General features: G+C 35.6%; 1 protein-coding gene and 1 non-coding gene across 9 annotated transcripts; one reads left to right on the top strand and one right to left on the bottom strand.

The window, feature by feature from the left end:
* Positions 1 to 10242: 10242 nt before the first annotated feature.
* On the bottom strand, positions 10243 to 23807 carry LOC132645080 (uncharacterized). 8 transcript variants are annotated; one of them, XM_060361850.1, is made up of 14 exons: positions 23580 to 23807; positions 18948 to 19035; positions 17431 to 17630; positions 17089 to 17158; positions 15409 to 15605; positions 13703 to 13778; positions 13515 to 13598; positions 13355 to 13434; positions 12813 to 12939; positions 12616 to 12675; positions 12452 to 12502; positions 12197 to 12355; positions 11267 to 11399; positions 10243 to 10880 (listed from the first exon to the last, which is right to left on the bottom strand). In XM_060361850.1, the coding sequence occupies exons 3-14, from the start codon at positions 17586 to 17588 to the stop codon at positions 10708 to 10710; spliced, it is 1368 nt and encodes a 455-aa protein (XP_060217833.1). In that variant the 5' UTR covers positions 17589 to 17630; positions 18948 to 19035; positions 23580 to 23807; the 3' UTR covers positions 10243 to 10707. The 8 variants fall into 8 exon arrangements, with proteins under 8 accessions (XP_060217833.1, XP_060217834.1, XP_060217835.1 ...); XM_060361851.1 differs by having other exon boundaries at positions 23596 to 23807; XM_060361852.1 differs by lacking the exon at positions 23580 to 23807 and adding an exon at positions 18519 to 18601 and having other exon boundaries at positions 18948 to 20467.
* A 35188-nt stretch (positions 23808 to 58995) lies between these two features.
* On the top strand, positions 58996 to 59079 carry LOC132601018 (small nucleolar RNA R44/J54/Z268 family). The gene has a single exon (XR_009567470.1). It is a non-coding gene; the product is annotated as a small nucleolar RNA R44/J54/Z268 family (small nucleolar RNA).
* The last annotated feature ends 4076 nt before the right edge of the window (positions 59080 to 63155 follow it).

Below are 63155 nucleotides of genomic sequence, written 5' to 3'. Positions count from 1 at the left end.
TCTCTCGAGTAGAGGGGATAAGCAAGCTAATCGTAGGTCAAACAGTCGAGGGTTGCTATTTAGAGGTGATGCCGGTAGTTCAGCCAGTAATGGAGACATTCTGAGGTTATCATAATACAACTTCAACATTAACACATCAGATCTTATCTCGGCTATCGGCCGTATCAGTGGCCAAGACCATTGAGATCCGATCCGGCTCAAAGAGATCAAAGCGTGATGTGTGAGTATCATGTGAATCATGGCCATAGAACCGAAGACTGCCGCCAATTGAGGGAAGAGGTGGTTCGGTTGTTAAAAAATGGCCACCTTCGTGAATTCTTGAGTGAGTGAGCCAAAGGCCACTATAAAAGTAGGGAAAATCACAAACAGGTCGAGTCCGTGAAACCACAACACGTGATCAATATGATAATCGGAGGGACGAATATGCCATGAGGTCCGATGATGAAAAGAACAAAATGATTCAATTGTACGAGAGAAGCGGACCAGAGATTATGTACCGGAGGGATCTATTTCCTTCAACGACGAGGATGCAGAAGGTATCATTCAACCTCACAATGATGCGTTGGTAATTTCTATCCTTATTTTCAAATCTCAAGTTAAACGTATTTTGATTGACCTAGGTAGTTTGGCTAACATTATCCGACGGAGAGTAGTAAAACAACTGAAGTTTGGTCAGAACCAAATTGTTCCGGTAGCTCGGGTACTCAGCGGATTTAATATGGCAAGCGAAACTACTAAGGGGGAAATCTCTTTGCCGGTCAACATTGACGAAACTATTCAGCAAACTGTGTTCTATGTCATCGAGGGAAAAATGAGATATAATGCATTGCTTGGCAGACCGTGGATTCATAGCATGAGGGCAGTACCATCGACATTACATCAGATGTTAAAGTTCCCGACCCCGGAAGGGATAAAGACGGTCTGTGGTGAACAGCCCGTAGCAAGGAAGATGTTCGCGATTGAGGATGCAGCCCTCGTCCCGAAGGGACCGGTCCGAAAGGTTGTTGAATTGACCAAGGGCAAAGACGCCAAATAGCAATTAAAGAATACAGGCTCGGATGAAGAAAAGGGAGAGATGAGCCAAAGTTTCGAAGAAGATGATTTCGGTGTGCCTAAATCATTCGTATTACCGGATGATTCAAACGCAACCAAGTCTACCGTAGAGGAGTTGGAACAGATTATCTTGTTCGTGCACTTGCCGGATAGAAAGGTATACCTGGGCACGGGGTTAACCTCGGAGCTCAGGCGCAAGTTAATTAAATTTTTTCAAGCTAATGCCTATTATTTTACATGGTCCCATTTAGACATGACAGGTGTACCATCGGAGGTGACGACGCATAAGCTCAGCTTCGATAAAAAAGTCACCCCGGTCAAACAGAAAAGAAGACCGATGGCCGAATTAAAGCATGCCTTCGTCAAAGATGGGGTAACAAAGCTTTTAAAATAGGTTCTATCCGTGAGGTTAAATACCCAGACTAGTTAGCTAATGTCGTCGTTATGCCGAAGAAAGGTAACAAATTTAAAATGTGTGTTGACTATAAAGATCTAAACAAAGCATGCCCGAAAGATTCATTCCCTATGCCTCACATTGATCGAATGATCGATGCAACGACCGGGCATGAGATGTTAAGTTTTCTCGATGCCTACTCCGGGTACAACCAGATTCGGATGGACCCGGGGGATCAAGAGAAAACTTCTTTTATAACCCGATATAGGACTTACTACTATAATGTAATGTCGTTCGGATTAAAAAATGCTGGAGCAACTTATCAACGCCTAGTTAACCAAATATTCGAAGAATAGATAGGTAAAACAATGGAGGTTTACATTGATGACATGTTAGTCAAGTCTCTGGAAATAGAGGACCGTTTAGAACATTTGCAGGATACCTTCGGTATACTTCGCAAGTACAACATGAAGCTGAACCCGGAGAAGTGTGCCTCCAGGGTCAGATATGGCAAGTTTTTGGGCTTCATGGTATCAAACTGGGGGATTGAAATTAACCCGAACAAAATCAAAGCCATTGAGGACATCGAAGTAGTGAATAACGTGAAGGCAGTGCAAAGGTTGACCTGAAGGATAGCAGCACTGACCCGGTTCATCTCGAGGTCATCAGATAAAAGTCACCGTTTCTTTTCTCTGCTAAGGAAGAAGAATGACTTCGTATGGACACCAAAATGTCAAAAGGCCTTGGAGTACTTGTCGAGCCCGCCCTTGTTGCACGCACCGAAGGCAGACGAATAACTGTTCCTGTATCTAGCGGTATCTGAGGTTGCAGTAAGAGGTGTTTTGGTCAGAGAAGAAGGAGGTATGCAATTCCTATCTATTATGTAAGAAGGACATTAGGAGATGAGGAGACCCGTTATCCGCACCTCGAGAAGTTAGCGTTGGCCTTGGTAAGTACTTCAAGAAAGCTAAAGCCTTATTTTCAATGCCACCCCATATGTGTAGTAACTACTTACCCGTTAAAAAATGTCATGCAGCCGGAACTGTCAGGTAGGCTGACCAAATGGGTCGTAGAAATTAGCGGTTATGATATCGAGTATAAGCCTAGAACGGCTATTAAATCTCAAATCTCAACTGATTTCGTAGCAGACTTTACTCCCGCTATGGTTCTCGATGTAGAGAAAGAACTCTTGTTAACTTCGGGAAAAGTCTCGGGCATCTGGAACCTATATACGGACGGGGCAACGAGCCTAAAGGGGTCCGAATTGGGTATTATTCTTAAGGCCCCGCAGGTGATGTTATTAAACAATCAATCAGAACTTTGAAATTAACTAACAATGAAGCTGAGTATGAGGCTATGATTGCAGGTTTGGAATTAGCTCGGATTTTAGGGGCTGAAGTCATCGAAGCTAAGTGCGACTCCCTTCTGGTCGTAAACCAAGTCAATGGTGTTTTCGAGGTCAAATGTGAACGAATAAAAAAAATACTTGAAAAAAACTCAAGTAATATTGCATCGGTTTAAAGAATTGACTATGCAGCATGTACCGAGGGAGCAGAACAACGAAGCAGATGCATTGGCCAACTTAGCCTCATCGGTTAAAGCGGAGGAGTTCAATTCTGGCACGGTCGTCCAATTGATGAACTCAGGAGTGGAAAATGGTCACACCGAGATAAATGCAATTGGTCTGACATGGGATTGGCGCAACAAATATATTGATTACTTGCGTGATGGAAAGCTCCCAAACGACCTAAAAGAATCGAGGTCTCTTCGAACGCCGGTGATACACGCCCGGTCTTTCTACGGACCTTTGGCTAAGTGCTTAAAGCCTAGAGAAATAAATTATGTGATGAGAGAAGTCCACGAAGGAAGCTGTGGTAACCATTCGGGTACCAAAGCCTTGGTCCGAAAGATAATCAGAGCGGGGTATTACTGGAACCGGATGGAAGAAGATGCGAAAAGCTTTGTCCGTAAATGTGATGGGTGCCAAAAGCATGCGCCGATGATACACCGGCCAGAGGAGTTGCTACACCCGGTCTTATCCCCTTGGTCGTTTATGAAGTAGGGAATGGATATCGTCGGCCCTTTACTGTGGGCCCTAGATAAGACTCGTTTTATTTTATTTATGACTGATTACTTTTCAAAATCGGTTGAAGCACAGGCCTTTGAGAGAATTAGAGAGAAGGAAGTTATTAACTTCATTTGGGACCATATTGTTTGTCAATTCGGCATCCCAGCCGAGATAACCTGCGATAACGGTCGTCAGTTTATTGGCAACAAGGTTAATGACTTACTCGAAGGACTGAAGATCAAAAAGATTGTATCAACTCCGTATCACCCAAGTGCAAACGAACAGGCGGAATCCATGAATAAAACTATAATCCAAAATCTGAGGAAGCGGTTAGTGTCGTCAAAGCACAAATGGAAGGAAGTTTTGCCGGAAATATTATGGGCCTATAGAACAACATCAAAGTCAAGTACGGGAGAAACACTATTTCCCTGGTTTAGGGAGCCGAGGCTTTAATTCATGTAGAGGTTGGTGAACCGAGCCTGAGGTTCCGGTATGTAACAAACGAGTCAAACGAAAAGGCTATGGTCGTAAAGCTCGACTTAACGAACGAACTACACGAGAATGCGTTGGTCCGTTTAGCAACTCAAAAACAGCGGATGGAAAGATACTATAATCGAAGGACAAACCTTCAACATTTTCAAGTTGGGTACTTAGTGCTTCAGAAGATTACCTTGCACACTAAGAATTCCGATGATAGGAAATTGGGGCCGAACTGGGAAGGACCGTATAAGGTAACCGGAATAACCGGCAAAGGATCATATCAATTGGAAACCGGAGACGGCCAATAGCTGCACAACAACTGGAACGTAGCACACCTGAAGAAATATTATTGCTAAGGTATGATCCGTGAACCCTTTGTGAATCCTAATAATTCTCACCTTTCTTCTTCACAAGGTCAAATTGGAGTAAATTCGAAGGTCTTAGAATTAGGTCTGAAAACACGTGTTGCACTCTTTTCCTTTGCTCGGTTTTATCTCGAAGTGGGTTTTAAGGCATGGTTTTTAACGAGGCAACAAGTACAACGTGTGTTACCTTAGAAGACGAGGCTAAGTGTCGTAAACTCAAAGACCAGCTAAGTACTAGGGACTGGATATTCAACAGCTTCGTTTTCATGTAGTGTTTCCCCATTCATACTTCACGAACAAATACTAGGGGACTACAATAACCTCACTAAGACCGGAGAAAAGCTCAAATAATCAAAATAAGAAATAAAGTCAGCGTTAAAACAATTTTTGTTTTTATTTTGCAGTTACCCGAACCTTTTGTATTAGGTTTCGATGTAAGGGCCAACCGATTGAATGAATCATGCCCAGATAGTGTTGCTACGGCAAAAGTAGAAGGGATTGGATGAAATCCTTAGTTTTTGTATGAAACAAATATTTGAGATATGAAGAGAAATACTTTTGAAAAGTACGTTTCAAATACGCTCTTTTATTAATGATACCCTCAACTGGGGACTGTCGTCACAAAATCGACAAAGGCACAAAGGTTATAGTTAATCGAGCCCAATTTGCAAAAAATTGAACATTCGAAAGAGGGTCGAATAATTAAAGATCTCGACTTAAATGCCCAAGGTGATTCGGAGACGTCTGAATTCACAAAGCATAAAAAGGCCTCGCGGGCAAGCCATCAATAAGTCTTCGGTCAAAAAGAAATCGAACAAAATAAAGACCACAACTCATAAGTTAAGGTTGGCTCGATTTTCTAAGAGCAAACGATTAAAAGGCTTAAGGTCGAACCTCAGCATTCTTTATGAAGCAAACATCAATACGAAGCAATATCATAAAAGGCTTAAGGTCGAACCTCAGCCATTCTTTATGAAGCAAACATCAATACGAAGCAATATCATAAAGTGTGCCCGACTTAAAGTTCGGAGAAAATACTGGCAAAAGGAAATGCGAATTTCATATATAGCATAACAGGACGAAGCTTTACACTTGTGATTTTTAAAGATCAAAAACAAAAACAAAGAAGCTCCTACAAGTCCTATTTACTCCATCTCATAAGAACCCGAGTCGTCGGAGCCGGACTTTTCAGGGTCTTCCTCGGAGCTATCCTCGAGTGCTTTCTTAGCCCGTTCCTCGATCATTTTTGCATCGACTATACGAGCAGGAATATCTTCAAGACCCCGTTGAACCGCCTCATGTGTAATCCTCCGAGACCTCCACTTCTCGTGTTCTACTAAAATGGTAGAACGAGTCTCGACGGCCTTAACCTCTTTGTAGGCTTCCTCCAGGTCGGTCTGAGCTTTCTTTAATTTTTTCTCTAATTCGGACTTCATGTCACTCAGAGTGACTCGAATCTCGTTGTAAGATGCCAGATCGGCCTGAAGAGCATTATTGGCTTGAACAGCGGCCTCAAGCTGTCCCTTGAGCTCATCACTGATCCGGGCTCGTGTCTCGACTTTTTCTTCGGTTATCTTTAACTTGTCCTTCTCTACGGCCCTCTCAGCTTCGAGCTGCCTGAACCTCTCCTTCGTTTTCGCAGCTTCGCCTTTGACAGAATCAAGCCCTTCTCTTAATTGGGTGATGGTAGCTTCAAACTCACCAAGTTTGGTGGAAAATTCGGCATTCTCTCGGCTGAGATTTTTGTTGTTCCCGTCTAGGACTTTGTTCTTGTCGACTACGTCGTCGAGCTCAGTTTTCAACTGGAGATTCTCCTTTTTGGTGCTTCAAGCTCGGATTGGAGAGTTGGAGGAGCAATGACCCGGCTCAGTTGATCTTCTTTTTGTTGCAATTTGAACTTCTCCATCTCTCGGCCTTGAACATATAACTGGGCCCGTAAGTCGTCTATCTCGTGCTGGGCTCGGAGGAAACCTTCATTCACAAGCACGACACTCTGCAAGGATAAAATAAACGAGGATAAGAAATCGGCAAACGGTGAAAGTTACATCAGATGCTTTAAACTTTATTAGAAGGTACGTAAGAATGCTTACCCAGTTGCCGGCATGCATACCCTCGTTCATAAGACACTGCCACGAGAGTCCCTCCATCTTCTCCTTGTCCAAATCTAAAACGAGAGATCTTAGATAACTTGCAACACCCACGGGGAGAGATAAAAAACTGCAGTCCTCAAGGACAGTGATCATGGTCGACCTGGTCCTCTTCGGCTCTACACTTGGGACCGGGAAAATAACTACAAGTCTGGATCTCGAACCTGACTCAGTGGACCGGCTGGCAATCCTTGTTGCTCCAGGAATAGGGAGGTGGCCGAACCCCGAGGCTTCCACCATTGCAGGAGGGGTATTGGCAAATATGTCATTGAGGTTCTCCTGTTCTGAAGATGGAGCAGGAGGAGAAGTTGGAATCGTATAGGCCCTGGATGGTATCTCGGCCGTAGTAGCTGGTCTCTACAGTGTTACCCTCGGCAATTATAGTTGTCTCGACCCTTTGAGCCGTCTCTGCCCCTGAAGCTGTGTCTGTCCTTCTAGGCCTTTTCACCAAAGGCACCACCTCGGGTGAAGTGTCATCTATAATGTCAATAAAATTAACGGATCTTAGTGGAATCGGAGATTGGATATATTCGGCTATTGGGGGGAAAAGAACCTCAGCCTCCCCACCTGTGATTGGGGTCGGAAGATCAGCCGCGGTATTACCCTCGGGGACCTCTATCGAAGCTGTCTCGGCCCAGTAGCAGTAGCAACGGAAGGCCCCGATACTACATTTGCGATCCAGATGTTGTCCCCGGCTTCATCCCTCAGGCCTCGGACATCGGATGAACCTGCAGCGTCCCTCGACCTTTTCTTCCTCTTCTGACCTTTAGTCGTGGTCTTTTTCCTTTTCTTTTCAGCCGCTTCAATAAGCCGTGCTGATCCTGACATATCAAAATTTGAGCCCGGTGTTGCGGGCTCATCCGCTAGTGCGGGCCGTGGGGTCACAGAACCTTTGCCCAAACCTGGATATCGGAAGGTTAAATCGAGGTAAATTGGAACGAAAAGGAATGACAAGAATTAGAGGAGAGAAGAGGATACCGTGGTTCTGCGCTATCCATAGATCACGAGACAAAACTCCCCATGTCTGCTCATCGTGCAAATACTGGTCGATGATTTTCTCAATCCACTCAGCGAATCCCGGAATTACATCCGGAATCCGTGCTTCAGCTACAACATTGGAAAAGGTTAAAAGAAGTGCCCGAAGATACGTAAAGGAGGTAAACCTACAAAAACTTACGTTTGTCATTCCACCTTTCGGGGAAAGGCATATATACGGCCGATATGATGTCTTTAGTCCTAACACAGACAAAACGCTCGTGCCAACCCCGATCCCTGTTCTCGTCGACACTGGAAAGGATGGGATTTTTGCCTCGTTTGGAGACTTTTATAACGCCTCCGCAGAAGATCCTCAGACAATATAAATGAATAAAATTGGCAAAAGTAAAATTGATTTTGGCATTATTGCCTAAAAGATGAATGCAGGCCACGATCCTCTAAATATTCGGGCCTATCTGAGCAAGGCATACTCTATACGTCCGACACATTTCAAGAATCACCGGGTCTATTGGAGGGCTGAGCTTAAGGGTGAAAGGATACGTATAAAAACCCTTCTTTGAAGTTGGTGACCGATTCATCATCACTGGGAGAAAAAAATGTCCATGGGACGGTTATCCCAGCTACATTCGGCTCGGACTCGGGGAAGGTGCTCCTCTTTGATCGACGAGGGGTAATGTCTCACATCGAAACCCCGGTCAAAAGTCTGTACGATTTTTTCAACGGGCGAATTCATGGTTAAAGTTATACTTCGAGGGTATGATGTCTTTGGCCGTCGGCTCAAAGGGAGCGGCTTGTGTTTTGTCCTCGGGATTGGCAACAGGCTCGGTAGTCGGAGAACAAATTGATAGAACGTTCTGGGAAGTAGAGTCGGTGTCCGTTGCCATTTTGATTTTAAATGATCAAGATATGAAGATATGAGGGTCTGGGATGAAGATATGAATATCTACGTTGAAGGTATGAAGATTTGAAGGCTAAAAATATGAAGATATGAAGATTTGGAGATAAACAAATGGAGTTAGGAAAGATTTAAGAAGATTTTCCGTAAAATGAAGAAGGTTTTGGGACCCCAGATGAATTTTCCTTAACAACTTTTTGAAGATATGGGATTTCGAAGCAAAAGAAACCAAGAACAGAGCAGAATGAGTGATGATCAAGAGACGAAGGATGAAAGAAGGAAGTAAAAAGTGAAAAGTAAAGAAATGGGATCACTGTAACTCCCTTATATAGACAAAGTTCCTCCGCAGTTACCGAAGCCATCCAACCAAGAGAGAGTATGTGTCAGGAATTAAAGAGACGTGACATGAAGAGACGTCACCCTGAAGCGATTACTGAAGCTGACCAACTGAAAGGTGACACGTGTTCGAAGTCAGAGGGACGTGACAAGAAAGGACGTTTCGTTTCCCGCTTGTTTTCAAAGTAAAAGTAAAAGCTTACTAGAGAAGTCACCGAGGCAGTTATTCCACTTCTCGTCACTCCGGTAAAACATCGATACGGTAAGTGTGGGGACTATCTGTATACGGTAAAAACTGATGCAACTTGTATCCGATAAGAACCGAGGTAAAGTTTAAAGTCGTCCAATACGAGATCGAGGGTGAGCAGGGTCGTAACAATAGATTTGAATGAAAACCGAGGGGTCGTGAGTACATTCAACCCTGCGTCAAAACCGAGAGTATTCTAATGAGCCTGGAGAAGCCGAGCCTAAAAGAGAGCACGCTCAACATAGGTTCAGAAAATCAGTTATGGATTAGGCCACGCGTCATCTAACCGTTCCGCCATTTGCGCTGACAACAGTACATGTGTCAGACCATAAGAACGCAGCCTTATCCATTTTGGGGTTTTTCTAGAAAGACTTTTTCTTGCATAGTACTAGGGCCCATTTGTTGTTAGCTGTAAATAGAGGACTGCCCCTTTCTTTTTCAGGTTAGCTTTTCACTATTCTATACATTGTAATCAGTAAAGTGGCAGAGGAATTTTCTTAAGTATTTTGGCTCGGTTAAAAGGAGCATCTTCCAGATCGGACCAGTTTGCAGATCTTGTTAACTTGTCTTCTTTAGTTTCCTTTACTTTTATTTACCAATATATCGCTATTTATTCGCTACTATCTTATACTATAGACTAATCTAACCACATATCCTATCAACCACTTACAAATTTAATTGTTATCCACTTTTTGGGGGTAAACAGTTTTAATTATTAAAATCACCATTGTTGTAGGCTTGAAAAAGTGAATCTTGAATTTCGATTATGAAAATTAAACTTAAATCAAGTGGTTGTTGTTGGAAAAACTAAAATATATTGATAGGGATGGAGATTGATAGTTCAAACTTCAAAAAAAAATAAAAAAATTATCAGTTCCGAACATATATGTCTAAAAGGAAATGGATTTAAATGGAACGAAAATGATAGTGAAGATCCATATATATAACTAATCCCAACTAATTTGGGATTAAAGTGTAATGTTTTTGTTGTGATAGCGGTAAGTATTCTACTGCTAGTTATAATAGACACTTTTTTCCAATGTAGAAAACCTAACATATGATCTTCACACATTTTATAAACAAATATTGCATAAATTACATTTTCACTTCTCTCTCTGTCGACTAAAAGTCGGATAAGAAATCTTGAGGCATGTAGGGAGTATTCCTATTTTCAGGAACTTTTTGAAGTAAATCTTAAAAATTTCTTGAAAGCTACAGTTAAGACCAAAAGTTTAGTGACACTTGTTAGCAAACAACAGGGTTCAGTCGCTTTCTTTCCATGTAAAATAAAGCTGCTAGATATTACAGTATTACAAGTTGTTTCTGGTTACATGTCACTTCAATAGTTTTCATGAGTGCATTTTCTTGGTCTAAAAGAAAGAGCACACGTAGTAAGAAAACTAATTCCGCCATGTTACAGATTTTCAAGAGTCCTACAGCAAGAATATCTTTCTAACTATGTACAATTTTTCACAAATTTAAGTTCAAGACTACAATTATTACATATCATTGTACTGATACGAATCTGAATATGTATAAATAGGGATCCTAAATGGGTTGAAATTGCACGGAAAGAAGCTAAGGAGGAGAATCAATGGAATTAATGTTCTGTATAACCTACTGGTGTCTGCTGAAAAAGTTCATCCGTGTAAAACACATCCAATAGCAACAATTGAATCCCTTTCTTAAACATACGACTGTTTATAAGATCATCAGCTGTGACGTGTTAGCCCAGTAGAGGTTCCTCCAGAGGTACCAATGTGGGTGTCTGGAGGTTCATCGTGCAGGTGACGATCACCCCAAGGAGCGCGCAGACCGCTGGAACGAGACCTAGTGCATACCGATTGAGGGAGAAGAATGGGTATCTTGGACTGCAGTCCTGAAGTCCCGGAGAGGTTCCTGCACAAAAGGGTAACAATTGTCAAATTAAATAGAGTGTTATCTGGTGAAAGGAAACTACAGAGAATCTAATTAAGAAAAGGGAAATGAATTCTGTACCCTATTACAGATCTTAGCAGAAACTTTCTGGTAACAAGTCTATAGGGTGAAAATAAGAGGGTGAAGCAAAAAGTTCTTGGCTGATAAAGAAAACAACATACCCAGTGATCTCGGCTGATAAAAAGGAGAAACTATTAACTACTCAACTCTGTTAATGAATATAGGTGGAGCCAATTCACTAGTTTTCCACAGACACGCTCAGTTATGGATGTTGAAAAATTAGAATGAATTTACATTGAAGCTGCAAATTTACCAAGGTAACAGAGAGATGTGGAACCGATGCTTACTCTGATATGACTCAAGAACGAACAAAGCCACCCCACATATCATTTTCTCCAGAAAGCTCAATGATCCGTACACAAAAGCACAGCCATGGAGATCTTGCCCAACCAAGGTACTTTGCATGCCCACTCCAGTTACCTGTTAAGTCACATAGGAAAGAGGTGCACATGAAGATTTTAATAGTAGGTTTTGTGATCACATAGCATGTTTTACAATGAAACAAACATCTTAAATCACACTCCTTCACTATTTCCTCCAGTCCATGACACAATCAAGAGCCTGGCTTCCTCATATAATAGAAAGTATATGCATGTATGTAAAGGTATGTAGCTGAACCAAATTCCCCAGCTCAGAATATTATTGCCTACTCTCCAGTTAAACAAGGAACTTGTTAGTTACTAACTTGATAGGTACTCAATGAGTGCCAAATTAAGCAAAAGCCACAATAATAGAGCTCCTTTGTGAAAAGAATATTATTAAGAAATAAATGGAAAACTTTCTAAGGAGATAAGCATTTCCACATACATAAGGTAACAATTCGGTTAACCACAACAGAGAGTCGATCAATGCTTAAAGGAGTATTTGGTCCATATAAATTTATCATAAATGAATTTTTGCACCAGAGCCTGAGCTGTTTCAAAATGGTTTTGTATCATGCTTTGATTAGAAAATATTGACCATCTAGTAGTTGACGAAGGCATTGCATGGAGCACCTCTAGTCTATGTCAGCAGAAATAAACATGACATATATGGACTAATAAACCGAAGTTTAAACTTTTCACTCGTTAACATTGCTGCCTTATGGTTGACCAACCACACATCTGTGTTCTTTACAAGTTTAATGCTAAATATAGATATGCTGTAACAGGATAAAGTGCTTAAGTAAAGTTTCAAGACTTGATGCTCAAACTAAGCTCAGAGAACAATAACCCTACCATTATCAAGGCATTTGCTATGCCAATGAATACCGACAAGACATACATAAAAGCATTCATGTTTCTTGGAAGCAGGAGTATTCCTGTGCCACAAAGTACCCAAAGGAGACCACCTGCAGTATAACAGCCCTTCAATCGCTGGCTTGTCCACTTAATCTCCTGCATATAATACAGCTATAAGGGAAAAAGAACAGGCAAAAAAATAACACTTTGGAAATTGAGATAGAATATGAAAAATTTCTGTTCTGTATGGACCTGCAGCAGGATGGATACAACGAAGCTGCAGACAAAGATGATCGCAGGGACCTATCCACATCAATTAATCACAGGAATAAGAGTTAGTACTGTATTTCTTCCCTTGCCCTTCTCTTCAAATAAAAGGTCTTTATTTTAAATGGAAACAATGCCCAGAAAGATACCAAAGCTTTTGAAGATAGACTCATCTGCAGGTCATTGATCACATAGAAAGCAAGAAATGCCTGCAGCGCAAACAATTAGATAAACTGTATCGGTTATAAAACCAAGTGAATGCTTAAGAAATATGATATAAATGAAATCCATGTCATTATTGTAATATCTATTGAAAAGGGCTAAATTCTAAATAAATAATACTCACCTGGGAGACATTAGTCACAAGTCTGGTAAGCAGGTAAACAAGAGCAACTTGGTGATATAAAATCTTCTTAAACCAATACATCCAAGAAATTCTAACATAACCTTTGACATGAGCTTCTAGTTTCAACCTGGCCAAGAAAGGCAATATTAGAGATTAACATCTAAGAAGATAATTATCAAGAACTTGCCCTTATACTGACAGCTCATGGAACTTGAAAGCAATCTCCCATATCGAAATTAGCATAATTCTCATTCTTTGTAGTGACCTAACTTATTCTTCAGGATGGAATTGTGTTTTTAATTGGGTTTTACACAAATGAAGCTACATTTTTTATGGAGGAAGATAAGCTGAGCAGTTTTGATGAATGCCTAAGCTGGTCAGTGGTTAGCTCCATCAGAACTCTCAAACAAAGTGATTCTATCTCCAGCTCAGCCAAGCAATGAAATAATAGCAAACAATTTCATTTTCATTAAAAATCAGTCCGAGCAAACAAGCAGCCAATGCATTCACTTAAAAAACATATAACTAAGACATGTGCAGACCTTGGCTCTCTGGTTCCGAAAGCAAACACGACGACGAAGCAGCTTCCAATGAAAATTGATATATATGCAATCCAACGGTACTGCTCATTCAAAAAGTATTGAGAACACAGCCAAAAGAAAAAATTAAGAGTAAATAGTGTAACAACCAAATATCACACACCTGATTCTCAACAGCATCAGGTGTCCCTGCTCCGATGACATTGAACACGACAAAAGCAACTGCGTATAAGCTAAGGTTCGCAACCTTCAAATTCATCAGGTTCAAGCAAATGGAGAGCAAACCAAAAGTTAATGACTGCTCACATGTATAAGGAAATTTTGCATGAAGTCATGAAGGAGATTACCAACCATTGTAAAAGCATTGCGGCAACTAGCTAAAACTACTCTGCTTGTTGAGTTCAGTGTAATGCAGTTCACCATTGACCTACAGCAGGCAAAATATATCTTGATATCAAATTCCAAATAACTAACAGCTATTGTTTGGGTTGCGCTTGGTAAAATTTCATAGGGAAGTCATGTGCTTGGAAGATTAAAGTGGTCCTTCTCAAGTGACTACAATTTTAGTTATTTACCTGCAATCTATAAATTTGAGAAAAGTTTAGCATGTTAACAGAGCAATTACTTGTCAAACGGTAATAACTTCATGGTAATTATCAGGATCCTATGTAGCTTCAGTGCGCCAAAGTGATGACAATTATAGCTGGTGTGCAGAAGAGTGATAACTTCTGCAATTAAAAATGGTGGCCTTGGGGTTAGTGACAATATAGTTCTGTCGGAAGAATATGTATGGTTTTGCAGACATTTGGGTGGATGAAGGGAATGGTGGTGAAGGATCAAAGGAGATAGATATGGAATACAAGTTTGGTATTAAAGAATGAACAAATGTTGTCCTTATGGCACTGCTATTTGAGAGGAAACTATAAAGAGACCGACAGACATTTTCCAAAAATATTGACTCCACAATAGGGAGTGGAAAGGCTTTAATTAGGGAATAGCACTGGTGTTGCAAGGAGTCCAGAGCAACCTATATTCACCATCTCTATACAGTTGACTATCTGTAGCAATCAGGAAGCTATTGCAAGGGAGGAGGGAAGAGCGTGTCACAGTCCAAGACCATGATACACATTATCTGCTTCGCTCCAACAGACCTCATAAGCTTTGTCCCTTGGACAACTCATATCGAGTGCAAAAGTGTGTACCATGTGAACATATCCTCTGTATTATATAGCACTTCACTTTTCTCCCCCTTTCCGATGTGAAATTTACCTAAGATATTTTTTTTATTGGGTTGGATTTGCCTAACATGTGAATACACTCCTTCGGAAACTTGCTAACATAGAAGCCTGCCAGTCTGTGCAGTCATGGCCGTCACATACACCCCCTTAGGAACTTAGCTTCCTCGGCTTAGGTTTGCGCAGCATTGTATCACAGGAGTCCGCCTTTGATACTATATTTAACAGCCCAACCCACTAGTTTTATTGTTCGCTTTGGGCCTAGGACCGCACAACTTTAAAAACACGTCATTAGGTCTCAGGGTTGCTTCCTCATATACACTACCATTTTTCCCGTGTTCTGCCCATGTGAAATTTTCCTAGGTTATTACAGAGCGGGACTAGCGCAGTTGGATTTACAATTTAGAGGTGTCATCTTGGATTGGCAGATGGAGAAACTGGAGGAATTTCTGACTTCATTGTATTCACCAAGCTCAAGGCAGAACCCTTTCAGGGAGAGATTACCGTCCAGTCGTATAACTTACTACAACAACCGGAGAGGAGTGTTTTCTTCTTCAGCAGCATGGAGAAAGATAACTCTTTGGGGGTGGAAAGCTACATGGATTGCCATTCTTATTGCTGATAACTTGAGGAGGATGATTGATGGAGGATGCAGATCATTGATCATTCACTTAGTCACAGAAGACAGTCTTCAAAATAATGGACTAATATGTTAATCCAACCATCGGAAGGTTTTCAGGAGTAAATGGCAAGTCTTTAGAATGCCTAACACAGTAGTGTTGTAATATTTAGCACAAGAAGAAAGATAAGAGCAGACATTACATGTGTGATACTTGAGTAGCAGCCCATCCCACATTGAAGATCGCAGCGAACACACTGTAACCAATAGTTTGCAGCATCGCCGAATCAGAACCAATAAGTTTGCAAGGCAAGCAACCACCAAACACTGAAGAAAATGACACCCCAACCAAGACAGATCCTCCAAGATGCCATACTTTAAAATGCCCGAACCTGTCTATCTATCATGTAAAACAACAAATATTAGTTAGAAGGTTAAAACGTCAAAAAAAAAAAAAAAGTATATGTGCTACTAGCTGGGATTGAGGCGCATGGAGTGCAAGTTCAGTAACGTAACGCATGAGGCTGGCGTGGAAGTGAGGCTTGGTACTCAGGTCATTCAAAAGAAAGGAAGTTTCAAGTATCTTGGGTCTATTATCCGAAGAATTTGAGAGGTTGACGATAATATCAAACATCGTATTGGGGCAGGCTGGATGAAATGGAGGCTCGCATCTGGGGTCTTGTGTGATAAGAAGGTGCCACCAAAGCTTAAAGGAAAGTGCTACCGAGTGGTGGTTAGGCCGACTATGTTGTATGGGTGGAGTTTTGGCCAGTCATGAACTCTCACGTTCAGAAAATGAAAGTTGCGGAAATGAGGATGTTGTGATGGATGTGTGGGCATACTATTTTTTGAATAAGTGGATGTGTGGGCATACTAGGAGAGATAGGACTAGAAATGAAGAGATTCAGGACAAGGTGGGAGTGCCTTCGGTGGAGGATAAGATGCGGAAGCGAGGTTGAGATGGTTCGGGCATGTGCAGCAGAGATGCACGGATGCCCCAATGCGGGGTGTGAGAGGTAGGTTATGGACTATTTTCGGAGAGGCAGAGGTAGGTCGAAGAAGTATTTGGGTGAGGCGATTAGACAAGACATGGCGCAGGCCCAGCTTATTGAGGACATCACTTAGATAGGAGGTTATGGAGGACACGGATTAGGGTAGAATGTTAATAAGTAGTCGAGTGCTATCCTTTCATACTAGTAGTCGTAGTATTATTCTTGTAGTCCCTTGTCCTTTGATTTCTGTTACTTGTGCTATCTGTTGTTTCTTATACTTCTTTGTACTTCGATTATCGTATTATTTTGTGGTAGTTACGACTCCTTTTTCAGTCAGCTTTATCATGCTTTTCATGGTATTTTGCAATGGATGTATATATATATATATATATATATATATATATATATATATATATATATATATATACACACACTACTTTGAATTACTTGTTCTTGTGCCGAGGGTCTACCAGAAACGACCTTTCTACCTCCTAAGGTAGGGGTAATGTCTGCGTAGACCCTACCCTCCAAGACCCCACTTTGTGGGATTTCACTGGGTATGTTGTTGTTGGAAAAGCATATGCTTAGATGAGAAAGGGTGAAAATGGTGGAGCATGTTTTCATCTAGCAATGAATTCAGGATCTCTCTTAGGAAGTAGCGTTAAAAATATGTTAACATGCTTTTCTTACGTCCTCTCCTCCATTTTCCAGAAGAATACAATTTGATGCTTCAAACTTGCTAGGTAATCAATGTTAGAAAAATTCGTGATATTTGAATTTAAGTTTACACTCAAAGACTGAGAGCAATACATGTGTCATAGCTATTGTCTAAGTTTGAAAAAGGAAGTGATATAAGCAGTAAGTTGTAGTAGTTATGTTCTTGAGAGATACCAGTTCACCAGCAAATACAGTGGTCAATCCATCGGCAACTTGACCTGAGAGCATTACAACTGCAGCATCACTGAGAAACAGACATGGTATACATGAATACACAGCCACCAGCTTCACAAACTACAGTATCCTATAGTATTTACCCTTTTCTTTTGAGTAAGCATTAACTCGAACTTGCGAAAAGGGTGGGCATAGGTTAGATATCTATCAGCAGACAAGCTACATCACAATACAGTAATACATGCGAAGGGGCTTCTTTTCCTTTTGTCTTAATCCTAAATAGATTATTGAAAGACAGGTGCTCATCGGAGTACCGCAACAGCAAGAAAATGAGTGACAAACCTTGGGGATAATCCAATATCTGTTAGAAAGACTAAGAGATAAGTGAACCAACAGGCTGAAGTTATGTCATTGAGCATGTGCCCAACACCGTAATAAAACACTGATAACCTTCCAAGGGGTTTTGTCAAAGATTCATCATCCTCAATATGATTAACCATAGTGCTCTACAAGTTTTGGCGGTGCTTTGATGAATGGAAAACCTGCAATCCAACAAATGAGGCTTCAGATGCAAAATTACAATTACTTAACCGCATAAAATATTCAGTGAGAAAATTGAACCACACAACAAAAACCAACAAAAGAAGTAATGAACGGATACCCAATATACTCAATCACCTCGTGTGCTAACAGGAAATTTACATGCAATTTTACAAAAGTAGTGATGCTAAACAGATCTTGTTCAAGGTTGATGGTTGTGCAATACACAGTATATACACCAAACATAGCATAACCAAGAAATTAAAATCGCACAACAAGTGAAGTGTTCAAATAACTGAACAACCCCAGATGCATGATGGAGACACAAGTATGTTACATCCAAGTCTCAGCAAAAGAAACTTTCTTATTCTTATTAACAGTTAGAGGAAATACTTTACTCTATAAATGGCTAATTAATAAACAATGACAAGTATTTAAATAGACTCCTATCAGCTCTTGAATAATAAGGGATATCCCAACTGTTTATTAAGTGATGTTGACACTTTGAAAACTGCATCCAGACATCTTTCATAGCTTTTCTCCTTTCTTTCCATCATGACAAGATCAATTATGAACTAAATTAATACTAAAAGGGCAGCCCGGTGCACTAAGCTCCCGCTATGTGCCCGGTCCGGGGAAGGGCCGGATATGACTAAATTAACACTAATGCACAAATCATCACAAGTCACCAATTATTTACTCTTGAAAGTCCTTGCTTATAAGTATAAATCACAATGCTTATACATTGCTTTGACTTTTCACCAATTGCTTATAATAATATCCCTCTTATACTAGTCATGATTTGATGCAGAAAAAAAAAATCTAGACTACCCCAAAGCCTTATCTCTTTCGAAAATACTTGGGAGATGGGATCAACAAATCAGCCTTACTTGGGAGATGGGATCAACAAATCAGCCTTTCTACTAAATCCATCTCTCTCACAAAAAAAAAAGAACCACATAACCACGATACTCTGCACCCAAAAACCATAAAGTCAAACTCTTTACATGTTCATCTTAATCACTCCCAAGCACAAATGGAAACAAGGAAATAGATTAACTCACAAGCAAAGCAGCTATGGAAACAAACAGAGGACTAGTTTTTCATAAAATTGAAGAAGAAAAATGTAAATTTAAACCTGGGTTTTTGGGGCTGAAGCTATGTAGAAGAAACCCCATGATATATACTAACAAGAAGAAAAAAACTTATACTTTGATCCACAAAAGTCAAGATTCAAAACAGAATTATAGTTTCTTGTAATACAAACCAAACAAAAAGTAGAAAACAGTTTATGGGTATGTAACGTGAAATATACGCACCAAAAAATAAACCCCCTTCTGTTCTTCCTTCACTGCCACCGCTTATTATTTCAATCTTGAAAGCCGCCTTATGGGGAGTTCAGAAAAACTGAAAAGGCAATAAAAAAGAATATCTTTTTACTACTTCTAATCTCATTTCCCACCACAGACTGACACTCTGAGAGAATCTTGTTTGTGCTTTTCTTTGTTTCTTTCTTTATTCAAGATTTTAAGAAGATACGAGTTTTAAGCTCTGAAATCAATGGGGGGTTATTGTGTATTTTTCTTGCGCCATCAGTGAGGGTCCCCTCTTTAACCGCCGAATCTTGGAATTAACAAAAATAGAAAAGTAATTAGAAGAGATTCTTAATTATCTCCAGTCAATGACGAATCTTCCCCACAAGTTTACAAAACTACAATAACGCCACCATTCGGGTCGATGAATTCAGAGTTTTAGGCCCGGTTTGGATTGATTTATTTTAGGTGCTTTTAATCACTTCTATAATATTTGTGTAGAAGTCAAATTTATAAAAATAAGTCAAGAATTATAACTTATGACTTATACTTATAAAGGCGGAATAGTGCGGGAGGTCTTTCTACTTATCCGAATTTATCATCCCGATTTGTACTCTACGAAGTTTCATCTAGACTCTTTGAATCTGTTCAAAACATATATTTTAAACCCTCTCTCACCGACCGAGCTTATGTGGCACTTATTTTGCAGAATCAGAGGAAGTGCGTGGTTACACAGATTTGAAAGCAAGTGAAGACAATGATTTTAATTAAAAAATGTATTAAAAATAAAAACGAAAAAAATAACCATGAAAAGAAAATAAAAAACGACCCAACCCCATTCCCCATCTACAGATCTGCTTCGTCTTAATAATCATCGCCGCCTCAACCCCCCTCCATCCACACACACACACACACACTTATTCTTCTTTCTCTCTCCACACCCTTCCCATGGTTCTGCACCCAATCACCGTAGCCTACGACTCCCCAACTACCACCATTCCATTTCATGAATTCAGATGAAGATGAGTCAAGAATTCCATCTGTTTTCGCCTACATAGATGATCTTCCCGATGAATGCTTAGCTTTAATTTTCCACTGTCTGAGCTCTGGCGACCGGAAAAATGTTGTCTGCCGGTGATGGCTTTTGGTGGAGGGTCACCGCCTTCCCCTCAACGCAACACCATATTCTCCTCTTTGGATTCTATTACAAAACTTTCTCTTCGATGTGACCGGAAATCCATTAGCATAAACTTTCAAGCTTTGACCCTTTATCTCCCTACCCGTTGTTCTAGTCTTATTCGCCTAAAGCTTTGCCTTTTTGGTGTTCTCCGGTGGTAAAGACGAATTTTATGGCGGAGGTGGCGGCAGTAAGGACAAGTCACAGTGGAGAAGGATGTGGATTCAGCGTGATTGAGAGACACACATGTTAGAGGGATTTAAAATATAACATTTTTAATGGTTTAGATGAAACTTCGTAGAGTACATACACCGGACAAGTAGAAGGCCTTCCAAACTATTCCGCTTACTTATAAATCATACTACTTAAGTTATAAGTCCGTACAAACAAGCTCTTATACAAACGATAATCGAAGAGAGATAAATGATACTAGTAATTCTTCCAATTGGTTCTTGTATTTCAAAATAGAGTAATTAAAGATAATAAAATAATGAAGATATAATAATATTTTTCTTATACATGTTAAACTAAAAGAATAAATATTTTCCCACAGATCCTGGACTTGAAAAGAAAGTAAATGTTCTAAAATATTTTTAAATTAAAAAAGGGTAAATATTTTGTCATTAATAGTTTGAATAACAAACCCGCCGCAATTAATTATGTCGACCCATCGTAGTTCTCTTTCAATTTTGTTATTTATTTCGTATATGTATTCATAGTCTACAGACATAGCATAACATTGTTGCAACACGTTATATAAACATTCTTGAATCTATACCATTATATAAGGGGTCCTTTACCATCAAAGAATATGGTGCAGCGGATGGAGCTGTTAGATTTAAGGTTTCACCTATTAATTTTAATGATAACAAACCAACATAATTATTAATAAAAGAACATTTACTTGCGATAAATTTATTTTTGGAACAGATTTATTTGATAAAGAAGAATTTGGTGAAAATCTAATCAAATATGGAAAAGAAGATATTCCTAGATGGAATTACGGATGAAAATGTGGAAGATGAAGACTTACTCAAATCAAGATGCAAGAATTATGGGAAGAATATTTAATACGATCCTATGGAAGAAAAATATTCTACAAAAGGAAAGATCAAGATTGATTTGGTACTTAAGGAAGGTCCAAAATCTATGTAGTGTCAAGATATGCCAAAAGTCTCAAGTTTACAAAAGAGACCATATTAGGAGTGATTAAGTCCAAATTAATGAAGACCAATGTGATTACATTCTAATCACGATCCACAGTGAACGAAGAGGATCTTTAAATTCTCTTGAGTTGCCTAAATAAGAGTTCATATATGTACAAGCCAGAAGAAGAGTTTAGAAAAATTATTTGGGAGAATATTAATTATTCTGAAATGAAGATATCCTTTAGAAGGAACGCGTTGCATTTACCACAATATCAAGAAAAGAATACTCTTACCGCAAATAGTTATGGGCGAGATATTTTCCAAGGTCAAAGGTATCTACGCATATTTGGAAAATATTTGCATTCAAGGAAAGTAACGAAAGATATGGAAATTAGAGTACCACATCTCAGAATGAGAAGAATCTCTCATTATTGCATATGATTGAGGATCCTTTAATATTCCATGATTTATGGAAGTAAGGAAGAAGCATATTTGGAAGGCTTTGATGAAAGGAAGAATCTGCTCAAGGCCTTGAAAGGAAACTACTATTGAATCATGGTGTAATGACTTAACCGAATACAATATTCATGAGAAAATTGAACCAACCAACGAACGAAGTAATGAACGGATACCCAATACACTCAATCATCTCGTGTGCTAACAGGAAATTTATATCTTGCAATTTTACAAAAGTAGTGATGCTAAACACATCTTGTTCAAGGTTGATGGTTGTGCAATACACAGTATATACACCAAATATAGCATAACCAATAAATTAAAATCGCACAAGTGAAAAGTTCAAATAACTGAACCACCACAGATGCATGATGGAGACACAAGTATGTTAGATCCAAGTCTCAGCAAAAGAAACTTTCTTATTCTTATTAACAAGACATTTAGAGGAAATACTTTAAAAATGGCTAATTAATAAACAATGACAGAGTATTTAAATAGACTCCTATCAGCTCTTGAATAATACGAGATATCCCAACTGTTTATTAAGTGATGTTGACGCTTTGAAAACTGCATCCAGACATCTTACATGGCTTTTCTCCTTTCTTTCAATCATGACCAGATCAATTATGACTGAACTAATACTAAAAAGACAGTCCGATGCACTAAGCTTCTGTTATGTATCGGGTCCGGGAAAGGAACGGATATGACTAAATTAACAATAATGCTTACAAAAATCTCACCAATTATTTACTCTTGGAAGTCCTTGCCCTTGCTTGTAAGTATAAATCACTACTTGTACTCCCTTAAGGATATGCTTATGCATTGCTTTGACTTTTCACCAACTGCTTATAATATCCCTCTTACACTAGTCATGATTTGATGCAAAAAAAAAAAAAAAAAAAATTTACCCAAAGCTTATTCTATCGAAAATACTTGGGAGCTGGGATCAACTAATCAGCCTTTCTATCAAATTCATCTCTCACAAAGAAAAAAGAAGGCTTAATGCATATGCAATTCTCTGAATTTATTGCTTTTTTTATTTTTTATTTTGGCATCTTAATTAAGTGTTATTTTTATTAAACTTCTGAACTCATTTTTTAGTGTGTCTATACAACACAATCTGACTTACATAATATTCTCTTTAATGTAGCAACAATGCTAATATATATTCTAATTTAATTATGTTATTTTTTAGCTAAGATTAGCAGCAATTGAGAGGAAAAAAAGGAATAAGCTCTTAATTAAGCTGGCAGTGAAAGAGCAGAACCATCAGAAACCGACACATTCATACCTAAAGAATAACTTAACACACATTTAAAACATTACTTTACCTTCATTATCACAATTTATTTTTTACTTCTAATAAAAATTAGATTTAGAGGATTTAATAGACACACTTGAGAATGAGTTCAAGAATTCAATAGAAACAACACTTAATTGAGGTGCCAAAATAAAAAATAAAAAAAAGGACAAGTTTAAGGAGTTGTATAGGCATTAAGCCAAAAAAGAATTACCACAAAACCACCATACTCTGCAACCAAAAACCATAAAGACAAACTCTTTACGTGTTCATTTTAATCACTCCCAAGAACAAATGGAAACAGGGAAATAGATTAACTCACAAGCAAAACAGCTATGGAAAAAAACAGAGGACTAGTTTTTCATAAAATTGAAGAAAAAAATGTAAAATTTATACCTGGGTTTTGGGCTGAAGCTATGTAGAAGAAAAACCCTTGATTTATAACAAGAAGAAAAAAAACTTATACTTTGATCCACAACAATCAAAATTCAAAACAGAATTATTTTCTTGCAATACAAACCAAACAAAAAGTAGAAAACAGTTTATGGGTAAGTTACCGTGATATATACGCACCAAAATAGAAACCCCCTTCTGTTCTTCCTTTACTGCCACAGCTTATTATTTCAATCTTGAAAGCCGCCTTATTTAAACTAAAATATATGGAGAGTTCAGAAAAACTGAAAAGGCAATAAACATATGGATATCTTTTTACTGTTTCTAATCTCATTTCCTACCAGTGACTGTCACTCTGAGAGAATTTTGTTTGTCCTTTTTCTTTATTTCTTTCTTTCTCTGTTACGTGCATTTTTCTTGCACCATCAGTGGGGGACTGGTCCCCTCTTTAACTGCCGACTCTGGAATTAACGAAAAGAAATTAGAATCTATAACAAAAGTAGTAATAAAATATAGCTAGAAGACATTCTTAATTATCTCCGGTCAATGACGAATCTTCCCTCAAGTTTACAAAACTACAATAACGCCACCATTCGGGTCGATGAATTCAGAGTTTTAGGCCCGGTTTGGATTTGACTTATTTTAGGTGCTTTTAAGCTCTTTTATAATATTTATGTAAAGGTCAAATTTACAATAATAAGTTAAAAATTATAAGTTAAAATTCTTAACTTCTGACTTATACTTATAAATCATACTAGATAATCTGAAGCCCGGGCTCGCACGGGCTCGATGTGACTTTTTTGAAATTTCATACCCCATTACATATAGAGCAAATTTAAAATTTATGTCTATTTTGCCTATTTAATTAAAATTGAAAGAAAAAATGTATATATAATTTCACAAATTTGTGTGGATATTTTAACTAACATTTTGTTGGTCCTAAGCAAAATTTTAGAATAATTAAAGTAATAAAGTAACTTAATCCTACAATTTTGTCAAGTATTGTTAGTATTGGGGCTTAATACATTGTTATTTTCTTAAATTTGCCAATAAATTTTATTTAGACACTTAAAACATATGTCTTTTCCAATTAAGCACTTGAACACATGATAAAGTGTTCCTATTAGATACTTCAAACTTAAATTTTGACAAACTTTCTGTACGTATTCTCAAATGCCTATTATGTAAATAAGTTAACCATTTAAAAAAAAGTCCCCTCATTTACTCATCAACCTCAATTGGAACATGCTTGATGTATTAAGCATAGTATTAATTATGATAAAGAAAAAAAAATATAAAGTACTAAGAATCTAGCATTTAAATTTCTTTTTACCATTGTATAATATAATAATATAAATTCATGAGGTTGATTTTTTATGCATTATTGTCCTAAAGGTCATTCCTTCCAATTTCTTGCTCATAAGTTGAATTTATAATTTCATGAGGATGAATTAGTATACGTTATTGTCTTGAAGAACTTACTTTCCAATATCTTGCTCATTAGTTGGATTTATAAATAAATAGTGTAAATCATTATTGAACAAATGTGTAATTTATCTTAACTAATACTAAAAAAGAATGTTAGATGCTACAATATTTAGTTCAATACTTACGTTCTTAATAAAATGATGCATAATAAAGAATTTGTATCATTTATGTCACTGTAATGAAAAATATTACATATAATTTTAAATCAGAAGCGTATTTTAGACTATCCTATGAAGATTTAGTTTAAAACTCTTTTACTGAAATTTCTTTGTTTACGATTTATAGATATATATCAAATCAATTAAAATAAATAATTTCATGTCCCAAATAGTAAAATGGAAAATTGTTTTGGCTCTGAACATAAAGCTTGTGACAACTCAAAGCTTGCCAATATAATATTACATAGAGTTCATTAATATTTTAAAAGGGATAGTTTGCATAAAAAGAAATTCTTTTCCCTTTCTTATTTGAGACAAAATAAATGCAAGCAGTCTATTATAGTAAGAGATTAAATTTCGATTTGAACAATTTTAACATGTAATTTTTTTTTTTTGTCATTGTTATAAATTGGACCCAACGCACACTTATTAGTTTATCAAATTTTAATTTGGTAAGGTTGGAAAATAAATCAAATTTTATTAGTTCATAATATATAAATTAAATTCAAATGTTTAAATGACACAACGTTCAAAAATATTTTCTATTTAAATTTATAATCAATCCATTGGTTTACTTTACTTGAAAGTAGCAAAATAGAAGTATAGAACAATTTAATTAATTAGAAAAGATATCACGCTAATTTTTTAGAAATAAAGAAAAACGAATTTGAATGGTTTGAATGCTACTAAATAGGGCCCACTGTCGGGACCCACATTTTCAGACATGTACATGGATATCATTTGCTCCCAATGTGATGATACACACACTGACAGACATGTCAATCCGAAAACTCAATTGCCTGAACCTTGTTAGAGACTTGGATTAAGTAAAGTGACAGAACTGTCGACGACCAAATCCATCTTTCTATATATTTACTAGACGGCTATGTCCGTGCTGTGGACGGGCCCAACACTTTAGATTATAATGTATTTATGTATATATAGTTATCTTTAAATAGTGAATTTATATATATATATATATATATATATATATATATATGTGTGTGTGTGTGTGTGTGTGTGTTATGTTCAATTTCTTTTCACATTTATTAGAGTAAGAATAAAAATAAAAAAGTAATTAAATTCTATCTTATATTAAAATATAAATATTTTAAGTATATTTATTTTAGTAAACATAAGAAATAAATGACATGGCGGAATAGCAAATACAACAGTTTAATATCTAGATTAGATCTGAGGCTAATATATATAAAAAAAATTGTATGGTTTGACTACTTAACCTTTTGAAGAAAAAGAATTTCATTAAACTTTATTATATTAGTGTTTACTACGAATACAAAGTCTGCACTTTTTTTTGACATTTTTTTTTTAATATGGGGTTCACATTTTTTTTTTGATATTGCTTGATTTTATTAATATGGGATCCACTTTTTTTTTACCGTGAGTTTGGAGATGGTGCGTTCCACTCCTTTTTTTTTATATTGCTTGATGTTGTTTAGTATGGGGTCCATCCTTTATGGGGTGCACTTTTTTTTTTTGGACATTATTAGTTTGCACTATTTTTATGCATATAATATATATACATATACTATGTTCAAAACACGATTAATATAACATTGTAATTTGTGCTCCGTATCTAAAACTTTATTATATTAGTGTTTGCTACGAATACAAAGTCTGCACTTTTTTTTTTTAACATTATATATTTTTTTAATATGGGGTTCACTTTTTTTTTTTTTGATATTTGATCTCCATTTAATAGTATTTTTTCTTTTATGACATTAATCTCTTTTCACATTTATTAGAGTAAGGAAAAAATGAAAAAGTAATTAAATTCTATCTTATTTTAATATATAAGTATTTTAAGTATGTTGATGTACAATAATTTCATTTGCTCCCACTAATGGGTTGATACGCATGTGGCAATGAATCCATCATTATTGATTTAATTGTTTGATTTTCTAAGCACTTTTTTTTAACATTGTTTGTTTTTTAATATGGGATTCACTTTTTTTTTTTAATATTGCTTGATTTTGTTAATATGGGGTCCATTTTTTTTTCCCCGTGAGTTTGGATGTGGTGGGTTCCACTTTTTTTCTTCTCTTTTTTTTTCTTAATACTGGTTGGTGTTTAATATGGAGGCCACATTTTTTTTTAAAAATATTAGTTGTTGTTTATGGGGCCCATAATTTTTTTTTTTAACTTGGAAGACGACCAAAAAGGAGCCGGTTGGACGACGAAAAAGGTGCCCAATCGGCTCTTCTAAATAGTTAGAAACTAGACGGCCTATGCCCGTACTGCGCACGGGGCCAACACTTTAGATTATAGTGCATCTATGTGTATGTAGTTGTCTTTGAATAGTGATTATATATATATATATATATATATACTAGTTATGTGAGGCCCGTGCTAAGCCCGGGCCCAAACTCAAGATATAAAAGTAGATATTTTAACTAAAAAAATATAATCTGTGTTAGTACAAGTGTACAACAACAACAACAACAACAACCATATACCCATTGTAGTCCCACAAGTGGGTAATTATATAAAAGCAAAATTTTCATTCCACTGCTTTAATATTTTAACTTCCATTTTGATAAAATTATTTACTTCAAATCAAATGCGGAGCCAGAATTTGACATTTATAACTTATGTATCCTAATTTTCTGAAGTTATTTAGTTCTAAATAAATAATCTATACATAGTTAATGAACTTTTAAGACAAATACATAATTTAACTTGTGCAGCGGATGGAGCTGCTCCTCTCTTAATTAGGGATTAGGGGTTCGAACATGGATATGAAAAAAATCTTTGGAGGAAGCGTTCCATCCGAATAGGCGCGATACAGTGCTAATTATCTAGATTAATTGGGCTTAAATGCGGATATCGAACCAGAAAATCAAAGAACATGAAAAATGAGGTAGAAGGTTCGATAGCTTTTGAAAAGTAGACCTTAAAAACAAAAAATAAAAAAATTGACTTAAATAAATAAGATTAGGACCTAAAAGTAATTAATTTTTTTTTTAAAGAATTAGAAATTATTGTGAGGACTACAAAAGTCCCCAGGTTCGATAGCTTTTGAAAAGTAGACCTTAAAAATAAAAAATCAAAAAATGCACTTAAATAAATAAAATTAGGACATAAAAGTAATTAATTAAAAAGTTTTTAAAAATTTGGGAAACTCTTGTGAGGACTACAAAAGTCCTCACATTCCCTCTTATATTATATAGTAATATATATATATATATATATATATATATATATATATATATAGAGAGAGAGAGAGAGAGAGAGAGAGAGAGAGAGTATATATTATGTTTAAAACACGATTAATATAACATTGTAGTTTGTGCTCTGTATCTAAAATTTTATTATATTAATGTTTGTTACGAATACAAAATCGGCAAATTTATTAATATTTTTTAAAAGAGAAGACTTGTTTAAAAGGAAACTATTTTCCACTCTTTGAGATAAAACAATAGCAATATTTAAGCATCAGTTGATACTTTCAATTTTAATTCGATTAATTTAAAGGTGTAAAATACTTATTATTTTTATCAAATTTTGATTTGGATAATTATAATTCAAATTATTAAATTAATTTTACATGTTTAATTTGCACTATTTTTATGCATATATATATATATACTATGTTCAAAACACGATTAATATAACATTGTAGTTTGTACTCCGTATCTAAAACTTTATTATATTAGTGTTTACTACGAATACAAAGTCTGCACTTTTTTTTTTAATATGGGGTTCACATTTTTTTTTTTTGATATTGCTTGATTTTGTTAATATGGGATCCACTTTTTTTTACCGTGAGTTTGGAGATGGTGCGTTCCACTCCTTATTTTTTTTATATTGCTTGATGTTGTTTAGTATGGGGTGCATTTGTTTTTTTTTTTTAACATTATTAGTTTGCACTATTTTTATGCTTATAATATATATACATATACTATGTTCAAAACACGATTAATATAACATTGTAGTTTGTGCTCCGTATCTAAAACTTTATTATATTAGTGTTTGCTACGAATACAAAGTCTGCACTTTTTTTTTGACATTATTTTTTTTTAATATGGGGTTCACTTTTTTTTTTTTTTTGATATTGGTTGATTTTGTTAATATGGGATCCACTTTTTTTTACCGCGAATTTGGAGATGGTGCGTTCCACTCCTTTTTTTTTTTTTTTATATATATTGCTTGATGTTGTTTAGTATGTGGTCCATCCTTTATGGGGTGCACTTTTTTTTTTTGACATTATTAGTTTGCACTATTTTTATGCATATAATATATATACATATACTACGTTCAATACACGATTAATATAACATTGTAGTTTGTGCTCCGTATCTAAAACTTTATTATATTAGTGTTTGCTACGAATACAAAGTCTGCACTTTTTTTTTAACATTATATATTTTTTTAATATGGGGTTCACTTTTGTTTTTTTTTTTGATATTGCTTGATTTTGTTAATATGGGATCCACTTTTTTTTACCGTGAATTTGGAGATGGTGCGTTCCACTCCTTTTTTTTTTTTTTTTTATATTGCTTGATGTTGTTTAGTATGGGGTCCATCCTTTATGGGGTGCACTTTTTTTTTTTTGGACATTATTAGTTTGCACTATTTTTATGCATATAATATATATACATATACTACGTTCAAGACACGATTAATATAACATTGTAGTTTGTGCTCCGTATCTAAAACTTTATTATATTAGTGTTTGCTACGAATACAAAGTCTACACTTTTTTTTTAACATTATATATTTTTTTAATATGGGGTTCACTTTTATTTTTATATTTGATCTCCATTTAATAGTGTTTTTTATTTTATGACATTAATCTCTTTTCACATTTATTAGAGTAAGGAAAAAATGAAAAAATAATTAAATTCTATCTTATTTTAATATATAAGTATTTTAAGTATGTTGCTGTACAATAATTTCATTTGCTCCCACTAATGGGTTGATATGCATGTGGCAATGAATCCATTATTATTAATTTAATTGTGTGATTTTCTAAGCACTTTTTTTTTAACATTGTTTGTTTTTTAATATGGGATTCACTTTTTTTTTTTTTTTTTTAATATTGCTTGATTTTGTTAATATGGGGTCCATTTTTTTTTCCCGTGAGTTTGGATGTGGTGGGTGTAAATGATGAAATTTTATTAAAAGTAAATTCACAAGAAATTCGAATTATATTAAATCCAAGGTATATTAGTCCGAACAAATATTATGGGCTAATATAATTGGATTAATTGCTTAAGTCCAATTGGTATGGATTTAATTGAAAGACCAATTCAATTGGGCTAGTCTCTCTTGTCGGACTTCACATGATGAGCCCACTCTATTAGCCCAAGGTCCGTGCCACGTATCAAATGACGTGGCACTCCAAGTCAAGTCAAGGACCAGTCAAATCATGCCACGTGCATAAGTGACGCAGCATGCCAAGACAATAGAAGAACCAATCAAATGTCGCCAAGCGTTCAAATGACAAGGTTCAACCAATCATATACAAACCCTAGCTCTCCCCTGCAACTATAAATAGGGGTCTTCACAAAGCCAAAAGAAAAAAAAGAAAAATACACAGAGAAGCTCTCAGCCGCAAGTCTTCCACATACTAAGAAGTCTTCGCTCCAAGTGGTGAGCCGCAAGTTTCCATACCTCTACGTTTGTGATTAAAGCTCGGCTCCGCATTCGTAGTGAAATATCAACAACAAGTGATCTGTCCATTCAAGAACAAGCAAAACCCTTGATTGACGGTCGTATCGTGAGGAGAAGAATCAGAGGATTACATCTTTTTATTTAAGATTTCATAAAGATTGTAACCCCCGCACAAATTCTTGAAATCAAATATTACTCTTCGTCGCTATTTTTCTTGTCTTGATTATCATTTTCAGGAACGAAAGATTAGTCGCTACAAATTTGGCACGCCCAGTGGGACAATCTTTACCTCTCATCTCTTCTCTCCAATAGTTGAACTTCAAAAACACTAAGACGGCTTCCAAGAAGGTCAACTCGAAATCCGCATCCGCAAAAACTACCGGATCCAAATTCTCCGTTGCTGTTGAAAACATCCTAGATGTTACTGAGGGGAGCACCGGACCTGTCACAAGGAACCAAGCCAAATTGCTAGGGCAACGAGTTTCGCAAGCACAACTTGAATCTGCTGTCGTCTTTGGTTCGTCCTCCGCAAACACCACAGAAGAAGGGGAGAATGTCGCCAAAATGGTGGAGAGGGTTCTTGCCCAACTTAGTTTATCTAAGCCCAAGAAATCCATCAGGCAAGCTGACGATGACGTCTTGAGCACTGGATCTACTCCGCATAACATGTTCGCATCCTATGTTCGCGAAAATCCGTGTTATTCTTCTTCATCTATGATGGTGATGCATGCGATGATGACCAATGCTTCAACTGTTGAAGAACAACTCGCGAGCTTGACAAAGGCAATTGGAGACTTGACCAAATATGTGCAAGATCAAGATAATCGAATTGTCAAGTTGGCAGACAAGTTTGATAGTGTGATGGAGGGGGATTCGAGTCATGCCCCTGGAAAACGTCCGCAAGCACAAGAAAGGATTGAATCTCCCGCAAAACAAGTGGAACATGCTTCAGAAATCCAAGTTTCCTCTGAAGGGATGATTCCAATCAACCAAATAAAGGAGTTCATCATGGGAACCATCAAGGATAAATATGATGTTTCCGCAAAATCATCCCTTACATATGCGAAGCCGTATACTGCAAGGATTGATAGCTTGAAGATGCCTGCCGGTTATCAACCCCCAAAATTTCAGCAGTTTGATGGCAAGGGAAATCCGAAGCAACATGTGGCACACTTCATTAAAACATGCAACAACGCTGGAACATATGGTGATTACCTTTCCAAACAGTTTGTTCGTTCCCTTAAAGGTTATGCTTTTGATTGGTACACAGACCTTGAGTCCGGTTCCATTGATAGTTGGGAGCAAATGGAGCAGGGGTTTCTCAACCGCTTCTATAGCACGAGACGCACCGTAAGCATGGCGGAACTTACAAACACTCGTCAGCGAAAGGAAGAACCAGTTATTGACTTCATCAACCGATGGAGGCATGCAAGTCTAGCAAAGATAGACTTAGCGAAGCTTCGGGAATAGAGATGTGCATTCAAGGTATGCACTGGGGTCTCACCTATATCTTGCAAGGCATAAAGCCTAAGTCTTTTGAAGAATTGGCCACCCGTGCACATGATATGGAATTAAGCATTGATACAAATGGGGATCAATGGTTTTCTGTCCGTGAGCCTCGCGAAGATGAAGATATAAAAGACTTCCATAGTGGGGGCAAGTTTGAATCCGAAGATGAAATAGAAGAGTCCATGTATGTTACAACGCTCCTTGACGCAAGAGCCTAAACTGCAAGTTGAAACGCTCCTTGACGCATGAGCATAAATTGCAAGTTGAAATGCTCCTCGACGCAAGAGCCTAAACTGCAAGTTGAAACGCTCCTTGACGCATGAGCATAAAATGCAAGTTGAAATGCTCCTTGACATAAGAGTCTAAACTGTACGTCACAAGCCTTCAAATTCAGGCTAGATCCTCAAGTCGTAAAGCTCATCAAATTCGAGCTAAATCTTCATGTCAAGAAATTCCTTAAATTCGAGCCAAATCGACAGTCATGAAGCTATTTAAATTCAAGATAAACCTTCATATCAACAAGCTCCTCAAATTCGAGCTAAATCTACAAGTTGTGTCGCTCCTCAAATTCGAGCAAAGTCTTCAAGTTTCAAAGCTTCTCAAATTCTAGCTAAATGTTCAAGTCACTGGGTTGTTCAACTATGAGCTAAATCTTCAAGTTGTGGAGCTCTTCAAATACGAGTTGAGTCTTCAAGTTGCGAGCATCTTCAAATACGAGCCAAATCTTCAAGTTGCAAAGCATGCCAATTTCATGCAAATTTTATTCACCAACCTCCTGAGGTGTTACATCCAACTGTTGCATCTTGGCCATTTGACGCTTGGGGTCTAGACGTGGTTGGACCGCTACCGAAATCTTCTGGTGGCCACTTGTACATCTTAGCTGCAATGGATTACTTCTCAAAATGGGCTGAGGCTATCGCCCTCAAAGAAGTAAAAAAGGAGAATGTGGCAAACTTCATTCGAGTAAACATTATCTATTGTTTTGGCATTCCTAGTTTTATCATAACAGATAATGGCAAGTCGTTCTCCAACAAATTGGTGACTAAGATTTGCGAGCTTTTTGGCTTCAAGCAACGAAACTCGTTTATGTATTATGCTGCTGCAAACGGACTAGCTGAAGCATTTAACAAGACTTTTTGCAACTTGTTAAAGAAGGCCGTCTCCAAGTCTAAAAGAGATTGGCATGATAGAATGGAAGAAGCTCTTTGGGCATACCGAACGACTCATCGCACACCGACTCAAGCAACTCCTTATTCTCTTGTTTACGGAGCTGAAGCGATCCTTCCACTTGAACGCCAAATACCTTCATTGCGGCTCGCTATCCAAGAAGGGCTCACTGAAGAAGAAAATACTCGTCTACGCCTTGAAGAGTTAGAGGCCCTTGATGAGAAAAGGCTGGAAGGTCAGCAAAGCCTTGAATGTTATCAAGCTCTTCTTTCCCGTGCTTTCAATAAAAAGGTTCGCCTGAGGTCCTTCCAAGTTGGTGATCAAGTCCTGGCGGTAAGAAGACCTATTATCATATCTCATAAATCTGGAAGCAAGTTCACTTCAAAGTGGGATGGGCCATATGTTGTCCAAGAAGCCTATACAAGTGGTGCTTACAAGCTTATAGATGCAGATGGCTTGCGGATCGGTCCCATCAACGGGAAATTCTTGAAGATGTACTATCCTTGAAGCAAGATGATACTCCTGGCCCGCATGAGTTTAAACTGTGTACGGCCCAAAAAAAAAGTCCGCTAGGTTGAAAACCTCGAAAGAGGCGGCCTAGGCAAAATTTAGGACAAACAAAAAAAGTCCTCTAGGTTGAAAACCTCGAAAGGGGCGGCCTAGGAAAAAGTTAGGACAAAAAAAAAATCCTCTTTTTTCGGAACTACGAAATGACTTGATCCTCTTCACCGAGGTACGTAGGCGCTTAGAGTTTCATTCTAAGTTCAGTCGCATAAAAAAAAATCCTTCTTTTTTGTTTTTATTTCTGAACTACGTTATAACTTGATCCTCTTTACCGAGGTACGTAGGCGCTTAGAGTATTATTCTAAGTTCAGTCGCATGAATAAAAAAAACATATATATACACATATATAGCAAGGCGATATGTGATCGACGCTTGACCTCTTTCAGCGAGGAGACAAACATAACTGGAAAGAAGAAGACAATTCACAGCAATTGAAGCCGAAGATGATTGCAGTTTGTTTTAAACGCTTCTATCAAGTCGGCATTATTTCTTCAAAGAATGATGCCACTAAAAAAATCTGATGGATGCTCCAATTAGTCGCTCGTCGAAGCTAGAATGTCGCTCCTATGACGAGTTGAGATTTTTTTTACCACACATTCAAAAAGCTGAAGAGTCGAACAAGATAGATTCCAAGCTGAACTTGGAGAATTATCTGTACAGATGTAGAAAGAATTTGGCCGTCAATTTTATAAAGATTGTAGTTCAATGAGTCTTCTTTCCAACAAAATTGTAATCTCGTCATTTCGGCACTCGTACCCCGAGTTATGAATTTTCTCCCACCGAAGCGCAAAGCTGAAAAATAGAACAAGGCAGCGTCTGAGATTAATTTGGAGAATTATCTGTACAAATATAGAAAACATTTGGCCGTAATTTTTATAAATATTGCAGTTAAATGAGTCTTCTTTCCAACAAAATTGGAATCTCGTCATTTCGGCACTCATACCCCGAGTTATGAATTTTCTCCCACCGAAGCGCAGAGCTGAAAAATAGAACAAGGCAGCGTCTGAGCTAAATTTGGAGAATTATCTGTACAAATCTAGAAAGCATTTGGTCGTAATTTTTATAAATATTGTATTTAAATGAGTCTTCGTTCCAAAAACATTGTAATCTCGTCATTTCGGCACTCGTACCCCGAGTTATGAATTTTCTCCCACCGAAGCGCAAAGCTGAAAAATAGAACAAGGCAGCGTCTGAGATAAATTCGGAGAATTATCTGTACAAATCTATAAGTAATTTGGCCATGATTTATATATATATATATTGTAGATCAATGAGTCCTCTTTCCATAGAAATTGGAATCTTGTGATTCCAACACTCGTACTCCTAGTTATGAATTTTCTCCCACCGAAGCGAAGCTGAAAAGTCGAACAAGGCAGAATCTAAGCTAACTTTGGAGAATTATCTGTACAAATCTAGAAGGAATTTGGCAGTGATTTTTTATATAGATTGTAGTTCAATGAGTCCTCTTTCCATTGAAATTGGAATCTTGTGATTCCAACACTCCTAGCTCGACGAAGGGGGCATGCTCCTCATCGGTTCGTGGTAAGTAATTCATGTCAATATGCCCGGAAGGATTGATATTCAATCTTGGCTTCGTTGCACGACCCTTTGACGCCCTTTGCGAAGGCTCCGCGTACCTGCTTGGTCCTCTAAACCAAAATTTCACCCAATCATGGATAGACACCTCATGACGGCCACCTTCGGCAAGTTTGTAAAAGGCTGAAAACAAGTATACACAGCTCTTGGGGAGGCATGGTTTCCCCTGATTGTCCATTTGCGTCAATTCTTTTGCTGAAGGAACAACTTCATCATAAAAAGATCCGTGAATGGGAAGTCCTGCAATTGTTCGTAAGTCCCAAAGTGAGATAGACATCTCCCCAATGAAAGTGGAAAGCGTATTGGTAGACGGACGCCAAAGCTCACAAAAAGCATGCAGTACGTTGTCATCGTAATCATATGTAAACAAAGAAACATAGATGGCATCGTAAACTTTGACACGCTCCAAGACTTCCTTATAGCGAGGAAGCACATCTTCCACCCACTCCCAATAGCCAGGTGTGTAGCAAACTTTGCCGAAACCAGAAGGCGGGACACTCCAGTTGTTGAAACATCCATTGGGATGAGAAGATTCGGTGGGCGCGACTTCTCGATAATTGCGGACTTCAACAGAGGGACGTCCATAACAGTGGCCTTGCCTGAGAAGTTGCTCATGAAGTCTTTGGTATCCTTTTTAGACCATTCAGCAAGATGAAGCGTAGAAAGCTCTCCGTCAAGTGAGAAGGCACCGATCATTGGAGGTTGAACCTCCAAGGCAAGGACTTTGGCGTTCGAATTTCGTTTGTCGCTCACTATCTCTAGATGAGGACGTGGGAAATCGCGGTCACGAAAGTGCATCATATTTATTTAAAGTTAAATCCGTACAGATGCGCCCAAAGACCTGCAAAAGAAATAAAATAAAGGGGACAAGTAAGTTTCGTAGAACATGTCCAAAGCCAAGAAAGCAAAATCAGATTCTGTGACTGATTAAAATAAATAAATATACCTGAGCCAATATAGAAACAATTTGATTGTGGTTTTCGTATATGCCGTAGTTCTATGAGTCTTCTTTCCGATGCCGCAAACCGTTCGTGATTGCGATGTTCCTAAGTCAAGATATAAGATTTTTCGTCAGGACGCGCAAGACTAATAAACCAGCGAACCAGAATTCAAGGTCTGATTCTCGATTAATATCTGAGCAAATATAGAAATAATTTGGTCGCGGTTTCCGCGTACAATGTAGCTCTACGAGTCTAGTTTCCGAAACATCAAGCGGATCATGATTTTGACGTTCCTACATCGAGATATGAATTTTCTACCACAGACATGTAGGGCTGTGAAGAAAGTGACGAAAATTCATATTGAAAGAAAATTACCTGATAGAGATGGGTTCAAACCAGATCGAGGGTGCTACAAATTGATGCTCAATAACCATGAGAAGACGAGGTATTTATAGGTGTCCAACAAAAGAAATCCTTGTTCTAGTTGGAGCCAAAATATGGAAAGTTTAGGCTTATACATGGAAAGTTTAAACTTATGGAAAGTTCATATTTTCTCCTAATAAATCACAAGGAAATACCATGCAAATATGGAAAGTGTAGGAGATTTATATATGTTGGCAATATGATTTGCTCGGGACTCAAAGCATCTTCCTGATTGACGACGCCAAGCGAAAGAGAAGCGCATCTCTATTCTTAAAGGTCTGAAAGGCAGCTATATAGCTAAAGTCGGTATGGATGGTAATTAGCATTGTTCAAAATCAACTGGGTGTCCTAATTCCTTTAGAAGAAAAAAAAATGAATCAGCTTTGGAAGTCTCCTAATCATATACAAACTAGGAGAACACAATTCGGGAAAATATATTACGAAGAGGGTTAGTACATTGGCATACAAGGAAAAGTCAAACCCCATTTGAAAAGTATGGTTTAATATAGCATGGACTAAAATTTTCACAAGAGACATCACGTGAACATTTAATTCGAAGTCCATCATATTCTTACTTGGTGTGGCATAACATTGCAATTACATCATCAAGTTAATACTTCAAGCCTAGTCTACAAAAGTTTGGACACTCTGACAAGCCTTGAAGCAGGGGGCATTTGTAGATGATGAAATTTTATTAAAAGTAAATTCACAAGAAATTCGAATTATATTAAATCCAAGGTATATTAGTCCGAACAAATATTATGGGCTAATATAATTGGATTAATTGCTTAAGTCCAATTGGTATGGATTTAATTGAAAGACCAATTCAATTGGGCTAGTCTATCTTGTCGGACTTCACATGATGAGCCCACTCTATTAGCCCAAGGTCCGTGCCACGTATCAAATGACGTGGCACTCCAAGTCAAGTCAAGGACCAGTCAAATCATGCCACGTGCATAAGTGACGCAGCATGCCAAGACAATAGAAGAACCAATCAAATGTCGCCAAGCGTTCAAATGACAAGGTTCAACCAATCATATACAAACCCTAGCTCTCCCCTGTAACTATAAATAGGGGTCTTCACAAAGCCAAAAGAAAAAGAAGAAAAATATATAGAGAAGCTCTCAGTCGCAAGTCTTCCACATACTAAGAAGTCTTCGCTCCAAGTGGTGAGCCGCAAGTTTCCATACCTCTACGTTTGTGATTAAAGCTCGGCTCCGCATTCGTAGTGAAATATCAACAACAAGTGATTCGTCCATTCAAGAACAAGCAAAAGCCCTTGATTGACGGCCGTATCGTGAGGAGAAGAATCAGAGGATTACATCTTTTTATTTAAGATTTCATAAAGATTGTAACCCCGCGCAAATTCTTGAAATCAAATATTATTCTTTGTCGCTATTTTTCTTGTCTTGATTATTATTTTCAGGAACAAAAGATTAGTCGTTATAGTGGGTTCCACTTTTTTTCTTCTCTCCTTTTTTTTTAATACTGGTTGGTGTTTAATATGGAGGCCAATTTTTTTTTTTAAATATTAGTTGTTGTTTATGGGGCCTATATTTTTTTTTAACTTGGAAGACGACCAAATAGGAGCCGGTTGGATGACGAAAAAGGTGCCCAACCGGCTCTTCTAAATAGTTAGAAACTAGACGGCCTATGCTCGTGCTGCGCACGGGCCCAACACTTTAGATTATAGTGCATCTATGTGTATGTAGTTGTCTTTGAATAGTGATTATATATATATATATATAGAGTATATATTATGTTCAAAACACGATTAATATAACATTGTAGTTTGTGCTCCGTATCTAAAATTTTATTATATTAATGTTTGCTACGAATACAAAATCGGCAAATTTATTAATATTTTTTAAAAGAGAAGACTTGTTTAAAAGGAAACTATTTTCCTCTCTTTGAGATAAAACAATAGCAATATTTAAGCATCAGTTGATACTGTCAATTTTAATTCGATTAATTTAAAGGTGTAAAATACTTATTATTTTTATCAAATTTTGATTTGGATAATTATAATTCAAATTATTAAATTAATTTTACATTTTTAAAACGAAACAAAGTAGAAATTGATTTTCTATTTAATCGAAGAAATACTATTTTTTAATTTTTGGTAAATATTCTCGGTTTAGCTCATTTTACTTGTCATGTTGTCTTTTGCATGGTTTTTTAAGAAAACGTCGATTAAAATTATAATTTGACTAATTTACCTTATTCATTATTTGATCTCCATTTGATATTTTTTTTATGACATTAATCTCTTTTTACATTTATTAGAGTAAGAATAAAAATAAAAAAGTAACTAAATTCTATCTTATTTTAAAATATAAATATTTTAAGTATATTTATTTTAGTGAACATAACAAATAAATGATATGGCGGAATAGTAAATACAACAGTTTAATATCTAGATTAGATCTCAGACTAATATAAAAAAAAAAAAACTGTATGGTTTGACTACTTAACTTTTTGAAGAAAAACAATTTCATTTGCTCCCACTAATGGATTGATACGCACGTGGCAATGAATCCATCATTATTGACTTAATGAGATACTTTGGAAATTACATGAATATTGTTTGATTTTTTAATATGGAGTGCACTTTTTTTTTTGACATTATTAATTTGCACTATATATATATATATATATATATATATATATATATATATATATATATATATATATATATATATAATATGTTCAAAACACGATTAATATAACATTGTAGTTTGTACTCCGTATCTAAAACTTTAGTATATTAGTGTTTACTACGAATACAAAGTCTGCACTTTTTTTTTTTTGATATTGCTTGATTTTGTTAATATGGGGTCCACTTTTTTTTTTACAGTGAGTTTGGAGATGGTGGGTTCCACTTCTTTTTTTTTATTTTTTTTTATTTATTTTTTATATTGCTTGATGTTGTTTAGTATGAGGTCCACCCTATAGGGTCCACTTTTTTTTTTTCGGAGATAGTGAGTTCCACTTTTTTTTCTTCCTTTTTTTTTATTGCTCGGTATGATTTAGTATGGGGCCCACCTTTTTTTTTTAAAGGGACAACAGACGACGAAGCATGGGTCTAAACCCATGCTTTTATATAGTTTTTTTTTTTCATATTGCTTGGTGTTGTTTAGTATGGGGCCCACCCTTTTGGACATTATTAGTTTGCACTATTTTTATGTAAATAATATATATATATATGTATATATACTATGTTCAAACACGATTGATATAACATTATAATTTGTGCTCCGTATCTAAAACTTTATTATATTAGTGTTTGCTACGAATACAAAGTTTGCACTTTTTTTTTGACATTGTTTATTTTTTAATATGGAATTCACTTTTTTTTTTATATATTTCTTGATTTTGTCAATATGGGATACTATGTTCAAACACGATTAATATAATATTGTAGTTTGTATTCCGTATTTAAACTTTTATTATATTAGTGTTTGCTATGAATTCGCACGTGGCAATGAATCCATCATTATTGACTTAATGAGATACTTTGGAAATTACATGAATATTGTTTGATTTTTTAATACGGAGTGCACTTTTTTTTTGACATTATTAATTTGCACTATTTTTATGCATATATATATTTAATATGGGGTGCACTTTTTTTTGGACATTATTAATTTGCACTATTTTTATGCATATATATATATATATTAGAATTATGGGGCCCATAATTTTTTTTTGTACTTTTTTTTTGACATTGTTTATTTTTTTAATATGGGATTCACTTTTTATATATATTGCTTGATTTTGTCAATATGAGATACTATGTTCAAAACACGATTAATATAACATTGTAGTTTGTGCTCCGTATTTAAAACTTTATTATATTAGTGTTTGCTACGAATACGCACGTGGCAATGAATCCATCATTATTGACTTACTGAGATACTTTGAAAATTACATGAATATTGTTTGATTTTTTAATATGGGGTACACTTTTTTTTTGGACATTATTAATTTGCACTATTTTTATGCACACACACACACACACATATATATATATATATACTATGTTGAAAACATGATTAATATAACATTGTAGTTTGTACTCCGTATCTAAAACTTTATTATATTAGTGTTTACTACGAATACAAAGTCTGCTTTTTTTTTTTAACATTATATTTTTTTTAATATGGAGTTCCCTTTTTTTTTTTTTTTGATATTGCTTGATTTTGATAAAGCTGCAGCAGCCATGTGTCGCAGGTTTACATCAAAATGTCAAAATTCCGATACTACCCCTGTGAGGACGACCAAATTTTGCCATTCCCTCTTATATATAATAGTAAAATTTGAAATCAAAGAACACGTCAATAACTAGAAGATCTTTGTAACACCCCGTACCTTTAACCTAAGCTTTGACCATGATCCTAGACTTAGAAAACCAGATAAAGAATGTGAGAATTTGAAATTTCCTCTTCAGTTGTAAGATGGTGGTTTACGCCCACGAACAGTGACCGTATTTTAGTATACGACCCGTATTTCAAGTCGCAAACTAGTACCAAAGATTTCTGAGCATTCTGGAATTTGACATTTGGAGGCTACATTGTTAAAAATGGACCGTATTTCAAAACGTATTTGGAATTTGAGAAAACTGCTTGATGAAAGTTGTAGAGCTTTGAAATACCTTTCCAACGGTATATTATGGGGGTCAAACGGACATCTGTACAAAGAGTTATGACCATTTTACTGAAGAGACGCAGTGCAGTCCGTATTTCAAAATACGGACCGTATTTCAAAATACGGCCAGTATTTCAAAATACGGCCAGTATTTCAAAATACGGCCAGTATTTAACTGGGCCGAAAGTTTAATTTTCCAGAACAGTATATATTCGTCCATATCAGTTCAAATCATTAATTTTCATTCCTTCAAGCCCTAGAACGACCTCCTACCCTTCTCCATCATCAAGAACACCAAGGTAAACCTACTCTAATTATTCCAAGTCAATTCTAATACCTATCCTTGTAACCTAAACAAGAAATCATCATTCCTAAACTAGGGTTTTCAAGAAAACCCATCTCAAGGTTCAAGATTCAAGATTTTGGAAATCTTCTTCAAAAACTTGTCACGCCCCAAAACCCACCCTAGACGTGATCGGCATTCGACGTCATGAACAACATCGGAAGAACCTAAACAATGCAATAATAACACTTGAACCTGCCAGGTTCAACATTCACCTCCAGCAGTTTATAAAATAAATGTAACGTCAAGTTTCTTTTTAATAATCTTTCCTTATTAAATTAAACAAAGTTATGAATAACTGCATATATCAGGATCATAATTATGAAATAAGATCAGCGGAAGTCTAATATAAGTAATAATCATAAACGTGGCAACCACCTAGTAAGTCGTACGAGACTTTGACAATCTACCCATAATTCTGACCACTATCTATGGAACTTCTAAGAGACGCAACAATCATCTAACTTCGGGACGCAGCCCGGAAATCTAGAATAGTAAGTGAAACAGGGAGTGTCCCACGAACAAGGATGTGGGCTCACCAAATCAACAGCAGCAGCAGCAAGTTCTCTTAAGCGTCGAGAATATCACGAACCTGCTCTTCTCCGTTACCTAACATACCATAAAAAACAACAATGGTATGCCTGAGTACTTTCGTACTCAGTGAGTGCCTCGGGGACAACAAGTATTATAAAAATAAAATATAATAATACATAAAGAAATCAGTTCTGAAAGGATAGTATAAAAAAACAGTCATTCCACTTTGTGATTCTTAATATCATTTGTTAAACAGTTTACAAAGCCATTAATCGATATAAAAACAGGTATTCAGCCTATGTATCTCAATAAGAATTATCAAAACCGATTACAAAGCCTTTTGTCAATTTATAACTTTCAATTATGCCTTTCAAATTGATCATGATTGTCAACAACAGTTCAATGAGAGAATAAGAATATCACACATGCCAATACAGGCCCAAGAATCAATCATATCGCGCATAGCGCACCACACCGGAACATATAATTCTCGGTGGCTATCCTTCCTCCCGAATAGCTAGGCATACATCACACCGGACTATGTAGTACGCGGTGGCTATCCTTCCTCCCGAATAGCTAGGCATACATCACACCCCAGGTAGCGAACCCAGCGGTGGCTATCCTTCCCCCCGAATAGCTAGGCTTGAATCACACCCCGGGTGGCGAACCCGGTAGTGGCCACTCCTCCTCCCGAATGGCTAGGCAATTACCACAGTACGATCCATAGTGACTACCCTTCCTACCGAGTAGCTAGGAATATATACACCGGAATATGAAGTCCTCGGTGACCACTCATCCTCCCGAATGGCTAGGCGTAAGCACACCGGAATATGAAAACCCCGGTGACCACTCATCCTCCCGAATGGCTAGGCATAAGCACACCGGAATATGAAAACCCCGGTGACCACTCATCCTCCCGAATGGCTAGGCAAAATCACATCCACAGAGTTCATAGCATAAAAGCCGAATTACAATTCATCCCAAGGTAATCACATCACCATTTACCATTAAGGTTCATTATGCCATATTGTAAAGATAAATCATTTCAAAGAATGTTTTGAAAATTTATAACTTCTTTACGAAAGATTCCACGTCCTAATTCATCAATGAGAATATCATTACCAACCCTTAACCATCATTGTTAAGCATCTCCTATAGAGGAAAACATTCATAATATCACATACATATATAGGGTTTGTTACAATCTAGGTTTAATGTGGGTTTGTCCCCTCACACACATTAACCATTAATCAAACCTATAATATATTTCAAGAGCTTAAAACTAATTCATCATATCATTCAAAACATGATTTTATAAAGAATCGATCTTTCAAGAGAGTTTTCCCTTTTTATCATTAGGGTTTTGTATGAAAAGTTCACACTTTTTACTCCATAAAGAACTTTCAAGAAAAAGACATATATTCATAACAAGGTTTTTAAAAGTGAGACATATTTAAAAAATCACTTTTCTAATGAAGAACACCCCAAACCCTAGCTTGAATCACTTTGGGAAGAATTATGTTGCAAACCCTAGGTTTTGGTCATAAAATCATGTTAGAAAGGGATTAGGAACTTGAATTCAACATACAACCATGATAACACTTACCTTGTATGGTTATTGAGGCTTGGGACTTGTTCTTATTGACTTTAGGGAAATTTTTCGTGAATGGGGTGCTGGGGAAATAAACCCCAAACCTTAGATATAACTTAAAATGCGTAACCCGACTTTTTGAGCTGAAACCGACCCTGTTATGCGATGGTCGCGCGACACACATGCAACGCACAACCATAATCATATCATTAGTCAGAGAAGGGGTTTTTGTGAGATCGGCGTGCGGCGCGGGGCCATCGCACACGCCCTCACAAGCGACAGGTGTTGGTTCTGCATAATGTTCGGTAAAATAGGCATAACTCTTTGTACGAAGCTTTGTTTGGGCTGGGTGACCTACCGTTGGAAATATATTTCAGATATATACAACTTTCATCAAGGAAGTTTTTCCAAATTCGCAACACACTTTCATGAAAATCGCCCAGAAGACAGACCTACCAAAACTTAGGCGAATTTAAGAGCCCTTAAGAACTTCACTAGTTGGTTTGACTTCAAAACGACCATGTTCCACCCGAATTCATCAAGAATGGTTTCATATAGATATAATATCATATTAATACTAGATTTTTACACATTCACACCTAGTTCAAGTTTACGGGGTGTTACAGTTCAACTCTTTAATTCAAGTTTTGGAGCATTACCAAATATGTAGAGTTACTATCTACGTGTGGGAACATCATTGTTCTTCCCCACGCCTCATAATCCATAAAATTATGATTCTCTACTAAAACTAGGGTTTCAATACCATGCTCATGATAACCCTAGGTCCATGTCCATGATTATATTATGTATGAATTATTATAATTCCATCATTGAATTCTTAATCTTTCTTTATGATTATTGAGAATCCGTCCGTAATCCATGAAAACCCATGTCTCGTATTCCATGGGTTCTTGCATGCATGTTTTTAAATAAAAATGATTATTTCATGAATATCCTACATGTCTACAAGTTTTCATGCAACTATATTATATAATTACTTTCATGCTATGATACAAGATACATACATACTAAATACAAGTTATTTCATGAAACCATATTTACAAGTTATTTCATGAAACTATATTTACAAGTTATTTCATGAAACCATGTTTACAAGTTATTTCATGAAACCATGTTTATAAGTTATTTCGTGAAATCATGATTGCAAGACAAGTACAAGTTAATTCACGAAAATCATGGGCTTCTTAGCCAACTATATTATGTTCATGTTTTTGGGAGTTGCACGAATTACCGAGAAGGCTCAGATAGCCTGAAACTACGTAGCCACCGTAGGACAAGGATCGCTCCGCCCAGATAGGACGATACATTAATTTTACACTGAATGGATCCATCAGGTACGTTACCGCCTTATACCTTGGCAAGGTATGAGGGCTCTGCTGGTCCGGCGAGGTACCAGACTCCACGTACCCACGTGGTGATATCACATGTCGGTTTATGAAATGCTCTCCCTACTTATCATGTTTTACTTATGTTATATATATATATATATATATATATATACCCATGCTCATGCTCATGCTCATGTCCAGGTTTTCAGTTTCAGTTTTTATCATGATATTCCATGTCCCATGTCATTTCTTTCTGTTGCTTTACATACCAGTACATTCAATGTGCTGACATCCCCTTTCTATTGCCCGGGGGCCTGCATTTCACGATGCAGGTACTGATATACAGGACGACACATCTGCTCAGTAGGACACCATTCGTATCAGCTTATTGGTGAGCCCCATATCATTCGGGGTTTAGTCAACTTTTGTTTTATGATTAGTTATGCATCTAAGGTATGCTGGGGGCCTTGTCCCAGTAAGTATGTTTTCCAATCAGACTCATGATAGAGGTTTCATAGACTAGACAAGTCAGTTATGTTATGTCAGACATTCGGAGTCGTATAGCCATTTTGGCTCATTCATGTTATTTCCGCACTCATGTTTAAACAAGTATTTTTGTTAAGTATTATGACTTACTATGTTTTATAAAGGCTCATCATGCATTCACGTTATATTCTGCTCATGTTATGCCTCATGATGATTCAGCAAGCCATGTGGTTCGCTTGGTCACATGCAGTAAGGCACCGAGTGCCGTGTTTCGCTCAGGCCATGGTTCGGGGCGTGACAATCTTCAAGGAGAATATCCAGCTACAACAATCAAGTAAGAGGAAACTATCCAAGATTAGAAAACTACAACATTAATGAAGTAGAATATTCACAAACCAAGTATAACAAGATGAGTCACTATAACAGTCAAAAGTACGCAACCACTTATACTTTCATCTCAACCTTCTCAAATTCTTTGCTCTACCTCTAATAAGCATTGTATTTCCTAGTGATTTATTATGTACTCAAACAGGAGAGGAGAGAAAAAAAAATTGTTGGTGAGGCTTTGTATTGAGAGGTTGTTTCATTGTTCATTTATTTGGTGAGTGAGTGAAAACCAAATAGTCGTTGTTGGTGAGCGAGTGAAAAACCAACCTTGTACGAGAGTTTAAGTGTAGACGTAGGAGCTGCACCTTACAACCATTGTACAAAGAACAACACACAAAGCGCTTAAAGAGATAAACTTCTTGCAACCCAATGGGACTGGAGTAGGATACCATATTAGTTCCGAACTAGTATAAAAATTCCTGGTATCATTTATTTTATTGCTCTCATATTATATTTTGCACCTTTATTATTTGATGTGGTTTATACTTGTGTAAATCGAAGGACTAACAATTTTGTGCAGGCTATCTCGCTATCAGTCGACTGGACCAAAGAGTAGTCGACTAGATTTTTTAACAGGCTTACATCACGCCTCCTCCCCCCGCCCCCCTCTTCTTGTACTTTCAATTGGTATCAGAGGCTCGTCTCACATTTGTGTTTTTGCTTAATAGCAAGTGTGGAAAGATCTATGGTAGGGGATCAAGTTACTGAAACCATATTTCAAGAGGGACTCTCAACAAACAGGCCACCCTACTTCAATAGCCTATACTACAATCAGTGGAAGGCCAGAATGAAGATCAATGTTCAATCAACAGATTATAGAGCCTAGCTAATTATTCAAAATGGGCCAAGGCCTATTCCGAATAATAGTGATGGAAAGAAGTTCAAAAATGAGGCATCCATATTTGACTACACAAAAGAACAATTAGATATTAAGCAAAAAAACACTAGAGCAATCTATTTGCTCTATTGTACTCTTAGTGAAGAAGAATATGAAAAAATATCCACTTGTAAAACTGCTAGAGAAATATGGGACAGATTGGAAGCTATCCATGAGGGCACCGCAAAAAATAAGGAATGTAAAAAAAATTGGTTAAGACATCCAGAAATGTCCAAAGGAAAAGAAGAAAGAAGCAGACAAAGACAGCTCAATCCATCCCGGATATTTAAGAGGGCCAGAAGAATGAGGTCCAACAAACAGGAAACATACAATGTTACAAATGCGATGAACTTGGACATATTAAGTTAAAATGTCCTAACCTCAAGAAGAAGAATCACAAAAATTCAACTTGGACCGACGAGGAAGAAACCAACAAGGTATGTCTTACTCCTATTATGACTTGTAATAAATGTGATGATTTGCAGGTAGTTCTAGCTTTGGATCTGGAGGATTTGCAAAGAGTTCTTGATGAATTCAAAAAGGTCAAACGAGAAAAGAAAGACCTGGATATTCAACTTAAAGAATGACAGACTAATAAATAACTCACTTTAAAAAGAAAATTTTGAGTTGCACAAGCAAATGAAAGGGATCCACAAGTAGATTCCTTACTTCAACCAAGTCCACTAAGGTAAGTTTTAAGTCGACTAATAAGGCAATTATAGTTAAACACCCTTATTCCCATATTACATGTCATTACTGTGGTAATTCTGGACAGAAAGCATTTACGTGCAATTGTGCTAGAAATCATGTAAGATCTAAATATGTTTGGAGACCCAAACACTTACATGCATCTCCAACTACACAATTTTCTAACCATGAAGGACCCAAAAAGACTTGGGTACCAAAAGCAAACTAATTTTTTTTGCAGGAATCCCTTGAGTCTAGCCATAAACAGAATCATTGATATTCGCATAGCGGCTGGTCAAGGAACAAGATTAAAGATGCTTCAAAGTTCATATGTATTCTACAAAAATAAAGGAACTCAACATATGATGGTAAAGTTGAAACGAATGGTAATACTGAAGATTATTCAAGTTTCTCTCACTACATTAGGTGATGTATATCTAGCTATTGTTTAATATGGTATTACTAAACTATATATAGTTTGAGTCGACTAATTGCATCATGCTACTATTTTGTTGGTACTGGTTATAACCTTGACCTGGAGACCTTAAATACATGTCTTGCATTTTTTAATATAAATCATGTCATAAGTTATTAGGACAAGCAAGCATGCAATCTTTATTGATATTACATAATTTTGATTTATATGTATGTGGGTCTAAGATTATTCTTGAATGAATCATATGTTTGTTATTTGCTCTCTTGGTAACAATACTAACACTTCATTTAAAGCCCAAGAATTTTGTATAACTCAAAGCCTTCATAACCTTTTCATATGAACATATTCATAATCTTGAAGGTAAGAGGTATGTAATAGATAATTACTCACAAGTTACATGAGTTATGATTTTTGATCTATCTTAAAGAACCCTTCATATGAGAGTTGGAAAGGAAGAAAAAATCACTTGTTAAGTATTTTCATCCTTTTGGTTGCAAATGTCTATCGCCATAGTGAGGACAATATTGATAAGATTCAAGGTATAATTCGTAGTCTTTGCTACTTATAATTCTTATGGCTTTTAGGTCAGTAGTTGTACAGATCTCTATGCATGTTTTCTTTAGACTAATGTTTCTTGAAGTGAAATTAAGCATGAAGATAAGAGCGTACTCTGGACAACAAGCAATAAATTGATATGAGTACGTACGTATAAGCTGAACCAGAAAGATGGATTGAGAATAAATGAAGGACTCTAGTAATGCAAGAAAGTTTGACGCATATGGAAGAGACAACATATGGGAAATTATCACCAAGGCAAAGGATATGAAGGAAATGGTAAGATTGTAAGATCCAAGGGTAAATTTGTAGCCCAAGATTTCACAACAAGAAGGTTTGTTTTACTCTTGAGATTTGTTTTTGTTATAAAGCTTTTAAACTATTTCAAAATGCTTGTCAAAAGTATTGCTCTAAATAATTTTACAACTGAAGAATATTTTGTCAAGCATCTCCCAATAATTGATTTTTTAAATTTTTAAAAAAGGTACTTATGCTACCAATTTTTTTAATTTGAAACCATCCCAAGAGAACAGTAAGGAGAGTTGATTTCTCTTTGTTCCGAAAATGATTTGTCAAAAAGCATGATTGTGATTTTATAGTTGCATATATTTATATTCATGTATTACTAACGAGAAGGTGTAACAAAGAAATTTTATAAGATTTTACAAGGTATTTCAACTTGAGATGATTACGAGGGAGAATTAACATCCTCCTTCAAGTTCCAAATAATGCAAAGTTAGATAAGAAGTTCTTCAGCGAAGCCAAATATTCAAAGGGAGTACTCAAGAGATTTTGTATGAAAAATTTATTGTACATGAATGCTCTAGTAAGCTCACTATCTCTCTCACAAAGAAGAAAATCAGTAAGTACACAAATCAAATGAAGTGCCAACTGCCAAGTTTTGCTCTATTGTATTTCAATAATTATTAGATCATATTTCGTGAGATATCCTTTTTAAGTCACCCTAGCTTTTCTTAAAAAGGTTATCGAGATTCCTGGTTGGCACCCAAAAATTTGATCCTTGTATCCAAGAACTAACAACTTTGATCTAGCGGGATACTCTCAGATGCAAACCTTAGACAAAGTTGAATGACATAAATCATTTTTTTGTTCATGTATATGATCATGAAGAGTCAAGAGCAAGGATTCACAACTTTATCTAGCTTATAAAAGATTACATGGAAGCTTGCCTTGAGGACATTGAATATAAAGATGCAGACATTTTCTCACTTTGAGGAAGGAAATTGATATGACAATGAAATTTTATATCCTTTCATGGTTAAATTGGTTCATTATTCTCTTAACTACTATATGTTTATCATTTGTGAGTTTGCAAGATTTTGAAAATGTTTTTGAAGATTGAATCAATCACAATTTTTTTTTGGACTGAAAGTGTTTTCTACAATGCTTACATTTTTGTTAAGACCAAAACTTTCTCTCACTTGTCTAGAACTGATCTTTCATCAACTCATTGTAACTGTGCAATTACTTTAATTTTGGGTTAGTGATTTAGACATTTTGATCAGAGTAAGTTTTTTTTTTTTTAAACATCTCGCATTTTTTTTTAACTTGCGATTCTACATGTGATAATTATGATATAATTGATTGTAGGACTCTTTAATGCTTACTAGTTATGGCCATACTTTGAACTAGATATGAGAATTTGCAATTATTTGTACATCCTCTAAAGTGCATGCATATTCTACAAGACGTTCCACCCTTTTGATGATGCCAAAAGGGGGAGAAGTTTTCCTGTACAAAACGTTTGCTTTGTTAGTATCTTCATACAGGAAATGCACAAGAAGAGAGAGAAAGCATAAAGTGAGGGGGAGCCATTCCTTCAAGCTGTGCTTCAAGAATCAAGGAACATACATTCAGGGGGAGTTCACCAATTCAGGAAAGTTCACATCCTTTTTATCATCTTTGATTCTGTCTTTTATTAAAATTGAAAGTTTTGTACTCAATGGTTTGCCATCGTAAAAAAGAAGGAGATTGTTAGGTTCAAGGTTTCACCTATCAATTTTGATGATAACAAACCAACACAATTATTAATAAAAGAACATATACTTGTGGTAAATTTATTTTTGGTACAGGTTTATTTGATAAAGAAGGATCTGGTGAAGATATAATCAAATCTACTATTTTTTCTTTTCTCCCCGATTCAATCAAAATATATGTGGAAATAACCAATGAACATCTTTGAGTGGGAAAATAGTGATTTTAAGTTAATTAACTATCTCATAATCTCATTCTAATTCAATAGGATTCGAAATTCCTAAACTTACATCTTAGGGCAATCCTAATTTGACTCCAAAACGACTTTACAAACTATCCAAAGTAATATCATCAACCAACTCATTCATAATTAATTCTCGCACCCATACATTGATATATACCATTTATAAACCTAATAAATTACATTGGGTTAGGGAACTCTAATCACAACAGAAAACAACCTCATGATAAACTTCTAGAAGTATTACTAGAGAAAATAATCCTTAAAACTTACTAATCAAAGTAGTAATAATCTAACCAGTGATTCTTTACACAAATATTTTAAACAAAATATCCCAACTCCCAAAAGCTACACTTTGAATGTGAGGACCTGTATTTAAAAGATGTTGCAATTTTTTAAAGAGAATTTAATGAAGACCTGTATTTATTAGGGCTAAACGTCTCCCTCTAACCAATGAATTAGGGCTAAACGTCTCCCTCTAAGCAATGAATTAGGGCTAAACGTCTCCCTCTAATGCAAATTCATTAGTATGCTCTAAAAAATGAATACTAATGAATTTGCTTAAAGAGTTTGATTAGTGCAATACTATTGGTGAATGAGATCGCAACAGATACCACAATTGGAAAGATTTTTCCATGAAATTTGGACAAGTAAAAGGATCATTATCTACCCCAATCCATATTCCATATATTGTTATTCCCTTGTACACACTTTCACAACTCTGCTCCCGTTTGGCCATAAATTTTTAGGGCATATTTTGAAGATTTGTTTTCAAATTTTTGTTTGGCCATAAATTTTTTCACAGATTTTGAAAAAATCTTCAAATCCTAAATTTTGGCTCAAACCTGTTTTTGGGCTAAGATTTATGCTTTGGCCTTTTCAAAACTTTCAAAAACTACCCTAAACTTTTGTATTTTATATATAAAAAAAACCATCTATTTATGACCCAACTAATTCTATCTACCATGTTCCTCCATTAAAGCCGTATCCACCATGTTTGCACAATTAAGCAGTCTCTTCTATAAAGTGAACGAGTTATGTTGTGCCGAAGCAGTAGAAGAAGAAACCCTAGGGAAAATTGCTATGACAACTATAGAAATCCGTTGCGACGATAAAAATTGGAAATGCATGCTCGTCGTGAAGAGATTGTTCGTACAATGTGAGAAGATTATATTAAAGAATAATTATTTACTACTTTTTTTATTCTTGCACGGATGAATCTTTGTATTATAATTTGAATTGTAGTAGCTAGTAAGTGTGTTATCAACAATTGTTATTAAAATATCACGTTCTCCATAATTTGGATTAGCAAGTATGTATGTTTCGTATGGTTGGGTTTTGTTGATAGTTTTTAGAACTTATTGGTATATGTAATATTTCATGTTTTTCAAAACAAAAAGTAAAATATGTTTTGAAAAATTATGACCAAATGCATTTTCAAAACTTGAAAAACTTTATCCCAAATCATTAATCAAGTTTTTCATTTTTTTTTAATTTTTTTTTGGGAATCTATGACCAAACGCTGGCTAAAGCTGGGCCAACAAACTTATGGACTATGGTCCCACATAGAATCCTAATCTAAATCTAGTGATCACTAAACGAAGTTCCGTTTGTTAGAATGCTAATGCCTTTATGTTTTTGTCTCCTTGTTGAAAAAATATAAATCTTTTTGCGTCCTTGAAAGAATTATATAACATGATTACACTTGTGTCTCTTGATAATCTCTCTTAGTTCCGTTCTATATCTATTCGAGGAGTTAACTATTATTCATGGGTCATTTATTTCCAAATATTACTTAATTCTAAAAAAATTCAATAATGGCTTAGAGTATTTTTATTGTTTTATTTCTGGAAGTTGTCAATTTTATTAATTTACTAACGAATTGATTTCCTAAATTATCATAACAATTTATGTACTTTATCACTTTTTTTCTAAATCTTTGGCATTTTAAAAAAATATAGGAACTTTTTCTTTCAAGCTCCTCTAGAAGAATTTTAATAATTCAATCACATTCGTTTACACAATTGAATGTAAATGGAAATCGCAAGCTTTCCCACATTTAACAATTATAAAAAGTACAACAACAACAACAACAAGCCCAGTATAATCCCACCATGTGGGGAAACAATTATAAAAAGTATTCAGCAAAAAAGAAAAAAAAGCAATTATAAAAGGTGATGCAGAAGAAAAATGTCCATTCTAAGTTTTAAGACTAAAAGATAATTCTTTTTCATACTTCTCATTTTCTTTTCAGTTAAGTGGTTTTATATCTTGGTTAAGATATTTCTCATCTAAGGAAAAACAGAACCTTTAATAATGAAAGAGACTGACACGCAAATTATTGTTTGCAACGAAAAATTGTGATATCACGAAATTACTAAACTAATTTTTATGGTCCATTTAATAAAAATATTCATCTGGGGTCCAACCAAATAGGCTTAAAAGTTTGATTAGAGCAAAACAAGGCTCCAGCATAATCAAGATTCCTAAACACATACTATATGAGAAAATGACAATGAAGGCCTCATAGATTCAATTGAAAAAAAAAAATCTCATAGATAATGAGTCATCACTTATTATTTTGGCTCCACTACTAAAGTCACAATGAAGTCATCTTTCAATTCATATGCCTTCGGATTGAAATTTTGAGAGCATATTTTCAAGATTTATTTTCAAATTTTTGTTTGGTCATAAACTTTTATAGATTTTAAAAATAAATCTTCAAATTCCAAATTCTGGCTCAAATCTGTTTTTGGGCCAAAATCTATGTTTTGGCCTTTTCAAATCTTTTAAAAATTACCCTTAACTTTTGTATTTTATATGTAAAAAAATCATCTATTTATGACCCAACTAATTCTATCTATCATGTTCCACCATTAAAGCCGTATCCACCATGTTTCCACAATTAAAGTAGTCTCTTTTATAAAGTGAATGAGTTATGTTGTGTCGAAACAATAGAAGAAGAAACCCTATCGAAAATTGCTATGACAACTGTAGAAATCCGTTGTGAAGATAAATATTTGAAATGCATGCTCGTCGTGAAGAGATTGTTCGTACAATGTGGGAAGATTATATTAAAGAATAGTTAGTTAATACTGTTTTTTCTTGCACAGATGAATCTTTGTATTGTAATTTGAATTGTAATAGCTAGTAAGTGTGTTATCAACAATGATTATTAACATATCATGTTCTGCATAATTTGGGATTAGCAAGTATGTATGTTTCGTATGGTTGGATTTTGTTGATAGTTTTTAGAACTTATTGGTATATTTAATAATTCATGTTTTTCAAAACAAAAAGTGAAATATGTTTTGAAAAATTATGACCAAATTAAGTGCGTTTGGCCATAGATACCAAAAACAAATTCATTTTTTTGGAATTTTTGAAGTTGGAGTTGGAGTTGTGTTTGGTCATAATTTTTGAAATTGTAGTTTTTGGTGAAATGTAGTTGTAAAAAAGTGATTTTTTTTTTTTAAAACAAGGTTTTTGAGTTTTTGGTATTCCGGAATACAACTTCATGTTGTATTCGGAATATTTATAGCCAAACGCCTAAAAGTGAAAAAAGTGAAAAAAAATTCCGAAAAAAAGTGAATAATTTTTATGGCCAAACGGCACCTAAGTTTTTCATTTTTTTTTTTTTTGGGAATCTATGACCAAACGCCGGCTAAAGCTGGGCCAACAAACTTATCCCACATAGAATCTATATATAATATAAAGCTAGGCATAGATAAGATGATGTGACACCTCTCTATGCTAAAGCTGGGCCAACAAACTTATGGACTATAGTCCCACATAGAATCCTAATCTAAATCTAGTGATCACTAAACGAAGTTGCGTTTTTAGAATGATAACGTCTTTATATTTTTGTCTCCTTGTTGAAAAACTATAAATCTTTTTGCGTCCTTGGAAGAATAATTATATAACATGATTACACTTGTGTCTCTTGATAATCTCTCTTAGTTCCATTCTATATCTATTCGAGGAATTAACTATTATTTATGGGTCATTTATTTCCAAATATTACTTAATTGTAAAAAAATTCAATAATGGCTTAGAGTATTTTATTGTTTTATTTCAGGAAGTTGTCAATTTTATTGTAATTTACTAACGAATTGATTTCCTAAATTATCATAACAATTTATATACTTTATCACTTTTTATTCTAAATCTTTGTCATTTAAAAAAGAAATGTAGGAAGTTTTTCTTTCAAGCTCATCTAAAAGAATTTTAATAATTCAATCACACTTCGTTTACGCAATTGAATGTAAATGGCCGGTTTGTCCCTTCTAAGTTTCAAAGATAATTCTTTTTCATACTTCTCCTTGTCTTTTCAGTCAAGTTGTTTTATATCTTGGTTAGGGTATGTCTCATCTAATGAAAAACAGAACCTTCAATAATGAAAGAGACTGACACGCAAATTATTGTTTGCAACGAAAAATTACGATATCACGAAATTTACTAAACTAATTTTGATGGTCCATTTAATAAAAATATTCATCTGGGGTCCAACCAAATAGGCTTAAGAGTTCGATTAGAACAAACCAAGGTTCCGGCATAACCAAGATTCCTAAACACATATACTGGTATGTGAAAATGACAATTGAAGGCCTCATAGATTCAATTGAAAAAACAATCTCGTAGATAATGATTAATGAGTCATCACTTACAATTTTGGCTGCTTTAAAACTTGGCCATCATCCTTACGCTCCACTACTAAAGTCACAAAGAAGGCATCTTTCAATTTTAAAAAGCTATATATTGATATCTAACGTCCTGTTTCCTTTAATTAACTTTCTTCCTTGGAAAACTTAGGTTAACATTTTATTACTACGTTATGATGATTTAGAGAAATGTGTGATTGTAACCCATGGAAATGAAACAAGAATTTCACTAAGTATTTTGGTGATAGATTAAGTATAGGCTATTGATTAAAAAAGTAAAACTTGATGAAGTATAAAGTGGTTTAGAAGTAACTTCCTGGATTAGTTTACAACTCCACACTGCATCAGTAAGTAAGACAACGCTAATCTTCATTAAGCCTCACATTCAATCATGTGTAAGTAGCCACCACAATTTTATCAATGACGTGGATATGTGCAATGGAAAAAACAGAAAATACAAGAAGGTGGTAAAAAATTGAAACTTGGAAGGCAAAGGTCTCCACCTCAAGTTCGCAACCAGTAGTTCACAACTTTTTGACTAAAATGCCAACTGATAGCGAGCTCTCTTTTATTACTAATTTTTTTTTTTTTTTTTAAAAATTGATAGAAATAATGGCACGACTCTTGACTTGGACTTCTTGAATTTTCCATGCATAATAGTTACACAAGGAGATAGGCTTGCCAAGATTCTATGTAGTGACTTTGTGGATGTACAGCAGTGTTGTAAGTGATAAAGATTTGACGAGAGTAGCGTTGAGGAGACATGATAGGCCAGAAACACGGATTTTTAGCTATATAGTTCACAGTTTTATTGACTATATATTGTTGACACTCAATTTTATCCCTCCTTTATTTTAATTTATTTTTTTGAGCTTCTAAATTTATTAACGAGCTAAATACTTTATTTTCACTATTATTTTTTATTGCTATTACTATTAATATCGTTATCTCTCTTATTGCTTAGATCTTCACTGTTTTACTATCAACATTACTAGCATTACTTTATCACAAATTTTAATGGTTTGTCATCATTTCATTTTAGGATTTGTACTCGTTAAATTAATTATAAGTCAATATTTTATTAAGTCCTTATTTTCTACTAATTGTCATCATAATATATATACAAGTTAATCATTTAGAAGTTGTAGAAGTTAATTACTGAGAAGCCCACAGGGAATTAATTAGAAGAAGAAAAATACCCAACAATTTCAGCTATTTGAAGCCCATTCTTACGAGCCCATTAACACCCAAAATATTAAGCAGCCCAAAATATTAATTCAGTCCGTAATTAATCCTAAAACTATTTGGGCTAAGGCTTAATTTGTTGAAACCAGCCCACTACCCGAACCGACCGGCCCATTTCCATTACTTCATCAGCTAAGCCCTAAATCCCTTTACCACCAAAAGAACACAACAACCACACCTTGTCGTCTTCTCCTCTTTCCCTTCCATTTTTGGACGACTGCTCCACCTCCTTTCACCATCACGGACCTTTGCTACTCCATTCTCATGTAATACATCTCCTCTCTCATCTTCAACGATTTGGTCAACATAAATGGCCAAAAACACTTCTGAAATTTCTGAAAAGAAAGCAACTTCAAAGATTCGATTTTGATTTTCAAATAGCTAATTCAACTTTGAAATCCCGCTCAAAATCATTAACCCTAGCACTCTTCTTCCACCTATAAATATATCTCTAACTCCTAAGCCGAAGGGGGACTTTTTCGAGGGGGGGGGGGGGGGCAGATCGAAGAAAAAAAGGGGGTTTTCTTTTTAAGAAAGAGAGGGGAGCACCATCACAATATACAATATCTGCATATTTTAGAACCTTTTATCGTCTAAAATTACCTCTTCAATCTCGGTTTATACTTTAGTCGCGACAGAGATTTAGAACTCATTTGGAATTCGAGGTTTGAATCTAATCATAACGAGAGAGTAGATTCGACGCCGACGACCCCAGTTCACTGCACCCATAAGAGGTAAAATTCGATGCTATTCTGATTTGTGGTTCTGTTAAGATCCTGTTCGTTTAGAAAAATCGTGGCCTAGTGCCCTGCTATTACCTTTTGTGATTTAAATCTGTGCTATCAGCCACTGTTTTCTTTTTTAGCTCTCTCAGCGGTTTTTTTTTTTTTTTGACTAATATAGAAATCATGTTTTTTTTATTAAAGTGTGACTATCAATATTCGCACTAGAATTCATATATATAAAGTAATTTGGAAGTTTAGAATGAGAGTGAATATGTTTTGTTTGATGTTCAGTAATTTGGCACAATTTGTAGTCTTGAGCATTTAGATAAAAAAAGAAGAACAAGAAGAAGAAGAAAGATTAGAATTGTACATTACATTTATGCTGATATTAAGAAGCGGACAAACAGAAGTAACCGATTAAAACATAAATATGCACAAGCATGACAAAGGGCAAGTAAATTACTCTGCATGGCTGTCCAAATTCCCTTTTTTGCAAATCATGAACCTGCTCCCTTATTTTATGACTGCTTTGAAGTATTAATTAAAAATTAGGGACAGAAATGGACTGTTATGTTCAGGTATCCTTCATGATAATTTTTTAGTATAAAGGAGATTATTTGTTTGTATGCATAAGGATTAATTCCATTCGAGTTAATGCATTCCCCTTAGTTCATTGCACTTACAAAAGGTAATATCGCTTCTCCTTCGTTTTCGCTTTTCTCTCAGATTCACGGTTTAGTTTTAGGCAATTTTGACCTGTTTCATCTCTGTTTGGATTCTTCATAGGTGTTTACGTTAATTTATGTGACTAGTGAGTTTCAGTACTTATTTGCTTGGCTGCTTGAATTAGAATAGGTTAGAGTATTGAGATTACTTATCAGGAAAACAAAACTGTTTGTTTGTGCACTAATTCGATGTAGATATTGGTGTAGCATAGTTCCAGTTTTGAGTAGCTCGTTAATGATTGATATGAATTTGATTTCGGATTAAGTGCCATTATGTAGTCTCTAGCTGGTGGCTGCCCTGTTCAGTCAATTTTGATAATTAGTCGAATTTGTGGATTAGTTGTTACAATATTCTTAGTGTGGTTGTCTCAATCTCACTCTGCTCTAACTAAAGATAACAGCTAAATATGGACCTAGGGGGGCTAATCAATTGCTGAAGTTGTGGTTTAGGATTTTCCTCTATCTCTCTGAGTCATCATGTTTTCTTCAACAACTATCCTCTCTGCATTCAGTTTTAATCACATGCACTTGTTTCTCTTAAATATGAATTGGTGATAGGCATTTGTTAAAATCCTTTTCAGTTTTCTTGTTAAATTATTATCTTCATTTGGTCCTTGCAATGTTGATAGAACAGACAGGGACATCAAAACCCCATCAGGGCGTGATGATTTGTCAATGGGAATCTCTCTGATGGGGAATCCCTGAATGTTTGCTTGTCTCGCTGATTTAATTTGTGTTCCGTAAATGATGTAATACAATGTGATAAGAAAACACGAATGAAAATTTTCTTTGCTTCCACCTAGATCTGCCTATATGATAAAATCAAAATGGTTGAACATATTTTAATGCCACCATCGTTGGATGTGCAAATCTGGATATTGACAACAAGTCGTAATAGGAACCATGATTTAGGATTATATGTGAATGCCTTTAACACTCATTTTTGAGTAGTGTATGATGTCGGAGTATGTCTCTTTACATTGTATTTCCAAAAAGTCCAAATTCTGTTTACTCTTTGGTTTATTTGTCACTTGTAAAAACTGATTTTAGGAACTTCACTTAACGGAGAATGATGAGATATTTATCTTCCAACTTAGAGTATTATTTAAAAACCTCACTGTTTGCAAGAGTTAAATTCTGATAATTATGGCTATCATGACATTTATAAAATATTTGTTTGCACATTGTGAGTTTTTTTCCCCCTCTGATTCTAATATTCGCTAAGAATCCTGTCATTATTCTAATCCTGTTTTTCTTTTCCTTTGCATGAACACTGGAGCCAAAGAGTTTCATTTTGAGACTCAACGACACCTCTTACGGAGTCCGCATATCATTCACTGTCTTCGCTCTTACTTTGCTCAAGCGGAGAATTGCAGAACATCATTACCCCTTTGTGAAAAGCTGAAAATGGCTAAAATCATTTTATGTCACTTTTGTTTATTCGTTGGCGCGATTTAAATGTCTTGTGTGACTAACCTTCCACTTCTACTTTGTGTTATTAACTGTTATGACTTTAGTACTCCCTATGTAGCTTATAGCTAAGATCAACAAATATTTTAAATTGCTATTCGTCCGTTTTCTAAATCTGGAAACATTTTTTATTCCAAGTCAAATTTTAGTTCTTAGAGTGCCAGTTTAACAAGTAATAAGTTGAAATGATTTATTTTTTAGATGCTCAATAATCAATCTTCTTTAACATGAATTAGATGCCTGTAATCTAGCCCCATTTAAGTCACAAAGAGGTTTGAATTCTTTCTACACTCGTCATGAGGGCTTTACAATTATTTTAACTAAGTTTAACTATTTTTAAGCTTACTTTCGCACCTATGTTTTAAAGAAGTTCAGAACACGAAAACTTTCGTTACCTTGAGATTCTTATATAACCAAATATTTTGACTTGCTATATTATACACACTATTTAAATCAACTGTTTAATTGATTAACTATTATCCTTATTCACTTGGTTGTCTTGCCATTTATTGAGGGATTACACTTAGCTTAATTAATTGTAAGTCCGGTCGGTTAACCATTTTTAATGGATTTTAAAGGGTGCCTAATATCTTCCCTTTAGATTAATTGAACCCTTACCTAGAATCTTAAGTTAGTAGACCTTAAAACGGAGTTAACTTTAGAAAATAACTTTAATGAACTTTAGGTATCCTAATTCACCATAAATAATTAGGTGGCGACTTCCTAACTTTAATTAACCCCGGAATTACCAGAATGTTGTAAACCATTTTGACTTCGGTTAAAATGGGGTATAACATATATATTTTAATCGTGTTTAAGATATAATGTAGTATTTTATACTTATTACGTGTGTTTTCTTGTGTAGGACTTGTTCCTGAGTAAACGAGCATTTTTGGAGCTTAAATGGAGGTTTTAGGACTTCGTCCAAAAAATAAATCGGGATGAGTTCGGGGTTCAAGGATCGATTGAGTATGCATGTAAAATAATTGAACCAAAAGGATGACATCGCGAAACAAGCTTGGCGCGACACTTGGCGCTACGCCCAGCGTGCCGCGCCTACCTGCAAAAATCTCAGGTTCTAAAAATATGTCCTATCACCCCGCCTAGCGCGATGCCCTGCATGGTGTGGTAGGCCAATTATGGGTTGTTTTCTATTTTTTGATTTTTTAAGGGTATTTTGGTCTGAGCACTTTCGGGATATCCTATAAATATATGAAAAACATGTTTTTGAAGGGACTTTTGACCTAGGGAGCATTGGAGGAGCGTAGAAGAGGATTTGACGACCGAATTCATTGCTTTCCATCACGATTCGATTCAATACGGGAGTTTGGATCAATCGTCTATTGTAATGTTTTTTAATTCTATTTGTTCTATGTTCTTTATTTTACTATGGAGTAGTGTTATACCCCATTTGAACGGGTTAAAGTAGGAGTACAATATATTTGATCCCTATTTGTTTTATTTTAAGGAGTCGCCACCTAATTAGTTTAACGGTGAATTAAGACACCTAATTTATTAACTAAGGTAAAACCTAACTAAATCTCCGTTAATGGTCTGCTTAATTAGCGTAATTCTAGATTATCCTAAAGGGAAGGGGTTAGGCATCCTTTAGAATCCGTTAACTACGGTTAACCGGTCAAACTTAGGTTAATTAATTAGGGCTAAAGATGCAAATATAACCTTTAAATTTTAAGAAAATGACATGTAAACGTTGCTAAGGTTTTAAAGGAAAATATAATAATGCCATTTAAAATAATACTTGTAAATGTTGTTAAGGCTTTAAATGGAAATACAATAATGCTATTTAAAATAAGATTTGTAGAAGATATAATGATTTGCATAAAAGAAGACTTTAAATGCTATTTAAAATAAAACTTATAAATGTTGGTGAGGCTTTAAATGAAAATAATAATAATAATAATAATAATAATAATAATAATAATGCTAAAATAAGACTTGCAAAAAATATAATGATTTACATATAAGTAAAAGAAAATGCGGGTTTGTGCAGCGTTTCTATAAATATTTGAAAGAACTCAAATGGCGAGGTATTAATCGATTTAAATTGCTCAAATTTATTAAGTGATCAAATAAGTCAAGAAGGCAATAAGCAAATTAGCTCTTTTTGTTATATGAAAAGTAGTTTAAAAATATAACTATTTCTCTTTTATGAAAAATTTGCTTTGTTTGAAAGGTAAGTATTTAAATTAAATTTGAGAAAAAAGATTCATTTATAGCCATTACTAGAATGATCGTTTAATGCTTTTATATAAAATTAACTATAAAACTTAGACTATAAAAGAAAACTTATAAAATAATGTTTAGGCTATAATTTGAAGTAGGTGAATAATTTGAAATCGGACTTAATTCTTAATTGTATTACTCAACCCATTTTAAACTTGTAAAAGAGTAATTAAAAGGAAATCTTGAACTGATGAAAATAGGCTAAATTATTAAACCTTTAAATAGGCTATTTCAAAAATCAGCTCAACTCTAACTACCCATTACCACTAACTAATCCCACTAATTCCGCTAGAATTCTCTAAGCTAAGAAAACAAAAACAAAGATAAAGTGTTAGTCATACAATGCAAATCAAATACACAAATAAAATAGGGTAGAAGAGGGACCAAAAAAAATTAAATGGATCGGCCCATTTAGGCCGATTGTTGCGAATCTGCTGCTGCTGTTGGGCTCAGCTCAGAAGTTTTTTTTTTTTTTTTTTTTTTTTTTTTTTTTATATTCGCTGCGAACAGGCTGACACGAGAGAAGAATGTTCCGTTGGGCTTTAGCCCAACACCGAATGCGGAAGAGGACGATGCGATGGTCATGCATAAAACGAAAAGAAAAGGATTAATATATAATCAATGAGTAAGGTCAAACATATAAAATGTAAACTCAAAACAGATCAGTAGATTATGTATATACTATATATATATTTAAGTTTAACTCATGTATACACATTCATAAGGATGTATAGAAGGTTAATATTAAAAAGCTTTCGCCCCCGTCTTTCCGATGTTGCACAAATTCCAAGGGATTTCTAGGAATCCCAGGCATGGCTAACACCGGGGAAGGTTCAAGCTTAATCCATAATAACCAACTAATCTCCCTATTAATGTATTTTTATGAAGAAACATCGCGCAAGTAAAAAAAAAGTTAATCACATACTAATTCTACAGTGATTCGAACCAGCCAGATCTTTAATATTTGGTAGGAAAAGGGAAGAATGATTCAGGTTAACCTTTTCATTATAAGTATACGAAATTTGTTACAGGATGGAAGACCCCCTTGAAGAAACTCAC

Source organism: Lycium barbarum, chromosome 6 (assembly GCF_019175385.1).
Source record: "Lycium barbarum isolate Lr01 chromosome 6, ASM1917538v2, whole genome shotgun sequence".
NCBI classification, from domain to species: domain Eukaryota; kingdom Viridiplantae; phylum Streptophyta; class Magnoliopsida; order Solanales; family Solanaceae; genus Lycium; species Lycium barbarum.
Note: the sequence above shows the minus strand (reverse complement) of the source record. Positions and strands in the feature narration are given on the sequence as shown.

Bases quoted from the DNA above. Each gene is read 5' to 3' on its own strand.
- LOC132645080 (XM_060361850.1), bottom strand. From the start codon at position 17,588: ATGGTTAATCATATTGAGGATGATGAATCTTTGACAAAACCCCTTGGA. The intron at 15,606-17,088 runs GTATCTCTCAAG...TTTACATGATAG, and splicing joins CTGTATTTGCTGGTGAACTG to ATAGACAGGTTCGGGCATTT. The intron at 12,940-13,354 runs GTCTGCACATGT...TTTCTTGGCCAG, and splicing joins TTCGGAACCAGAGAGCCAAG to GTTGAAACTAGAAGCTCATG.